The sequence below is a fragment of the Lemur catta genome, chromosome 2 (genome assembly GCF_020740605.2).
Source record: "Lemur catta isolate mLemCat1 chromosome 2, mLemCat1.pri, whole genome shotgun sequence".
NCBI lineage: Eukaryota > Metazoa > Chordata > Mammalia > Primates > Lemuridae > Lemur > Lemur catta.
In genome coordinates this window covers 54,097,533-54,169,621 of record NC_059129.1, presented here as the reverse complement: position 1 = coordinate 54,169,621, position 72,089 = coordinate 54,097,533, and the positions used below count along the sequence as shown (strand labels likewise).

At 44.2% G+C, this 72,089-nt stretch overlaps 1 long non-coding RNA gene across 2 annotated transcripts; it reads right to left on the bottom strand.

Annotated features, from left to right (window-relative positions):
* Positions 1–30,460: 30,460 nt before the first annotated feature.
* On the bottom strand, positions 30,461–61,365 carry LOC123631977. 2 transcript variants are annotated; one of them, XR_006733275.1, is made up of 3 exons: positions 61,261–61,365; positions 36,266–36,378; positions 30,461–30,562 (listed from the first exon to the last, which is right to left on the bottom strand). It is a non-coding gene; the product is annotated as an uncharacterized LOC123631977 (long non-coding RNA). The 2 variants fall into 2 exon arrangements; XR_006733274.1 differs by lacking the exon at positions 30,461–30,562 and adding an exon at positions 32,534–32,547.
* Between the last annotated feature and the right edge of the window lie 10,724 nt (positions 61,366–72,089).

Sequence of the window (72,089 nt, the reverse complement as noted above, 5' to 3'; positions counted from 1 at the left end):
TCCTAACTAAATGAAATAATGTGTGTGGAAGTACAATGCTATTGGTAATTCTTATTATTATTTCACTAAAGATCCTTCCCAGTATACTCTATCAGTCAGGATGTGTGTCGCTGCATGCAAGAGAACCCTCAGCGATCAGTGGCCCAGATGATGAAGGCATTAAATTATATCACATAAAAACAAGAATGGAGGGGGGTGGTTCTAGAATTGGGTCAGTAGTTCCTTGAAGTCAGAACACTAGGGATTTGGGTCAGCATTTCCACAACTCTCTGGTCTCTCCCTCATGGCTGCAAGATGGCTGCCAAAGGTCTAAACATCATGTCTTCACACCACAGCACCCCAAGAAGGAAGGCAGGGATTGGAAGTGTTTCTTCTCATGCATCTCTGTCTTAGTCCGTTTTTGCTGCTATCACAGAATACCTGAGACTGCATGATTTATAATGAATAAAAATTTATTTCTTACATTTCTGGAGGCTGGGAAGTCCAAGATCAAGGGAGTGACATCTGGCAAGGGCCTTCTTGCTGTGTCATCCCACGCAGAAGGCAAGAAAGCAAGAGAGAGAAAAATAAAAGGGGGCTAAACTCACCCTTTTATAACAAACTCAATCTCACTTATGAAAGTGAAGCTTCATCACCTCAGGGCCTAATCACCTTTTAAAGGTCCCACCTCCTAATACTGTTACAGTGGCAATTAAGTTTCAAAATAAGTTTTCGAGGGGACAAACATTCAAGCCATAGCTATCTCCCCTTTTTATTATGGAGAAAAATCTTTTCTGGATGCCTCTAGCAGGGTTCCACTTATGTCTTATTGGCTGAATTGAGTCACACACTCATCTCCAGGCCAACCACTGGCAAAGGGGAAAAGAGTGCCTGCAATTGAACCAGAGCTATCATATCCATGCCCTGGGACAAGAAGAATATTGGAATTCTCCTTATCACAGGGAAAGGGGAAAAGGCCACTGGGTAGTTCCTCTACGTGACATTCAGCCCCCCCGACTCCCATCTCCAGCCCCACCTTGAACTTCTCCCCTGCTGGACCCTGCTCTGGCCGGCCAACCTCCTCATTACTGGACCCATGTGCTACACTGAGACCCCCTTCCACTCTCTCCCCTGAGTGTTCCCTCTGTTTACAGTATCTTTCTCTTTATACCTTTGCCAATGACAATTCTACTCCACAATAAACCTCAATTGCAACTCATATTCTTCCCCAGTAAGTGCAGTCCACATCAATATCACTTTTTATAAAGAGGTGGTCTAGCATGGTGGTTAAAAGCGTGGACTCTAGAGCCATTCTGCTGATATTTAAGTCCTGCCTATACTATCTACTAGGCGTGTGACTTTGGGAAATTCCTGTGATCCTTCTGGGCCTCAGTTTCCTCATCTGGAAAATAGGATTAATAATGGCACCTTCCTCATAGGATTGTTGTAAAAGCTAAAGGGGTTAATGTAAAATAACTTTAGAGTAGTGTCTGACCTACAGTAATACCATTTGTGTACTTCTAAAATTATTAAACTCTCCTTTTTGCTACTTAAATTCTAGGACTAAAGGAGAATCTATAGATTCATCAATTCATATGGCACTTATGAAAATTGAGGTCTAGAGAGTATAACTTTTCTGACTTTTCCAAGGTCATTAGTATGTATTAATAATTACATTAGTGTGTACTAATAATTACATACTCTTTGAAGATCATTGATTTATGGACACTTTGTGAAAGTTTCAAGGATGCTCTTGGGGAAACTCTGAACAGTTTCAGAGCCTCTGGACCAGGGTGTTTCCAATCCTGGGGCTTCACCACCACCATCAGAATTGCCCAAGAACTTGTTAAAAATGATGATTTTAGGACCCCATTTCAGCTCTCTTGAATCAGGCTTTCTAGGAGTGAGGGTCAAGTCTGCTATTTGAACAAACTGCCTAGATGATTTATGAAACAAAAATTGGTAGCCTCTGCTGGAGGGGGTGCCATTGCCTTCAGATATAGGCTCACATGGACAGTCCCTAGGACATGGAGAAGGATGTCTCTAAGGACCAAAGCAGACTCTGTGGGAACATGAATGTAGACTTAGAGAGGAGGGCACATGGTAAAAGGACTTCTTGGCTGTAGGGCAGAACCCTGCAGGTCTTTAGATGCTGAGGAGTTTGGCCAATGCTATGAATTTTCTTGAAGGACTCACATTGAGGAATGAGGCAAGACAGACAGGGGCCACTCTCTTGAGACGGAGCCCATCACTCAGCTCTCAATCTTGGGCATTTTACCCAGAGATAATTCCATCTAAAACGTCACTGGGGAAGTCTGGGCAACTCGGAAAACAAATGGCATGAGAGACCACGTTATTAGTTCTCTATTGTTGTGTAATAAATTACCATAAACTTAGCAACTTAAAACAACACACACACTTATGACCTGACAGTTTCTGTGGCCAGGGGTCTGGGCATGGTTCAGCTGGGTCCCCTGCTTCGGGACGTCTCCCAAGGCTGCACTCACGTTAGGGCTGAGGACTCATCTGAAGGCTTGACCGGGGAAGGGTCTGGTTCCCAGCTCACATGCTTGTTGGCGACATTCTGTTATTTATGAGTAGTCAGATTGAGGACCTCTGCTCCTTCTTGGCTATTAGCCAAAGGCCACCATCAGATCCTTGCCACGTAGACCTCTCCAACATGGCAGTTTTCAAGACCAGCAAAGGAAGTCCCTCCTAGAAGGAAGTGACAATATTTTGTCACCTAATCCACACTGCTGTGTTTTGTTGATTAGAAGTAAGTTACTCAAGGGAAGAGGGACACACAAAGCCATGAATATTGGGACATGGGTACCATGGGAACCATCTGAGGGACTGCCTACCCCTATATCAAAAATTTTCTCTCTCAACCAAAGGGGTTGAGGCCATTGAAGAGAACTGTGGAAGATGCAAATATATTACATAGGCAAGGTTATATTAATCCACGTATGTCATCTCTCAAATGACTTTATTTTATTAGCTAGTCACTTCAATATTCATTCATGTAATAGTATTGATAACAGACTAGAGTGAGGTGTTTCCAGGGAGATGAGAGGAATAAAACAGGGGATTGCCCTCAAGATGTTTTTGGTCCAAAAGGAGAGATAAATTACTGTAATACCTGCTATTAAATTCCTACTGCCAAAATCCTCACTCTGAAGCCACTTCTGGGAGCTAAAGCACGGGGTCTCCTAAAAGCTACTATTAAATGCAAAACTAGAACCCAAGTGATATTTTAGCAAGATTTGGCTGATAGTCATGGAAAGGTATAAATGGAAACACAAACTCAGACATAGTGGCAGCTGGTGGGGGCAATGCTGTCCAGCTCTGGGAGGGCAAGAGAAGGGGCCCTCCATGACGGGGGCCCCAGGGGCTGTGGCAGAGAGAGCTGGAAGGGAATAGGAAGGCAGCACCAAAGGGACATTCCTCACCAACACTTCTGTCTGGGATGGACTCAAGTTTCAGCCAATAAAAAGTTGGCAAAGTGAGGTGCTTGATAAAATATGGAATCCTTTAGCCAACATCCACCACCTTCACACATTGCTAATGCAAAAGGAAATAACAACAGTAAGGTTGCTATTGCTTTTATGCATCTAACAAATGTTTATTGAATGCCTACTCTGTGCAGCGCATGTGGGCTCTGTCCTTGCTCCCGTGCAAATTGTTACGGGACAACAAGTGGGATAACTCCACACCCCCCTTGTAATACATGGGGAGAATCGTTCTACAGCTCACACGGGAGCCCTGCCAAGCAGGATAAAATATGGGCCCCCTCCTCCTTTCATGGAGCACTCCAGGAGGGAACAATGAGAGAAGCCAGCCTCACATTTATAAAGTAGGAGCCTCAAGTGAAAAGTGCTTCTTGGAAAGAGAGCAAGATGAGAGGGGCCCAGGGGTTTGGAAGCAGCTTTGATAACAAAATGCTGAAGGGACTCCTCCTTGTAGGGATTTTAACACATTCACTGAGCTCTACTGGGTCTGGAGAAACAGACGCAGAGATGAACAAACCACCTATTTGAGAGGGGGTGTGATGCGTGCCTCCCAGCCCCAGCCCCAGCCCAGGGACAGGGCGCCAGCTCACTCTGGGCCAGGAGCGTGGGAGGCAGAGGTCTGTAGCTGAGGCTTCTGAGCAGAGTCAACCGCTTTATCTTCTCCAAAAATACACAGTTGGAGGAAGAGAGGAGAGAATGCTTGCCCTGAGCTACCCGATTCTCGTTACATTTTAAGCACCAAAATTTCTTTCCTAACACTACGGTTTTTTAGTTGCTCAAACATTCTAGTCAAAGCCACACCCCCATAAACAAATCTACCCCATCACCCCCTTAGAAAAAAAATACCCAGAGCTCTACTTGATAAACAGCCTTCACATGTGAGTCTATTCTGCTTAGACGTGCCCATAGCCAACAAGGGGTAAGTAGCTTTTATTCTTGAGTCTAGGGAGTTTTATGCCAGCCATTTCAATTCGTCATAAGAAATGTGGTTTTTACCATTAGATATTAATGAAACAACCTACAAAGGCAGCCAGATCAATTATTCTGGCAGCTAAGGGGGCAAAATTTCAGAAAGAGAAGCCTCGCCCAAGATGAGGGACTGAGCCAGTGAAATCTCTAGGAACGTATGGGCGAGAGGTGGCCGCTTCTGTCCTCGCCAGTCCCTCGAGGAATTACAGCTCCCCTAGAGACCACCTGCAGGCAAGCACCCCATCACCCGTCCCCCACCGCTTCCTTTATGGCTGTTCCAGGAGTTTGATTCAGTCAGATCAAAAGTGCTGATTTAGTTAAACAATCAGCGAGAATTATCAGCGCAAGCCACGCGCCCAGCACTGCGCTAGAAAAGAAGACCTAGTCTGTGCTTGCCTGGGGCAGTGTCTCACTCAGTGGGGGGTGTGGGGCTGTGCTCCTGACTTTCCTCCAGTTTTCAGTTTCTATCCTGATTTTAACATGTGTGATCTTTACACCACCGGAGAACGAAGACATGCACAACGCACATCACAATTTGCTATGTTGAGTTTGTGCACCATTATGATTTGTGTTCTTTCCCATTTCTAACATTTACCTCACCACCACCACCACCACTGCCAAAAATGGTTTTTCCTCTGGAACACAAGGACGTTACATCAATAACTGTCAGGGTGTCATGTTACGATGCCTGAGTACTGGGAGGGAGGGAGAGAGGATGGATGAGGGTGGGGAGAGGACACACATCTACCTTAAGTCCTCCTGCCACCTCAATGCTGTGCTTGTGACCTGGACAACATCTATCAGATTTGCAAAAATGTTAGAAAAATAGGAAACTGAGTTTTGGAATAAGAAGCTACATGGATTAGTCTGGCGTGGTGGTGCATACCTATAGTCACAGCTATTTAGGAGGCTGAAGCAGGAGGGTCACTTGAGGCCAAGAGCTTGAGGTTGCAGTGAGCTATGACGACACCACTGCACTCTAGCCCAGATGACAGTGAGACCCTGCCTCAAAAAAAAAGTTCTTAAATTTAAAATTAAAATTTTTTTTTTAAAAAGAAGCTACCTAGAAATCATCTGCTACAATTCATTCATCTCAGAAACCAAGAAAGGGTACACAATTTGCCCAGGTCACAATGAACAAGGAGTACAGGTAGGACAAATGCCAGGTGTGTCTGGCTCCCAAGCCCGGGTTCTTTCTCGGTGCTGGGCTGCCCCTGGGGAGCTCAGACATCAACACCACAGAGGGACTTAAGCACCAAATACATTTGCTCTCAGGCCTTTTGCAATGACCATTTTGTACTTGAGTATATACAATCTCTGTCCTGTCCTGCGGTGGACTCTATGACTCGGAGGTGTAGCTCTCTCTGGTGCCCCTTCATATGCCCAGCCGTCCCCTGGGCACCAGTAGACAGATGCTTGTACTATTGAATTGAGCTTTAATGGTCGAGTGTTCACCCGTTGCTTTGTTGTAACTTTCCCTGGAGTAGTCTATAACAATTTCTCACGAGAGAGAGAGTAAGAGAGAGAGAAACTAACAATAGTTAACAACAAGAATCTGAATCTAAGTAAATATGAATATTTAAAAAGCAGAGAATATATTTTAGCGTATAGAGCAGAGCTGATCTGGAAATAATCTGGTTTCGATATGCCTCTAGTGTAACCCTTCGAACATAAGAACTCACTATCTCTAATTTCTTTTGTTGCAATTTTCCAATAAAATCTGGCGGTGGCCCAAGTTCTCAGAGGACTAATAGGGATAAGAATGTCCCTGATTTTCCTTCAAAATGAGAAATCATTTCAACGTGAGGAGCCCAGCCGCAACTGGCACAATCCCCAAGGGTCTCTGGATTTCAGGAAAGGGACCTGGGCCTCTCTTTGGCCATCCCAGCAGGCTCCCAGACTTATAATTATTCAGTCAGCAGCCCAGAATTGTGGCCTACTTAGTTTTCTCTAAAAGCACTTAAGGACAGTTTAATGAAAGGAAAGAGCAGCAGAGAAAGGGAAAAAAATGCTTTTTTTAGGAACTGAACAAAATATCATGTTTTCTTCTCTCTCTCCTTTTTTTTTCCCCCTTTTTGCAATATTTCTCCTCAGAGAAAATTATAGTGTTCAGGGCCAGCAATGTGCTCTGTATGTTTTGCTTATTACAGTGGTTAAACGAGAACCACGGGTGCTGGAGTATCATTATAGCATTCTTGATACCCCTGATACATTTGCGCAAACATAGTTGCGGGCGATGCATGCACAGCGATGAGCCGATGTTGTCTGGAGAAGTTTCTCCTCATCTTTGTTTAGCTGCACAGCCTCTTGCTTTGCTCTGGAATCCTTAGTTTGTATTCCTTTGTACAGTTTCTGCCTCTTCAAACTGTATTTTTCTTTAACTTATCTCCTTTTCCACCTCCCTCAAGCAGTGTTGAAACGTTTCCGTGCCAAACAATTTGCAGAGGCAACGGTTCAAGCCAGACATGAAGCAAAATGGAGGCTGTGATCACAACGTCGGCTTGCCGGTCGCCACGGCTTCACTCCCTTTGGTTTGTATCGTGGCTTTCTCCATTCTCTGGGCCTGTCAGTAGGAGCCCAGGAAGAGGCCCCCTTCTCCTATACCGGGGGCCAAGAGAGCCAAAAAATAAAAAATAAAATCACAGTAACATTGAATAGCAACATTGGACAGCACTGAGCCCAGTGCTGTTGGGACGCAAAGGAACAGCACTCTCCACTCCACTCCTTGCTCTAAAAATGCCTGAAATGCACTGAAAAGAATGATATGAAATAAGGGCAGGCAGGTTAGGGGCCCTCTGAGGGCTGGGGCATGCTAGGACGTCTCCAGGGAGGCTCTGGGCCCTGAAGGAAGAATGGGGCCTTGGGAGGGCAGAGAGGTGAGGGGACATCCCAGACAGGAGGACGGCCGGACGCCAAGGCAGCCCAGCACAGTCGAGTTCTCATCTACGCGCTCACCACGGGAGGCTTGCTGGACTCCCCATAAGAAAGGATCCTAAATAGGCATCACTGTATTCTACGTGGACTCATTTGCCCACTTGGTTGGCCTCTGGCGCTGAGAATGCATATTGTGGCGTTTGAACCCTCCTCTTAAAATTTGGTTTCTACTTGGATTGAACTGTCATTGATTTCTAACTGGGGACACAGAAACATTGGGATTTGGAAAAAAGTTATGGGCTCTGTCCCCAGAAAAATTAACCTAAACACAAAATTTTGCTTATAATTTCAGGGACCGTCTTGACGTCACCTCATGAAGCTCAGGTTAAAATGTCTTGACTAAACTGTCCTTGAAGACAGAGGTTATTTTTATTCATCTGAGTAGCCCAATGCCCCAAACACAGTAATACTAGCTCCGCGTCCTCTCCTCTCTCCTGCCTGACTCTTCCCTCCTGCCTCCTGCCACCCAGGATGGAGGGCTGCCCTCCCACTCACCACACCTGCCCGGATCTGTAAGTAAAAATCTTCAAACTTGTTTCCTATTGTGGGACACCAAGGAAAATACAAGGTTGGGCTCCTAGCACCTGGGCGATGGTCAGGCAGGCATAAACTGGTCAGGAGTCAGACAAGAGCCAAGCAGGCACCTGCCAGTACAAACAAATTTCCCACGTGAGGGACCCCTGATCTCAGGTCAGATAGCTAGGCATTGGGTCGTCCACCAGGTAAAAGAAGTATCCCCCAAAAGGCACACTGTAACACCCATGTCCTACTCCCTTTCATTTCCTGTTAGAGCAGGGTCACTAGCCACCCTGCCACTCTGGTGCTGGAACCCCAACTTAGCTAAGGGCTCTTAAAACACCTAGAACTTGTCATTTTTGTAAATATACCCTCTTGTTTGTTTTTGCCCATCTTACATCTTACTTCCTGAGAACTGAGTTCTGTCTGGCATCTACGATGATAGTCAACCGGTTAAAGAAACCTGTGTCAGCATGCTAAGAGAAGAGAATAGACAAGTCTCTCATTGCTCTTGTTTCTTTTCCAGGTAAACCACATGCCTCTTCCTGGATGCTTCTGGAAGCAGTGCCTCAATCTTATTTTCTAATCCTAAAGTATCTCCCATGGGGGAATTGAAGTCTAGTGGAATGGTATGTGTGTCCTTGGAAAGTGGGAGGAGAAGATTCTCTGTGGCCAGGCCAGCTTAAAGCAGCCGTCTGGTCATATTGTAAGTTAAAAGTAATATTATCCTAAATTTGGAAATCACAAAAGGATAATTGAGTTCCCTGTCAGAGTCATACTAGAGCATTATCTGACAAGCCTTCCAAAGAGTCATCTGAGTCTGTCCTGGGGATATTTTTTTTTACTTATTTGGTATTGATAAAGAGCCCAGATTCTGTAAAGTTAGATGTTAATCTTCAGATTGCATGCCATTTTTATCTTGGAAGATGCAAGCAATTTCTGTCTGATAGCAAAGATAATCTCAGAGGTTACAATTTTATTGTCCTATAGGCCATTAACTAGTTTTGTATTTAGTTTCTACCTTATTTCAGCAACTTTTCTTTTGTTGGCTATATATACTGTAGTCTCACGTACTCTCTTTTGAACTAGTTTTAGCACCTTGCAGGATTCCTGATCAGTGAGTTCAATGAATCTTTGACTTGTGCTCACTCTATAGATGTATGGGAATTTTTATTTTTATTTTATTTTTTGAAAGTATCAGCTACCTTTCAACTATCGGCAGAAGCCAGTGTCAGAGGTATTTTAACACCCAGAGTGAGTAGAACAGCCCTTTATAGACTCTAGTGTGCACAGGAATCTTGTTAAAATACAGATTCTGATTTGATAGTTCTGGCATGGGGCACTTCTCACCAGCCTCTGCGGAATACCAACTCAGTGGACAGCACCTCAGTGATTCTACAGAATGCAAACTGTCTTCACAAAACCTCCATGAATCTATGTCCCCTCCCTGGTCCCCACTCCCCTATGGTCACAGCAGAACCCAGCAATCCTGACTACCAAAGAACTGAGTGGGGAGTTTCTGGGAACTTTAGGGGGAGGTTAATGTGTGCAGAGGGGTGTGGGTAGGAAGGTGGGGCACCATAAAGGAAATGGAGTGATTCATGCTCAACTGCAATTGCATGAGCATTAAATACAATCAGAGGGAAACCCAATCTCCCCTCTGCAAAGGGAAACATCCAACTTGTAGTGCTGCTCTCCAAGCAACACAGCCTCCACCCTCTCCTGACAGGCACCCACCCAGACTCTTCACCAGGGATCCCTCCGGAGCTTTCAAGTGCATGGGCAGTCCTCGACTTCGTGTTTTCTATGGCAAAGAGCTGTTTGCACCTCCTTTGGGAAGAGGAGGGGTAGGTCCCCTTTGTTTTCAGTGGGCAGGTTTCAACACTTTGGTGGCCCGACTCTGCTATGCTGCATGCTTTCTTACATCATGGTGCACGAGCAGTTTTAATCCTTCATATTTCTTGGAAACACAGAGATCTCAGAGACTCCAAGAAACACACAACAATTGGTTTAGTTCCTTCCTACCCAGGGTTCTCTACCAAAATGAAGAGGTGCACAGTCCCAGGGAGGACAGAGAGCTCCAGTCTGGCTATCAAAGGCCTGCTTGTGGACTAGGCTGCCCTGAGATGACAAGGAGAAAGAAAGAGACAGAGACAGAGACAGAGAGAGAAGGAGGGAGGGAGGGACAGGGAGAGGGATAGAATTGCCAATAGAGCTAGATTTATTCTTTTATTATGAGAGTATGTTCTAACTTTTGGGAGGTGGTATTAAATGTCTTCATTGAAGTGATGTTAGTAGTACATAAGAGGTGTTTGCTTTTTTTTAAATTTATTTTATGTCCTTGATCAGTAAAATAAAAACTTGACAATCCCATGTCAGTCCTCCAATTTGGGGGAAAATTGTTCTACTCTGGAAAGCCACACACTCAAAAACCACTTGCCCTGGGTTCTCAGGCTACAGACAAGACATCCCTGAGTACGTTAGTCCCCTCTTCCAGCTGCTTGGAAAACCAGCACTTTACTCCCAGGGCTGGCAGTGTAGGAGCAGGTGACTTTCTGCTAAACACTGCGAGGCCCCTCTCCTCCCATCACCAGTCTGCTTATAAGGAAGTAACTTTGCATAAAGGAGTTACAAAGCATCTTCTGCAGTCGTTTGATACAAAGTCTGAAGACCAGGAAAGAGTGGGAGTTTGAAGACCTGGGAATGAGCATTGGTTCTGTCACTTCAGAACTGCATGAACTTTTGCAAGTGGTGTAATCTTCTTGAAGCTGAAAAAAAATGTTCAGAGTTGCCAAGATAATAAAATGGGTAACATATATAAAGAGCTCTATAAAACATAATATAAAAGAGCTGTGAAAATATAATCTATTGTTACAAATCCCCTTCCTCCCTCCCTCCACAGTTCTACATACCGATGAAACGCTGTTGGGTAGATAGCTAAGATTTCTGGTTCACTGGTATCCATTTTTTATGTGAGGACAGTTAAATGACCTTAGAAACGAGCAGTCTGATTTTCAATTATTCATTAGATTTTATCTATCTGAGATTGGTCAGGGCATCAAGACCCATCCAGACAATTCAAATGCGATCAGTAACCACTGCTTTACAGAAACCGAGGTAGAGAAAAGATGCATAACCTGACTTGGTTAGTTACACCTTATCGACTGCTCTGACATCATTTCATTAAACTCTAAAAATATTGAGTATGAATGTTCCCAATCACATCTGAAACACAGAGGTCCTAGAAATTAAATGACCACCGAAAGTCACACCATCAGTAAGTGGCCGGGGGGGGATGCTACCCTAGTTCAGGCTGATTCAGAAGCCCTGCTCTTAACCTGTACAACCTGCATGCTATCTGAGAACCAACAATGAGGCCTCATTCGCTTGTCATGGGGGAAATTCTTTGCATAGGGTCCTCAGGTCTCAGATTGTTCCAGCTCTAACATTTACCAAAAGTGTAACTTTGGGCACATCACTTCTGACAGGTCCTGTACAATTCATAGTATAAACATAAAATATCAAATAATTTCCATGCAAGCAATTACGGAAAGCAAACAAAAGTACTTTGCAACTATAAAAACTGTAATCATTTGATTTTTATAATGAGCTTACTCATCATTAGCCAGAAGTGATCAATGGAATTCATCTTACTTTTTCCTGTAAATTAAATGTGAATGAAATGGCATTTATTTTTCTTAGTAGGGCTGGTAAATAGAACTGCTTGTACCTAAAGAGTTAAATAAAATATATTTATGCTATTTACATTGAACATTGGCTAACTTCTTGGACTAATATTGGACATTATCCCATCAGTGTACATTAGACATAACATATGCATCTGTTACTGAAGCTAAACATCTAATTGGGGGAGTGGAAATATAATATAATAAAGAGAATGTATACAGGAGAAAAACTGAACTCCAAAATGCTTTAAATTACAACATGATGCCTTCTACTTTATTTAATCAAGTCCCCTCTTATAACTCAGTTAAAATGAGAGGGAAGAGAAGAGAGGGAAAGTAATACTAAAATTTATTCCTAATTTTAACTCTGAAGTATACAATAATCATAGTGATTTGGTAAAATAGATTGAAGTTTCCAAAGCAAAAAACATAAAAAGAATAGATCTGTGTTTCTCCTGTAAGGCCTTTCTTCAAGAAGATAAATACAGAAACTTTACCTTAATCACTTTAATATTCTGACCTAGGAATATTGAAATGTTGGTAATGTGAACATGTATGCTGTAGAAATGGGCATGGACACAGGTGGTGGGTATGAATGACAGGGGTCAGTACTAGAAGGTTCACTGGAGTTCTCAAAAACTTACAGACAAAAACAAATTAGACCAACTTAGCGCTTCAGTCATATCCAGTGAAGTGACCCATGTGTACACACAAAAAGCCATATCTGCTCTATATGTTAGTCTACAATTGACTTAAAAATGGGGAAAAGCAGAAAATGAAATTTGTGCACCTAAAAAATACTTTACCTTGTCTATCTCACAAGCCATCTTTCTTTCCTCCTTCAAAATCCTCCTGCCCCAAAGCCAGCAAAAGATGGTAGGAGCCAGCAATGATTCTGCCTCATATGGCAGCAATGGAAGCTACAGGAACTCTCCATGAGGATGTTCCTGTCCTCAATATGGGAAACTTCCAACTCAAGACAGATTTACTAGAACAGGAGTCAGCAAACTATTTTTCTAAATAAAGTTATATTGGAACATAGCCGCACTATCTGCTTATGGATTGTCTAGGGCTGCTTTTGCACTACAAAGGTAGAGTTGAGTGGTTGCAGTTGAGACCACGTGGCCACACCATAAAAGATTTACTATCTGGTCTTTTACAGAAAGAGTTTGCTGACCCCTGTGCTAGAAAGAGCCCCAGCCTTGGAGCACCAGAATTGGCATTTTACAAACTCCAAAGCTCTGGTTCTCAACTCTTCTGTAACCCCTGAATACCCAAGGGGGAAAAAAAGCATATTCCCTCAGTAATACTGCCTTACCCCTGTAATGAAGAGGCTCCAAGTACACACATACATGAGAAAAGGATTTTCTATGAAGCTAGAGAAACTTAAGCTTCAGGGTTGCTCGCATGCACAAGGCCTTGGGAGGGGCCCTAGTGATGTATTCACATGGTTATATGTTTTTGTAACATTTGAAAAAATAAGGTCTAGAGGCCATTGTCCCTTTCCATTCCTACTTTGCCCCCCTCAGTCTTTTCCGTGTGTTGGGTAGGGCTAGAATGCCTGTGGGAATTTTGAGGGGCCTACTAAACAGAAATCAGGATGGGGAGTTGAGGATACATCTAGTTTGGGTTTAGTGCAAGATAGGGAGACAGAGAGATAAATATTGCACAGTCACTTCTTTGTAGCCTTTCTTCCAAGCCTTTCAGTTCATACATGAAATAACATATTTTCCCAAATCTGCCGACAGTCTTAAAATGTTGGGTGACACTATTAATGATAACTTGTGATGCTGAAACTGTATTATCAATAATAAAAAGTCTCAATCGGTAATGCTAAAGATCAAATTATCTATTTCTTTCTAAAGAAAACATTACAACATTGTTATTGTATAAAGATATGATCAGAGTATGCAGCCAACAAACATAGGAAAACTCATATTACAGAGTATGTCAAACTGTTAATTAATAAAAAAAAATCATGCTGTTTTCTGGATTTTGTGATATTTGCTGTCAGCTTTTTAAAATTAGCAAGTTCTTGTGATTTTATTTTCATTCTAAAAAGTTGTATCATAACTGTATATACGTTTTCATAAATAGGCCACCCGCCCATTCATGTAAGCTTTAGTTCCACAAAACCTGTCCTACTTACATTCTTGCACACACTAATATATAATTAAAATAAGCATTTTTTCTTTCTTTCTTTGCTTTTTTTAAAGCCGGTCATTATGACCCACTATACGGAGGCTGTGGCTTTAGCAATGGAGGGATTTACAGTTGAAAGACAGCCTTCAAAATCTACACAAATGTGAATTATTAACATAAGTGTATCCATTGCTAAGTGGAGCCGGCCAAGCCACCCAGGTTGTGCCCTGCGTGTTCCTGAGCACAGTATCTAAGGTTCCTGAGCCTCAGTTTCTCCAGCCGTCAAACAGGGAAAGCAGAGCCCACTTGGCGGGGTTGCTGAGAGGGTGCAGCGAGGGGGCCCGCGTTCAGGGCAGAGCGGACCCGCCTGTCCCCTCGCTTCCCCGGCCGCGCCTCCCGGGGGCCCCCAGCGGCCCGCGCCCCGAGAACGCGGCTGGCGGAGACACGTTCGGAGGAAAGCCTCTGTAATTAATGTCATAGTCACTCAGTTTCAAGTCTAGACGATATTTTTCTAAACCAATTGCTTCTGAGGGCCGGTAATAAAAGCAGAACAATGTCAGTCGTCAGAACTCAGAAAGCGGAGGATAAATGCTGCCTGACGGGTCCGGGCTGACTTTGATCCGAAACTCCGCGTCCCTCTGGGGGACTCGCAGTGAGTGATTTCCACGCTTCTCCACGGCTGTCGGTGCTTGCTGTTCACGGCCCTGTGCTTCGGAAACGAAAGGCAGGAACGCAGCGAGAAGAGGCTTGAGGACTGTCCTATCAAGGTCCGGAAGGCTCGGGAAGCGGGGTGGTAGACGTGAACTGCCCTCCGGAGGTCTCCGTCCTAGACGCAGAGTGAGCTGCCTCCTCCGAAGGCTACGGGCAGCCCAAAATCTCAGACCCGGAGTATTTCCCCAATCGGCATTCCAGGGCTCTGAAATTCCCATCCCTCTGCTGCTTGGAGTTGACCCTAAGGGCAGCCACCTATTGTCCCGGGGCAGCAGAGGACAAGGCAAAAGGGAGTTGCAATTTTCCCTAGTATCGGGCCTATTGAAGGGGGTCTCTACTCTCCCTCATCCCACCTCTCCTCTCACCCCTTCCCCCACTTTTCCTGGTTAAGAGCAGAGATTATGGAAGGCGCTGGCCACAGCCACCAGAGCATTATGACAGGGTGACATTTGGGTGGAAGTGTATGCAAGTGGCATCCCGGGAAATGAGCTGAGTTGTAGCCCAGGCACTGGCAACTTACATGTCCTCTCCAGAGAGGTTTCTTCCTATTTCCCTCCACAGAGAGAGAGAGAGAGAGAGAGAGGAGAGAGAGACTGCAGCTAGAAACAGAGCAAAACACAGAGAGGCTGTCAAGAGGAAAAAGAAAGAAAGAAATCCACAGGGAAACAGCAAGGAAGCGGGAGACAGAGCAGAGTGGCCTTTGTTACAGTCCTGGGAATAAACCAAAGGCTCTTTAGTAAACAAAGTTCAGCAAAGAAGCTGGCAGATGTTCCCATGAACGCAGGACACGGCAGGGAGACAGACCACCCAGCACCCAGACTCCACCAGATCCTGGGGTTTTGTCACCTGAAGGAGCTTTCTCAGGCAGGAGGGGCCCTAGGAGTCACTTGTATCTGTCCCGCTACCTTTGATTTCCATAGCTGAATGAGGACAAGCCTTCTGGAATCCAGAAGGAAAATCTGCATTCTCCCCTCCTCTCTTGTTCAGCAGCTAGTGATATTTGGGATACAGCAAGAAAAAGCAGCTTAACCTAAAGCAGCAAACATCTCCTGGCCATGCTCACTCACCAGGCACCCAGCAACCAATTTTAAGGTTCCCTTCCACTCTCCAAAATAGGTCTTCTTCCTGCGATTTCTCTAACCCAATCAAAAATTCCTTTCTCCTTTTGAGAGTATTCTCATTGAAGTACAAAGAAAAAATCTGTTTTAACTAAATCTTACTTAAGTGTGACTGACTGATGATTTTCCTCAACCCTCCCAGGTAGCCCTGACAACAGACAGTACCCTCCTGGTAGTGTGATGGTTAAGAACACAGTTTCTAGAACTGATTGCATGAAATTGGCCCCAGCTCCTCACACTAGGTATGTGATTTGGGGTCTTGGGAGATTACTTGTGTAAAGTGTTTAGCACAGTGTCTGGCATAGTGAGTGTTCCCCGCATGTTGGCTACCACACTCATCATCGGAAGAAGGCAGATCTTAGCTGAGCTCAGGCACTGGGAAAGACAGCATGCACTAGAGTGATGGGTCACGCACTATGCCAAGACCCTGGAGACAAGTAATGCAAAGAACACTGGACATGAGACTGAAGATTTTGGTTGGAGGCTTCACTTTGCTGCTTAATTCCATGTGGCCTTGAGCCAACAACTAGCATGTTTGGTCTTCTGCTTCTTGGGAATTGTAATGACTAACTTGCCCTCTGAACAAGGCTCTTTGAAGGTTACATAGGCCAGGCATGAGTATTTGTAGCAGACACTGCTGACTGCCTACATAAAAGCCCCTCACTCCAGCTTCTTGATAACCAAACCTCAGTTTTGTTCAGGTATCTACCTCTTTCACGCGGTCCTGCACTCCAGGAGTTGTGTTCTGACTGGTCTAAGCTCATCACGGTGCCCCATTCCCTCTGCCAGTGACTGGTGGGAGGAAGGGCGTGTAATGCAATTCTGACCACTGACATGTGAGAGGAGGTCCCCCGAAATGTGGGGGAAAGGTTTCCTTGCCATTAAGAAGAGGCTTATGGAAGAAATGGTATCTTCTTCCCATGATCATGGCCATACTTAGATAGGATACTGGTCCTGCTGCTGCAGACATCTTGCTATCATAAGGGGACATGCTTGAGCATAAAGACAACACTCTGAGGATGGCAGAGCAGACAGAGAGAGGGAACCTGGGTCTTTGATAATGTCATTGAGCCACTTAATTAACCAACCCTGAATACGCTCTGCTCTGAAATTGCCGTATGAAATAATGAGTGTATTTTTTGCTAAAGGCAGTAGAGTCAAGGTATTGTGTTGCTTGCCACAGAAAGCATCCTAATATATCCCAGGTGGTATGCTGCTATAAAGTACTGACACATACCTACATATCTATGTATAGTTATATATATAGCCATTATTTGTATTGAATGCTCCATACTCTCTGCTTGAGTGGGAGAATATTAGCAAATTACCAGGAAAAGCCAGAGTGAGTCATAGCACTTAGGTGACAAAGCAGAGATCCGTGATGGGAAGAGAATCTAAGTACAACACAAAGCCCAACAGTTTATTTTCCTTTAATGATATTCAGAACTATGCCTTCCCCAGTATTTATGTTCAACAAATGGTAACTATCCCAAAGAAATAAGCAACATATATATGCATGTGTGTGTGTGCACGTATATATGTGTATGGAATATTTCAGGAGCAAATTCTACCACTTTACCAGATCCACGTGCATTCTGCACTGCCATCAGGATTTCCAAAGCTCACTCCCATTTATTATGCATCAAAACATGGGCAAACCAACTGCGTCAAATAATTTGGAAGTCACAAGTCCACTGCTTCTTTTTTGTTTTTTTTTTTAAGTGAAATGGAGAGACGCTGGCTGAACGAAGTGTTCCATTTTCTAAATAGCATGCTTTATTTGGACAGGCCAGATGTTACTTAATGATGGAGATTCAATTGCATCCAAAATGAAGGTAAATTAAAATATAAGTAGTAAAAGTGCATATTCTTACTAAACTGAACATGGGACAGGATTTTTTTCCTTCTAATAGCTGTTCACTATCACTCTTCTCTCTGGTTTGACAGCAAATGGTAAGTGTCCTTGAAATTATTTAAAATGTGGGATTGTGTTTGTTTTAAATTTTGAATTGGGAAGGCAGACAATTGTTCCTGGTGAGGAATCAGGATTATGTCACAGGAACATCTTGATTGGACTTGGGACTCCCAGTAATGACAGAGCCCATGGTTGCTCCTGGTATATTAGTAAGTGCCCAGTAAGTTTCACAGAACTGAAGCCCAATATCCTGTTTATCCTAAGCAGGATAAACATCCTGTTTATCCTAAGTGGGACCCTGAACGTCATGGAAAGGTGGGAGTTTAATATTACATGGAGACATTTGAGTTGCCAATGATAATAAATCGCTAGAATAAGTGGTGTATTCATTGGAAAAAAAACCTATGCTTTTTCAAAAATGTGTGACAATGATAACTGATGTCCATGATGAGCCACTGGGATTCATGACCTCTAAGTACCTTAAATAGAAGCATTATCGTAAAGAGCATGGGACTGGGCATCCACTGAACTGGGATTCTGTCCCTGGCTTCTCCACTTCCTAGCTACATGGCCACAGGCAAGAAATTCAACCTCTACACCATAGCACCCTTATTGGCCAAATGGATGGTGACAATTGTGCCTACCTTATAATGTGATTGTGAGAACTGATGGAGATAATGCATGGAAAATACTTGCCAAGGTGTCTGGCTTATCAGTCCTTATTAAAATCACCTAAAATACAATAAATAAATAACACAGGCCGTAGCTTTTGAATCCCATCTATGGTACTGTAACTTAGTTCTCCATGACTAATTCATGCATGATACTCATGGGAACTCAACTAACCAGATTCTTTGGTTAACTAGGTTATGCTTCTATTACTGTGCTTACCTTATTGTCTCATCATTATCTGTCTGCGAATTTCTCTATAGCCAGAAAGCGAGGATCACAGGGGCATGAACAATATTCCTCTTTTTGTCTTTAATATATAGCACAGCATTTGGCACACAGTCAGCACTTAATAAACATTTGTAAAATGAGTCAGTGAGTGAGTGAGCGAATTTTGCCTTGGGCCAGACCCGTTTGCTGTAAAATATTCGGTGATTGACAGGGAATCCATTGGCAGTGACTAAGACAAATCCAGATGAAGCCACTACAGAGAGCTCTTTCTGAGAGCTAAAAGCCATAGGCTCCCATTGCTGGCTCTGCTGCCAGACGCAAACCACATTGTGTGGCAATTTACATTGTGTTCTTCTAACATCAAGAGAGTCAAGACAGCCTGGCTCCTGCCATCTTATGAACAATTCTGTCCCAACACACTGGCTACTGTTCCCTCTATTGAATTGCATTTTTTTTTTCTGAATATCGATAAACAGCTGCAGAGTCAAATTAGTACTGTTTACTGTCAAATTACGATGGAAACTGATCCTTTCTGTTCTTTGTTTATAGCGCCTGTACTGCTTGTCCCAAACCTCCAGAGTAACTAAATGTGAGTAGACGGCTTCTGACGGTGGATGCTGTCCCAGATCAAACAGAAGGCAGATTTTGTTTGTCTTCTAAAATAAACTATCTTTTCAGGTTCATGGGCTCGGAATAACAACTATCATATTTCGCCAGCTGTTTTTTATTCCTTTGCTAATTTTACAGCTTGGTCGTTTAGAAAGGAGGGCTCTGTCTTTGTTCCATTCCTATGGTGCTGGTTCAGTGCCAGGGGAACAGAATATTCATAGAAATTTAGGAAGCCAAGTGGGAGAGGAGAGTGTGTTTGTAATTTGGACACACGGATGATAGTGTTCTGAAAACTCGTCATGAAATAAAAAGTGTTTATTGTCAAAACCTAAATACTATAGCAATCGATACATAATAAAGTTTTTAAAATTCTGGTCCTATTGCCTAACATTCATTTTCCTTCCTAGCTCTTCACCATTTTCACATTCAATAAGCAAACCTTCAATATATTCCTCTAAGTTCTTTTCTTAAAATATTGAACAAGACAGAGACAGGTAGCATGTCACTGAGGAGCCACCTGCAGATTGATATGATTCCACCTATCACCACTTTGGGGACATGGATATGCAACTTGTTTTGAAACCAGCCAAATGCATCATCCTTCTGCTTACATCTATCTTGTTCATCAGCCTGTTAGGAAGAAGAATCTTGCAATTACTTCATTGAAATCCAAACACTCTACTTCTGCTGCATTTTCTGGATGAGGCAAGCATTCCTGACAACAAAGAGAGTGATAGTGTGTTGCCATCAAGGGGTATCAGGGAACTCATGCCACTCTTGAAGATCACCAGTACTTTATTTCTTGCTTGCAAACCAATGTTTCAATAGTTTGATCTAGAATCTTACCCAAGAGCACCACCATATTGATTGTTCTGCAATTAGAACTTATCCTTTTATCTTTTTCAGAAATAAGGCCAATAATTTGCCAAATTTATCTATCATTCATTCCACAAAAGGTGACTATACATACACTATCTAATTTAATGTCTGTGATAATTTTATAAGACAAGTACCACATCCCCACTTTATAACTAAGGAAATTAGCACTTAGAGAGGCTAAGTCCTATAGCAAGAGTTGAAATCTGTTTGCCATCCCTAGTCTGAACTCTCCCACCATGGCCCTGCCTTCCCTTCTCTGGAATTCAAACCCTCAGCCTGGCTTCTAAATCATCTCTGATGTGACCCCACCCTTGCATTTCAAATCTCCACTTTTCCATTTGAAACTCCAGCTAAACTAGACTACTCCCTGAGCCTAAACATGTCTGGTACCATCCTGCCTCTGTGTTCATGCCATTCTCCAGTCCTTACCACATAGCCAGGTTCCAATTAAAGTATCGCAGCTTCCACGCATCCTTCTCACATGAGCATACACAGATATACCCACACAGACTATCACCCTGGCTGGTCACTTGTTCAACAGTGACTAGAAAGGGCCCCTTTCTGGGAAGACATTGGACCATTTGGTCTTTAAAGCCAATGAGCTCAAGACTCCAGGTGAAGAAAGCACTTAGTAAGCCTCAGGGGCAAGAGCAGACCATCTAGCAGTACCAGGCTGAGCAGACACAGAGATTCAAATACCTTGAATTGCCTTCCTTCTCTTAGTGGTGCTACACCTGGGGATGCAGACCCTTCTACATTCCTCAGTGCAGTCAGATATAGGGGGAAATGTCAAATTTGCCTAGCCCCTTGCAGAGTGACCACCTTCAGCCAGATGCAAGTGAGGGTACTATAGCTGGAACCCTTGCTCTTAACACAGTGTGCTTATAGCTTCCTCAGTATGTGAGAAGCTGGCACTTCCTGTCCAATCCACCATTCATTCCATCATTCCTTCAATAAAAAAGTATTAAAAACACTAGTTGAAAAACACAATGGATAAGAAATAGTCCCTAAGCTCAAGAGTTTATAATTTGGTATGAAAGATAACCTCAAAGATCACAGATCAAGGCAGTAGTACGTAAGGGTCTCATCAAGCATACAAAAAAAAAGTTCAGATGAAGGGAAGATCCTCCCACTGGTTTTAGAGGCAAGCTGAAAATTGCAGAAGGGGAAGGGATTTTAGAAGCAAAGATGGTTGAGGGGACAAATGCATGAAGGTGGAAGTTGCAGGAGGAATTCAGGCAATGGGAGGTGGATCTTGGCTATAGCACACATTCCATGCAAATCATGGGAACCAGTCAAGGTAGCGCAGAAGGCAACTCTGAGCCCCAGGCTAATGAATTTATATTTTTCTGGGTAGATGATGGAGAGTCATTGAAGACGTTTGAGCAGGAGAGTGACATGATTGACAATACGTATAGAAAAGTTAATCTGGTCACCTGTGACTTATTTGTGCAAAATGGAATAAGGTGGGAAGAGCTACATATACCACATGCTTTGACTTCGTTCTAGTTGCAAATCCTTCTGAACATCCTATGAATCCTCCTACCTCTCCTGTTCACTGACATTCACCATAAAACATAAGAAAGCCTGGAATGGGATCCCAATGTCTTTTTTTTTTTCTTGTTTATTTCTTTCTTTTTTAAATACAATATATCTGTGCTAGTTATAGTTATTTAAAAAAATGACTATGGTTGAGTCAGACAAGCTCCTAAAACTTGGAAGGAACTTCAAGCTGAGGATTTGTATCTGGTATGACATGAAGTTCATCACCATCATCACCACTAGCAACTACTGAGCACCCACTCTCTACGAGGTGCTTGCTGTGGCCTCGTTCAATGCTTATAATCCTATCAGCTAGAGAGAGGTGGCAGGCTTTTCCCCTTGATCAACACCACATTTTGTTTCTAGATTCTCTTTGACGTGTGCGTGGTCCAGGCCCACATTAAAATTTCCAACCTACATCCTGGGAACCAGCTCGGGGCTCAAGCTGGGTACAATCTAGAGTTCTGGTTTGGATCCATTCAGCATTGAGGTCTGGATTTCTTTCTTTCATTCTTCAAATATTTCTTGAGCATCTGCTGTGTGCCCAGCATTTTGGTGAACAAGAAAGATATGTTTCCTGCTCTCATGGATGACTTTTGCTTGGAATCCCAGAAGGTAGAAACATTAACCCCCAACTCATGAATAAAGAGGGAACCTGGGTATAAGATTTGACTCAGATGATACTTATTCTGGAACCTTGGCCAAGCCTTTAAACCTCCCAGAGCCTCAGTTTCCTTGTGGTTGGAAAGATAGAAGTTACCTGGAGAATCACAGCTCTTCATCAGAGACTATGATTTTTAAAGTTTCAAAAAGTGAAGTTGCACTATGATCAGATGCCTTATCATCTCCCTGTCTCAGCCTTCCTGCTCTCCAGGGCTGAAGGGTTTGGGCCTGAACGGGAGCACTCTTGCCACACTGCAAGCCCTTCCCCATTTGTGCTAATCAGAGCCACACCCATGTGGGCGTGCCCACGGCCCCAGAGGGCCTGATACGTCCAGCCTGGCTGTTTGCTCAGTGTCACTCTGCATTGAAGTCTGGCCCATCTTAACTTGACATTGTTTCTCTTTTACCTAATAAGCGAATCATTTACTGCATAAAAAGCTCATTTTAGAGAGGGGATGGGATGCAGGAAAGGGAGATGCTGGTCCATCTCTGTCACCTAGTCCGTTAGCTAAATTACTCAGTGAGAACTGATGCCATTTCCTGAGACAGAGGCCAGAGACATAGGAATAAACAAAGTTGCTGTTCTCCTCTCATTGGAAGAGACCATGGCAGTGGAGTCGTGCTGAGTTCTTCAGAGACGGGAACCCAGGAATGCAATATCAATCTTGTTATATAGAGACACCATAAAGTCTCTGAATATAGGCCTCTGTTGACCCACAACGTGCAGTTAGATTGGAAACAGCATTGAGTAAGGCAGTTGCAAATCCCGAAGCATTTAAGCGGCCCTTCACTTTGACCCTCCACTTCCAACTTGAGCATGCCAGCTTCCTCTGTGAGATGACGTTTGGCATCCACCAGTCTCAAAGCCATTTAGATTTTTCCTTTTCATCTGTGGTTTCAGCCATGCACCAGAGGCCTATCTTTTTACTTTTTCCCACAATTAAAACATTTCATAAAAGAACCAAGAAGTTGATGGGAGGACTGGAGCTCTTATACTAGAAAGCGGGGAGGGGGACAGGGGGAGGCGGGAAGCACAAAGTATGCAAAGACACTACTTAAAACTGTGGACCAGCCATCGTGTTCTCCAAGCCTCAGTCTCCCTCTTTAGAAAATGGGGATGAGAGCTATTTCCAGCGAGCTGGGGAAGAACTCAACCAGATGCTATATATGAAAGCACGTAACACTCTCTCCTCCATAGATTTATTCATGCATTCAACAGTTCGTAAGTACCTGCTCTGTTCTACGCAGAAACAACTTTAACTCCCTCAAAAACATGAGAATGCAAACCCACCTACCAAACCTATTGAAACATGCTTGCAAATGTATTCCAGTAGCTCAGTGTTTAATCTTCATTTCATTTGAGCAACACTTTTCTCTTTATCTGTCTCTCCCCCAGCTCCCAGCCCCCAGCCCAAATTTCAGTGTGGGGAGAAAACCCTCTTCTCTCCATGGCCCCACCTCAATTCTCTTCTCCACAAATCTTTTCTTGAACCTAGAAAATCAGGCCAAAAAAAGGTGTCTTGAGAAAAGACACGCATGGAAAAGAATGGATGGGTTTTTATTGACTTGTTGCCCAGTAAAATCTCAAAGGCATAAGTTAATTCAATCCCACAAACACCTAGTCAGTGCCTATTAGCCATTCTGCTCTGCAACATCGCAGCTCAGAAAGAGCTGAGTTCTTGTCTCATTGATACCACTAATTGGCTCCCTGACATGGGCCAACTCCATGGCCTCTCTAGGCCTCCTCCTCTATAAGGGGAACTGGAATAGGTTGGTCACCAATGGCCCTTCCAGCACTAACATTTTAGGATGCTAATGAGTGCAGAAAGAGAACCCGAAAACCAGCTTCTGCAAAAATGGGATAGCTTTGCCATTTCTGTTCTTTATTTGACCATAATTACTGAAATTATTTAGAACATATTTCCATGTTGAGGTCTAATTACAGAATTTTCTAATTTTATTCTTTGTCGTCGTTGTTGCTATTTGAATCCAACTTGTTTTGTTCATTTCCTTGGGTGGAAACTTTTACCACGGAGTGCATTTTTATGAGTGCCTTTAAAAAGAGAGATTTAGATACAGTCCTTTTGCCGTGGTATGGAGTTCCCTGAAATTTATAGGAAAAAAAAATATCTAGTCACTTTGAATTTAGGTCAAACCCAATTTTAATATCCAAAGAATTTAATCAGAAGGCTGGAGTCTACATTACTGTTTAAGATACCAGATTTGGCATGCGTTCTATTTTGTTATGAAGGGCCCTACCCATCTCAAGGCTAATGCAGTACATATTAGTATTCAAGACCTCAGGAAATCTCATTTCAGTTTAAATTTAACTCTATAAATTCTAGCATTGGTTAGATAAAGAAATCTCTGCTTCATATGTAGTCTCATGGATCATAGCAGATTTATTTCCTAGTTTAGAATGATTCAAGAGTTATCAATCGGTTCAACACATTCCAAAAGCAAATATGATAACATGTCATTAATTCAGACCTCATTAATTTAGCATTCATGCACCTTGTGGGTACATAGGCACATCTAAGCAAAGAATAGTAGAAATGACTTTTAAGAAATGTTTAATGTTCTTAAGACGACATTTTTAAGTGCATTAAAAATATCTTTTACATTAAAAAAGGTGCTAAATACAAATGATCCTAAATTAATCTCCAGAGTTGACACAGTAGCCCCTTTTTGCATAATATCTATTTAGCCATTATTTGTGGCACCATTTATAATTGAAATTATCTTTTAAGCATTTTCTAATTCTAGCTTTTCTCCTCTTGGGTGTATTGGTGCATCGACTTAACAGAAATGTTTAATATTGCTGCTATATAATATACCACATTGGAAAATGTGATGTGTTTGATCATGGTGCAAAGTTTGCTTCATATGAGTCATCCGAGGGTAATGATGAAAGCATTTGTGGTGACAAGAATATTTGAGGTGAGTGTGGGTAAACAGAGAAGGAAAGCATGTCATCAAAGAACTGATCCAATTATCTTATTACCAGGCAAGCAAGGCCCAAAAAAGACAAACTGATTTAGCATCCAGTTTAGCACAAAGTAAAATAGGAATTAGAAAGTGCGGCTCTCGACTGTAGGTTCGGGCTTCTCCACCACCCTGGTCTCTGCTTTATGGAAGGAGCAGATCTCAGTCCAAGCCATCTTGCTCTCCCATAGATGATCTTCCCCTCAACCAGCGCCTTAACTTCACACACCCACTGAATCTCTTATTTAAGGTACATTGAACGCCTGCCTACAAAATTGTTCAATTTTCCCCCAAACCAGTCCTCAGCCTCCAGGGCTTATTTTTGTTCCAAAGCATCTGACTCCGTGGTAGCCCCAGATAGACCCAATTACTGCAGAGGGTGGGGGATATATATATAAATATATATCCTGCCACATGATTTAGCCTGACCTTTCTGCCCTTTTCCACCTCCCGCTCACTGGTAAACCAAGAGTGAGCGAGTATTTTAGGGAAAATGTACTGGGACATCACCAAAGCAACCTGGATTTTCTTCAAGTTGAGCTCAAGAGCCACAGGCCGCAGTAACCTGATTCTTAAAATGTTCACCACTGATCCTGGAAGCTGTTTTCTTTCTGGTTTGTGATTTTCAATAAGATCCCAAACAACCAAAGGGGGGGGGGTGTGGAGTGGAGAACAAGCAAAGAGAGAAAAATCCCTAACCTTCCAAAACCAGACATTTATCACAGTCATTCACACAACGACCTCAAGGGAGGTCACCACTACTTAAGAATTGGCACGGGTGCTGCGGTGAGCACCAAAAGGCATTTTTGGCCCAACAAACCAATTAGCCAGTGATCATATCCACTTCCGTGCTCCTTCCTAAATTTCTTAAACATGTGTTTCTTGGAATCCACCTCTTTTGCCACATAGACCCAAGCGACAAATCATCAACCCTGAAGAGCCAATGCTCCACAACAAACCACTAGCATATGTCGCAACTGCCAGAGGGCAGGAGTGAGCGATAAACCAGACTACCAAATTTGGTAAAAAAAGAAAAAAAAGAAAAGGAAAGGAAAAACAAAACCTGTTTGTACTGGCTAAGTAGCATATTCCAAAATGCCGTGATGGCACTTACTTATTTGCAAAATGTTCTGAGATCTGTTACAGTCAAGAGGAAGCTTGCTGAGAGCGGGGCTGTCATCAGGGCAGGCTGGCTGGCTCCCAGGGAAGCAGTAGCTTGATGAAGTTACCGCAGTCCACACGCTGGTCCTCAGCCTGACAGGCTCAGCAGTTAGATTTAGTCTGACTGTTGGACCTGCCAGGGATGAAAGATCTGTTTCTTATGGACTGGTGGTTGTAAACCAAACACATAGGAGGCTGATGTATAAACCAAAGACTAGTCTATTAAGTAACAGTAGGCCTGACCCTCTTCGGGAGCTGGCATGTCCTCTCCCCTCCCATCCCTGTCTGGAACGCTCTTTCCCAGACACCTGAGAAACCATCCTAAGAGTCTGAAGGCAGCTAACCAGACAGCATTGACTCAACAAAGGCAAGAAGAGGAGAAGACAGCCTTGAAGGACATTTCAACTTGGATCAATATGTCTTTCTTCACTGAACAGGCCTGGATGACCCCTGCACATTTCCGTCCTACGATAGCTCCAAGCTGCCTCCTTCCCTTGCATTCTCATCTTTCCTAAGGCTCCAGATCCCATAAGTGGGTAGCGCCCATGTTTGCAGTAGTGGAAGCCGTCTAGGTCTCTCTCCAAAGACTGTGCACTCGGCCACTTCAAAGTTGCTGTTGGTGTTTTCACAGTCTGGATTTGCTTCCTTGCTTTGGTTATTTGCTTTTTAACTGAGAAAGTGAAGGGTGGGGCTACTGCTAACCCCAGCAGAGAGAGGAAGGTGGAGACGGGAGGGAGGAAGGTCTGTGCACATTTAGAGATAACAAGACGCTGATGAATTAACTGCAGTGTTGGAGAGGACAGAGGGGATGGAGAAACTTGAGCACTAACTTTCTTTTCAGCTAAAACAACAAAAATAGTAACAACAAAAGTCTACCTTTTAGGTGCTAATCTTTCCAAAATACATTGATTTCCCACCTAATTCAAGTCTAATAAAAGTGGCTGAGCCTTTCTCAGATTCTTGAATGTATGATGGTCACAGAATGTTATAGATACAGCTATAGTTGGCATAAAAGACTGTTTTGAACCCTCTTTGTTTTTTTCCCTGTCCCCTTCCACTAATGCAAACCTGTTTCTTTGTGACTTTTCTTTAAAGTGTAGGTAAGGCAGATTCTAGTTATATGACGATTATGAGTAGTTAAGTTCTGTTTAACACACTGACTGCCACACTAGAAAAAAAATTTTTTTCATTGGAGCCACGGTGTTTTATTACGAAAATAGAATAAAAACTTCAAAAACAAAACCATCCTTCCTAATTTAATGAAAAATTTGTGATTTTCTATTGTTTTCTGTGCCTGAGTTATATGCAACTTGAAAAAGAGTTCACGTGGCTCCCACGGTGAAGAGACACGAGTGACATATGCTTCAAGAGGCCCCAGGCCCAAAACTAGCATGAGTTAAATGCAACTCACATGGCAGTTAATGTGTTAATTTGAATTCTACAAGCACAGGGATTCATAGAATATAATAATCTGTAGTTTGGGAGACTGTACGGATCATATAATCCAACTGCCTCATTTTATAAACAAAGAAATGAACACCAAGAGGGAAGTGACTTGCTCAAGAACAATCAATTAGTAGCAGTCAATATGCAAATCACATTTAACTACAGGTGGAATGTCCTTTCTACCTAGTGGGTGCGAAATGAACAAATGACTGGGAAAGCTGTCACACTGATGGGAGGGAAGGATCTGGAGATGCCCTCGAGCCTCCCTATGTCTGTATTAAGACCTCCAATGCTGAGAGGTTTCAAACACCACCAACTCAAAAGGGATTAGAGACACTTTTCCCTTCCCCATGTATACTGTGGCCTATAGACTTAGGCAATGGGTGTCATTTTGGGGCCTCTCTTTCCAGAATTGAGGGAGACAAAGACATCAAGCAAGAACCTTATTTAGTGACAGAGCCCCGTCTATCCTGAGCACAGCTCGAGACCCTCTGTGGAGAGAATGGGAAAAATCCGACCTCACCTGGTGGCCAGGGCTCCAGCAGTGAGTCTGGGCACTGAGCAAAGACCACAGAGCACAAATCTCCCGGCCCCACCAAGCACCCCGGACATTGCAGAAAGAGACAGGGTTCCAAACACCCTTTAACTCCACGCCCAGTCCAGATCCAGGAGCCTCAGGCTAATATAATCAGATCTTTTAGAAAAAAAATAATGCACAGTTATGTTCCAAATAATAAATTTTGTGGCAAATTATAATGTGTTACGAATGTGAATTTTTATTTAGAATGAGAAGAAATCACAACATATTACAAAAGTAAAAAAAGCCATCAAAACCCACAAACATCACAAAATCAAAAACATTATCGCTTAACTCGGACACACTCTTCACTATTTTTCTATGTTTTTGTATATTTTGTGCATCATCTCTTTAGATGATAATGATTTTCAAATGTTATTTTCTACATAAAGAAAAAAAGGCAATTCAGTCTTCTGTCACAGTGGATCAAAACTTGTTTTTTGTTTTTGAGTATTTAGGGGGATTAGTTTCAATTAGGCATCGATGAGAATGAAATCTTCCACTGAAACAATTTTAGACCCCTGGTGATGGGAAGAATTTCCGCCGCATATCTGCTGGCTCCTTGCATTTACATATTTCTCCCTCTTCACTGCTCTCACTCTGCCAGTGTCATGTGCCTTCAGACACGGTGAAGTGGGTCCTGCACTCTCACACCATGATGGGGACAAGGCCACCCAGTGGGTGGTAGGAATACCCCCGCCTCCCACACCAGGATGGCTATAGGATACACTATGAAACCTGAACTAATGTGCCCCCAACTCAATTTCTCTTTAGCCAATCCCAAAACTGCCCATAGCCACTCCAAGGCCACCTGACCACAAGGGTGGTGGATGTCATGGAGAGCAGGTGGGTGAGAAAAGGCAGTGGTCGTAACTGGTTGTGTTAAATGGCTCATCTCTGCAAATTTTACAAAGACACGTGAGTACTAGGGCTCCCGCCTCCCATGTAAATGGTGGGGGAGGGGGAGGTCCTGAAGCTTCAGCCTCATCAGCTTCGCAGTAAATGCAGGCCTTGAATCTGGAACCGCGAGACCCGCTGATAAAGGTGAGTACCTGCCCCCACGCCCCAGTAAGCTGGGTCACCTGATGTCTGGACCAAGTTGCTGATCTTCTTAGGTTTGCAGCCAGGGCATGGCGGTGGGGGTGGTCCCAGATAATCCTTAAAATGGATCCACATGTGGCTGGATTTGTCTGATGAAGTGGGGAGGAGGGTGAGGAACCAAGATCAGCAAACGTCTGTATCCAGGGGTTGATTAGCATCGTGGGGGAAGGAAAGGAAAGAGCCGTCTGTGTCGGTGTGGGAAGCGGGGAGGGGGAGGGAAGACAGCATGATGTCTCTCTCATACTCACGCATACGCACATGCACACACATGCACACACGTGTACACCAGCCAATTCCAAACATGGGTGTGGGCACAATGGGGACAGGGCTTCAATGTGAAGCTGGAGGAGAGGATTTCTAAAGGTCTCAGCAATCGCTGGCACTCATGTCATCACCTGGTCAAGCCCCAGCAGACTTTGCAACAGAGTGGGGTGGTGGCCCTTCCCTGTGTCAACCGAACACAGCATGGCTCTGGCAGGGTGAGGGCTGGCAGCTCTCAGAGAAGGTGGCCCTGAACACAGGCCACGGCACCCCCACAGCAGATGCTAGAGCAGGGAGGAGGCCATGCAGGCATAGGACATCGTCGGGAGGGGCCAGAGGGGAAGAGAGTGCCACACGGTGACCACGGCTGGCACATGTGACACCTCTATGCATGACTCCCAAAATGACCTCGAGGCTCTGCGGAGGCCTGAGGCTGTGTGAGCAGGTGGGGCAAACCCGGGAAGGACCACACGGTGAGGCCAGGGAGAGTCAAGTCTGTCTCATGGACATCAGCGTCCCGGCCTGCTGTATTAGAACCCGTCACAGCAATGTCATTGGTCGGAGTCTGAAGGGCGAGGAGGGCTACAGTGACCCTCTCCAGGCCCAACACTTAGGGGTGGGAGGGTCATGTTAGAAGGAGATTCTACTTATTCACTTATTCCTTCATGCATCAAATATTTTTTGAGCTTGCACTATGTGCCAGGCGCGGTTGTGGGTGAAGTGGAGAGTTCCAGCTGGGAGACTGCCAAGGGAACTGGCTGTCACCGAGGAAGGGGTGGCTCCATTCCGTCAGCAGCTGCTGTGCACCCTGCAGCCGGAGGTGACACCACTTACTGGTCAAGCTTCCGCACTCTGGAGCCAAACTGACCTGGGCTGAAACCCATATCCGCCCCTGGCCAGCTGTGAGAACTTAGGGGAGCCACTTCATTGTCCTGAGCTTCTGGTGTCGTGGTCCTTACCTGTACAGCAGGAGTAATAACCAGACTTACTTGCAGGGTAAGCACGAGGGCTAAAATGTACAGTCCACGTAAGGGTTCAGCGCCCTGCCTGGTGCACAGAAGGGCTTGGTAAGTGTGAGCTGTTCATACCCTATTCGTATTGTTATCGTCTCGTTCTCCCCGTCTGGAAGTCATGCCGCAGTGCGGAGCCGTGGGCCACAGGAGGGCACATGCCAGCGACAGAGAGCCCGGCCTTCAGCAGGCGTGTGCAGGGGACAGCACTGTGGCCTCGGTAGCACCAGAGCGTGCTGACAGTGGCTGCAGGGACCTGGCAGCCTAAGCAAGGAAGGAACTTGACAATGCCACAAAGGAGGTGGGAGATGCACACACGGGCTCACAGATGACACCTGCTGGAGCCTCTCGGGAAGACTGGGGGAGGGGCCATTAGGAGGGCGGTTAGGGTCCCTCTAGCCACAGCTGGGGCCAGGGCTGGGGAACTGAGCTTTGCTGAACTGTGCTTCTCCCTCCAGGCTGGAGGCTGGGGAGCTGTGGGTACAACAGACATACGCGCCACTTATTAGGCCTGGGCAGGGGGGAGGCAGTGACTGGGCCCCGAAGGATCAATAGGAGTTCACCTGGTAGGTCACCAAACAGTTTAGGCAGCTGCCACCACCATCCTGCATGGGAAGGAGGAAGGAAGGGGGTGGGAGTGAAGCTGGGAAGTTAAGTTGAAGCCAAATTGTGAAAAGCCTCCTATGACAAACTCTGCTCAACCTTGCAGGTTTGGGGGACCCACTGGAGTTTTATAAGCCAGAAACAGAAGCAGACAGAACAGTCAGTTGTGCATTTTATTAAGGGTCCCCTAGGGCAGTGCGGGAAGTAGACTGTGTACGTTCGGGGTGGGAGACAGGGTGCGAGCAGTAATCAGAAACAGCGCAAAGTATTAGGTTATTACGTATGAAATGTCCGATTTCCTTAAGTATTAAGTTTGACAGTTGGCACCTCAGACGTTTCACTTTGACACTTTGTTTGTTTTTATTTTTATTTTTTGTCTTTTTTTGTATTGTGAAGGTACATCCTTCATTCTTTCAAATGCAAGTTTTGGCTTGTGATTATCTTTCAATTTTTTTAGAGCAATTTTTGTAAAACCATGGATAAGTCAAAAATATGTGCTATTTTTGAATTTGAGTTCCATTGTGGAACCAACGCAGTGCTCGAAACATCAATGAAGTGTTTGGGAACGATGTGGCTAATGAACACGCAGTACGTAGATCATTTAAGAAGTTCCATTCTGGTCATTTTAATCTTGAAAGTGGCCACGTGGATGACCTGAGGCCAAGGTGGATAACGATGAGCTGAAAGCTGTAGTGGAAGCGAATCCATCTCAACCTATGTGTGAATTATCAGCAAAGTTTGATGTTACTATTCCAACAATATTGGACCATTTGAAACAAATGGGCACGGTAAAGAAGCTGGACAGATGGGTTCCACATGAACTAAACGAGCGTCAAAGAGAAGTCATCTGGAAGCTCGTCTTTCTTTGCTGTCAGGGTACAAAGGCGAACCATTTCTGTACCTTATTGTTACGGGTGATGAAAAATACATTCTTTTTGATAATTGCAAGCATTCGGCACAATGGTTGGATAAAGATAAAGTGCTAAAACATAGCCCAAAACCAAATATTCATCAAAAAAAGCTAATGGTGTCTGTTTGGTGGTCCAGCGCTGGTATTATCTACTACAGCTTCATGAAACCTGGTCGGTCGATTATAGCAGATGTCTACTGCAATGAATTGGATGAAATGATGAGGATGCTTTTGATTAAGCAGCTGAGATTGGTCAATAGAGACAGGCCAATCCTGTTGCAAGACAATGCTTGACCACATATCACACAAACAATGCTACTCAAACTACAAAAGCTGGACTTGGAAACTCTCTGTCATCCATCCGTATTCCCAAGACTTTACACCAACTGACTGCCACTTCTTCCAGGCTTTGGACCACTTCCTGCAAGGAAAAATATTCAATTCTCAACAAGCTGTGGAAAACGCCTTTTGCTTTCATTGCCACTCACTCTCCAGGCTTCTTCACTGCTGGCATAAACAAGCTACCATTAGGATGGCAAAACTGTGTTGACAGTTAAGGCACATATTTTGATTAATTGTACTGCTTGTTTGAGATATAATAAACTAAAATTTTGATTGGAAATTGGACATTTCATATTTAATGACCTAATAACAACACTTATGTGTCGAGTGATGTCAGTTGGCACATGAGGATGTAGCTTTTTCTGTCTTTGCAAGTTAACTAGCCTCCTTTCTTTCCCCACAGCAGCGACATGCTCACAGGCCCTTGCAGGTGAACCTCCTGCAAGGAGCTCCTGGTTCCTCTGGTTCCTTGTCCTAAGGACACAGAGACTGGATTGGTGTCTAGGCTTTCTAGAAGTCCAGAGCAAGGCCACCCCTGAAATATCTGTGCTCCAGAGAATACAAAAGCATCCAAACTAAATGAGATAAAAGAACAATTTCTTTTCAGGCTATCTTTCTAATAACCTGGATATCAGAGTAAGCTAGATGTGAACACCTGGGTCCCAAGCTATGTTCGTATGTGCAGAATGATTAAGACACAAAGAACTGATCTGGAACATGAAGAAATGTTCCTTTATGCCCCAGCTGATTCTCTTTCACCAGATGATTTGTCTGTTAGAAGAGAAACAAGAAAAAACGATGAGCTGGGCTCTTTGACTCTTGCTTTGTATGTAACCAAAAGCGTCAGAATGACATGGGGGTGGGAGGGAGAGTAACGCTTTCTGGTGGATGCGCAGACCCTGAATTTCCCCCACCCCGAGCTCTGCAGAGCCTGCCCCACCAGTGGGTCCCACTGCTCAGCCCTCCTGTCTCCCTGCTGCCCCAGAGCACATCGCTCCTTCTTGTTCCTACCTTGCCTAACACCCTCAGACACTCCCGAAATACTCTCTTTCCTCTGTCCTCATCCCAACCATCCATCCATCCAGGTCCAGCTCATTCTTCACATCCGCCCTTGATTTACCCTAATCAGGCCAGTCCCCACCAAAAATAGCAATAGCAGTGACCCATGCTGAGCCCAGCAGGCAGACCCAAGGAGCACTCATTCACCACTGCCACGTGCCAGCAGGACCATCTGGGCAGCAGTGTGGCCATGCACAGGCCAGACGGGACTCGTGGGACTCTACAGTGCTTCATATCCTCACAGGGCCCCTGGAAGCAGGCTGCCCTGTTCATTATAGACAGACACCTGACACTCAGTAGGCTCGAGGATCATCACCATGGCCACACTGGCAACGGTGGGGTGAGCTTTAAATGCTGGTCAGCGTGGTGCACGCTCTCAAGCACCATGACCCACGGACCACCTCCTACGGTGCTTGTAGCTGGCACCCTGTCATACCTCAGGTACCCACCATGTTTTCTTACCATTTGGTGTGTGATAGATTTGGCTCCATAGCTGAGATTGTTTAAGGCAGGGGCCCAATCTTTCATGTCATTATTTCCCATAACAGCTGGTGCCATGCTTAGTCTAAAATACTTGGAGTGAGCAAGGCCCACCTTATCTGGCTCCCAAGCTCCTATCTTTGTTTTTCACCCAGAAATTCAGCAGCAGAGGGAGGGCCAGTGGGAATCCTGGGTGCTGAACACCCTCCAGGCCATCGTGCTCATCTCCAGCCCCTGTTATCTTCTAACCCTTCACAGCCCTTCTAACGCTGCACAGGGCTGGCTAGTTCATGCAGGACCCAGAACCTTCTATTCTATTACTATTTAATCATGCCATAGACTCTAAACCCATTATGGCGTCTTTTTTTATCTCCCAAGTAAATAGTCAATAACGAATAAATCCTATGGCAATGCTCTCATGCCAGCTATTGTTCCAACACAGGGTTCTCAGTCCGGCAGTGTCAGTGTCACCTGGGAACATGCTAGAAATGCAAAATGAAGGGGACTCCCTGGAGTGGGCCCAGCAATCTCTATTTAACAAGCCCTCCAGGTGATTCTGTGTGCACCAAAGTTGAGAACCACCTTCTTAAGGGCTTTTCGTGTATTAACTCACTTTGTTCTCTTTCCAACCCCATGAGGTAGGTTCTCATGTGAACCCCACTTTGCCGCTGTGGGAACTGAGGTGCAGAGTTCAGCAAACTTCTCAGTCACACAACTAGGACCCAAACCCAAGCCAATATGCTTCCAATCCCTCTGTGGGGGAGAGAGGGCTTGAGCTCAGGGAATTTGGGGATATCTATCTGCCTTACCCCTGGAAAAATGTCTGCAGATGAGAGGCTGTGGGCACAAAACAGGGCTGCCCTGGGCGTTTGGGTGGGTGAGGACACACCGGTTTTCCTGAGAGTCATGCGGATCTGTGAACCATGGCTGACCTCAAGGCAGGGAAGAGCAACTTGACTAAGTGTCTGAAGGGGATGCTGTAGAAAGAATAAAATCATTTTAAAACCAACCTTTGCCAAGTCCAGACTGTTTGATGATGTGCTTTGCCCAGGGTCTGACACAGTCGTTTTCCAGCCTACGCTGACCTCAGTCCAGTGAATGCTGCCACAGAAGGGTGGCACTGCATTCGTCCCATAACTGTAGAGCTATTTTATCTAAAGGCAAATGGCTGAGAGGGCAGAAAGGGCATCTGGGAAATCCCACCACAAGGCTGTCAGGCCCAGCCAGGCTCCTCCATCTGGGGTCCCAGGGGAGAGCCGAGGATGGCCACTGTGACATGGTAGCACATTCCTGTGGCTGACACCATGCAATTTTCTTTAAATGTACACTTAAAGATTTTACTAGCTTTGGAGATCGGGGCATCCAGATGGGAATATTCATTTATAAGAAAGTGACATGGCATTTTTTCTGGGGTGGGGACAGAGAAGGATGCAAGTGTAAGTTCTCTGGCCCTATCAAAAACCCACCATCACAGTCCTCCTTACCTGAGATATAAGGTCTCACATTCATTAATTGAAGGAATATTTATTATTTTCAAAATAAACTCTGAAGTTCAAAGGGCTAGATTAGACCTGCTTTACTTCTCTCTCCCCAATCCCATTGAAATAATGATACATAAACACAAAAGAATAAATCCAGAACAAACATGGAAGGGCCTCAGCAGCAATCCAGAAAATTACAAATGTCTGGAACACAAGCAGATGGGATCATATTGACAGATAAAGCTGAGTGGAAAAATCTACACCCCAAATACACACACAGGAAGAGATGTGGCCCAGAGGTGGCACCGCCCTTCCCAGCGAAGCCCTGAAGAGGCTCAGAGTGAGCCTCCCACGAAGAGCAGGGACGGGCTGTGGGGGAATGAATTCAAGTTGTACAGCCCCACCCTCCTCTTCGGGCAGCAACTGGCTGCAATGGCATTTGCCTGTGTAGAAAAAGAGAATGTGGCCTTGGCTTCTGGAACATTCTCCCCCCCAAAGGTCTCCTGTTCAGTGACAGGGATTTGGTCATATTACTTGGTTCTGCAGCATATAGTATTTTCATAATCCCAATACCTTATATCCTGTGTAATGCTTTTCAGTTTTTCAAATCAACTTACAGACAAAACTTGGGAGACCTAGAGTATAAACTTTATAAACCTTGAAAAGATAAAAGTAAATACTACAGCTCAGAGTAGGGAGGTGGGGAAGGTGGAGAGGGCAGGGAAGCACAGGGGTGTGGCGGCCTCATGTAATGGTCACCCACAGGTAAGTACCTACCTGTGTCAGAATGTTCTGGGCCCTGGGAGGCAGCAAAGAACCAGACAGACGTTCTCAGCCCTGGGGGCACGTTCTCAGCCCTGGGGGCACCTTCACAAGTCAATAGATGCTGCCTAAAATTTGATGAATCATGAAATGAGGGTTTAAATATTTTATTTAATACCTATAAACGTAACCACAAGAATGACTGAAGATTATATCAGCATGTACAAAAATCCACAGAAGACAAGAGGGTGTAAATGTGCTAAGAATCTCTGTCACAGCAGTGGGGGGCGGATGCAGTATAAATTGAACAACTTCAGGAAACAGATGTAAAAGGGAATTGTCTAGGTGTGCCGTGGGAGTCACCAGAAGTGAAAACTGACATGATTAAGGAGTTATATCCTGGACGTGAGTTCACAGTGGTTGGGGAGAGGCTTACTCTCCAATAGCCCTTGATATTTTTGTTCATGTGCATGCATTCCTCTTATAAATAAATAAGCAAAATGATTTAAGAAAAACAACTTCACATACTCTGGAGAAACATAAGGTAGATGTTCTCATTCTCATTTTATATGTGAAGGAACAAAAGCCAGCCCTTGATCGTGTACTTGTGATTAGAAACCTGGTCTCCCAACCACTGGCTTCAAATTCCCCCTCAAACCTTCTGCTTTTGCATGCAAACCGAATAGTGTTGGAATCCTTGATTCATTGATGTGAACCTCTTGCAGCTCACTGTTCATCTTTGAAAATCGACAGAATATGGCTACCACCCCAGAGTAGTAAGGGCAGATGCTAATCACCTAGCACAGGGACTCGTACAAAACAGGCCCTCAAAAATGTCAGTTTCTTTTCTTTATGTTTATTTTTTAACCCATGCCAAATTTGGAACATTAATACCATTTGTCCACCATGTTATCTTTCTTGTCATTTCATGTGAATTATCACTAATGCTGACTAAATTTGACAGTATTTCATTTTTGGCCATATTACAGGGGTTGTCATGACTTAGCAAGGTAGAAATTGTCACACTGAAAGCATTTGGCAGGCAGATGTGATTCCGTTGACACACAACCAACAGGCCGAGGAGGTGAGTGTTTGAGGGTGTGTAGTGTGAGGGGAACGGGGAAGAATTTTACCTCCACCCCCCAAATACTCCTTTCCCACTCACCACACTGAGATGTCACCCTTAGAGATACTCCTCTGGACTTTGAAGAATTTTGGATTTCTCTGGTTCCCTATGAAAGTGCAAGTGTCCCCAGCCACAATCACCTGGAAGGGAGGCTGTGCAGCTGACAGAACAGTCTGCTGGGAGACTGGCCTGGCACGGGTGTTGGAGAAGAAAGAGGGAGGAGCACAGAAGCATTGAAGGGGGACGGCACCAGAGACATCCCACCAGCTGCCCAGGTGTCTTCTGCATCTTATACCCCGTGAGACGCAGAACTTCCCGCAGAGACACCGGGTGTTAATATGTAAGCGCTCACACAGATCACGCACCAACTGTGTGCTAGCTGGGCATGTGCCGATGCTTCACACACTTAATCCTCACAGCAATCCCATCAGGTTGTCATTATCATTATTTCCATTTCACAGATGAAGAAAGTGAGGCACAGAGAGGCTAAGTGTCATAGCCAAGTCACACAGCTGTGTGACGGACCCTGGACATGAGCCCAGGTAGCTGAACTCCAATGCTGATTTCTACAATGAATAGAAACATACTCCCCACACTAGTAACACACACACACACACACGCACACACACACATCCTGGGAGGACTTTGAGGGAACTGCTGCTTCCAAGGACTGCCAGGTGCCACATTCTGCCTTTTAGAGAACATGAGACATGAGTACCCTTTCTGTTTGATGTAAGAGAGCTTATCTGATACTAGCATAGTAGACTTACCCTCTGTTGATCCAGAGGAAAGAACTAGAGCAAACAAATGGGACTTAGGGGACAGACAGTAGCTCAACATAAGCAGTATTAAAAATGGGGGGGGTGATGTGATATGTAATGAGCTCCCTGTCAGTGGAAGCGTTTTAGCTTTGGCAGCTGCAGCCCAGAAATGGGCAGATGGTCTATGTCCTGGGGACAAGACTGGAAGCGACGGGAATCAGAGCTCCTCCCAGCCCAGAAAGTCAAGTCAAACATACTTATCCAGATCTGCCGGTGCAAAGCAGTGTATGCTGAACCAAAAGGAGATGCATGATAAATAAGACCTGACCCAGCCTCTCAAGAGTTTACAATGTGATTCTCAGACTTTCTAATATCATCTTCATAGAGTTTCTGGGAGGAATTTAATAAAGAACAGTGAGGATTCATTCCTTTCATCTCCTATGGGTAAGTCCGTCCTGACCTGCCCAGTAACCCTTTCTCTTCTCTGTCTGCTTCCGGAGAGTGCTATGAGGATTCTGGCTTATTTAAAAAAAAAAAAAAATAGGAAAGAAAGAAAAAAGAAAAACATACGTTTGGTATGTTCTACATCTTTGCTTCTGCAGAGGAAATGCTCTGTGTTACTGTAAATAATAATTTGCAGGTCACTCAAGGTTGTTAAATGTCCCCAATGCTTTTTCTTACTTCCCTCCAGACTCTCGTAATTACTATTGCTCTGAACCCAGCGGGTAAGAAGCATATTTCTCTGTCCAGGAAATGACAGCAGCATGGTACCCTCTTCCCACTTCGGGGAAAGCCTCCGTGTCTGTGTGTTGAGCCTGTCCAAAGCCCATGTCAGAGCTGTTCATGTGCCTGCATGGACACAGCTGCATGAGAACGCAGCAAGTGGTCACCCAAAAGACCTAAGGCTGCGAGTCGTGGCACCTGGAGTCTAAAGCTGGCTCTACCACTAGCTGTGTGACCTCAGACAGGCCACAAAACCTCCTGGGCCTCTGTTTCTTCATCCGTAAAGCGGAGAACATAGCACTTCCCATGACTAATAACTACTGTTGCTATGAGAATTCATTCTTTTAGCCGATATCTCATTCAGCTATTTGTGGATCATTACTAAGGACCAGGCACTGTTGTAGTCTTTGGGGGTGCAGTAGCAAGCACAGCAGTCTCCCTCTCCCTGGAGTATCACTGGGGGAAGCAGGTAAACAAATGTATAAGCAAAACATACAGGGTTTCTAAGGGCTTTGGCAAAAAGCAAAATAGGGAAGGGGAATGTAGAGCGCTGGGTCGAGGAAAGGGAGGCATTTCTAAGAGGTGCCACTGGGACATAGGCCCCAAGCAGGGAAGGAAGGGGGCTGAGAGAGCATTTGGGGAAAGAGCATTCAGATGGTGGGAGCAGCAAATGGAAAGACCCCGAGGCCAGGGTGAGCCTGGCATGTCCAAAGAATAGGCCAGAGTGGCTGTAGCAGAGCAACTGGGAGAGATGCTGTAACTTGGGACTCAGAAGCGTGTGGGACCAGACAGGATAGGCCTTGTGAGGCTTTTGACTTTTACTCTGAGTGAGATGGGAGCCACTGGACAGTTTTGAGCAAAGGAGTGATATAATCTGACTTGAATTTTAAAAGAATCTCTCCAGCAGCTGTGTTTAGAAAAGAAGAATCAAATGAAATAATATTTCCCAAGGTCCTTTGAAAAACACAAAGTACAACAAGAAAATGAGATACAGCGAAAACTCAGTACTCCAGGCCCCTCAGGGAAAACGTTGTCCTGGAGACCAGACGTGGTGGATTAAATGTGGCCACACATTCATTGTCACTTTCCCCATTGAGAGGTCAACCTGATCTCCCCTCCCCTTGAATCTGGTTGGTCCTGCATCCACTTACTAAATAAGATATGGCAGGAGTAATGCTGTGTCGTATCTTTCCTCTCTTTCCCCCATGAAATCCTCACCCTTGGAACTGCTTGTCTCAGAACCCAGCTGCTGGGCTGGGAGAAGCCCCAGTCACATGGACAGGCCAGGTGTAGGCACTCCAGGTGGCAGCTCCAAAAGGGCTCCAGACAGCTGCCACCATCAGCCACCAGCCATGTGAGTGCAGCATCTCAAGACCTTCCAGTCCAATCCAGCCCCCGGATGATGGTAGCCCCAGCCAACATTCTTTGGGACAGAAGAACCTCCCAGCTGAGCCCATTTAACCCATAACATCATGAGACTTAGTAAAATAGGCATCATTAAAGCCACTATATTTTGGGGTGCTTTGTTATACAGCAATAGAAAACCAAAACTTTAGGATTTTCTAGAAAGTTTAGAGTCTACCCAATTAAGGATCAAACTTGAAAAGGAAAAATATTAACCATAATGCATGGAAAACTTTCTAAAATAGAATACACATTTCCCTTCCTTCTTAAACAGAGTTTACCCACACTGATTAATCACTTCTTAGTGATTTCGTCGGTGTATGTTTGCCTTGTTTTTATGATGCAATGATGCCCTGAGGACCTACTGAAGTAACTGGGGCTTTTTTCCTTTTTCTTACTTCCCTCCAGACTCTAACTGGCCCTATGCCTGTTTTCTTCCTTAGGTATTTTAAGTTTTTTAGAAAGTTATTCCTTGTCATTATTTATTTTTCTGTTTGTGCCTGTTTATGTCAGCTCCTCCTCACGCCTCTGCTAATTTGTTCTTTGCACTTTGAGTGGAAGAAAATTTTTATGGTGATTTGGAAAGTATGAATAAATAGGCTCAGAGTATAGGCCTGATTTTATAAAAGGGCATGACTGTATTTGCAACTTTTGTGACAGCTGTTTTGCTTACCACCTGGCTCTTCACCATATTCTTTATGAATAGGCCTGCTGGATAACTGAGTTTAGGATGGGGAGGAATTTTTATATTATTCCTATAAATGTGTTTAGATACTGGTTGGTTCATAGAATCACAGAGCTGTGAAGAAACCTTCCAAAGATATTTAAGTTCCACTTCCTCAATTTATGGATGAGACATAGAATATATGTTTGACTTTTATAAAGTCAAAGACTTAGTAACAGAACAGGACTAGACCCCAGGCTTCCACCTTGCAGGCCAGCGTTCTTCTACCAGGTCCTTCTGGGCACAATTCTGCCTTATGATCTGCAAATCCCTAGTGAGGGCAGGAAGCCTGAGAAACACATTCCTACGCGAGCTCGTGAAGCACAGGAGAAACGCTCTGCTCCGCCATGCCACTTACCAGCCATATGGCAGTGGGTGAGTTGCTTGGGCTCTCTGGGCTGAATTTACTCAGGATAACAAGTTCCATTTTCCAGGACTGTTATGAAAAGTAAATAATAGGCCGGGCGCGGTGGCTCACGCCTGTAATCCTAGCTCTGGGAGGCCGAGGTGGGTGGATCGCTCGAGGTCAGGAGTTCGAGACCAGCCTGAGCAAGAGTGAGACCCCGTCTCTACTAAAAATAGAAAGAAATTATCTGGCCAACTAAAAATATATATACAAAAAAATTAGCCGGGCATGGTGGCTCATGCCTGTAGTCCCAGCTACTCGGGAGGCTGAGGCAGTAGGATCGCTTAAGCCCAGGAGTCTGAGGTTGCTGTGAGCTAGGCTGATGCCACGGCACTCACTCTAGCCCGGGCAACAAAGTGACACTCTGTCTCAAAAAAAAAAAAAAAAAAAAAAGTAAATAATACATGCTGAGTACCTAGTGTGATGTCTGGCACTCAATTACTATTCATTTAATGATTAGCATTCCTTTCTTGTGCCCTGTATTAGTCTTTGCCCTAATACAGAGTATGAGGTTCCCTATATGGTTGGATTAAAGACTATACCAGCCTTTCCTTCTCCCTGTAACCTTAACTACTTGATAGGAATATTCCACCTCTAGAGTCTCGTCTCTGGGGATGGCATTGCAAAGGTTGTCCAGTGAAGGCTTCTACTAAGATACGCATCACTTGTATAGGTGGAGGAGGAGCTGTTGAGAGAGCCCATACCAAACAGAATCCAGGCTTGCAGATTCCTGCTTATGGGACCTGCTGTTGAATAAGACTTCCCTGGGGATGAGGAAGAATGGTGGCTTGCCAGAAAGTGAACGTTTGAAGGGATGCAACCCCAGAAGCCAGCAATGAGATGCAAATGTCTCCCTTCCTGCACCACCCCCACCATCAGCTCCCTGAAGACTGTGCAGCCCCCCAATACTTGTTTTGGAGAGATTTTAGTCAGTGCTCAGAGGAAAGGGGTTGGGGGGCGGGGAGAAGAAGGCCAGTAAATCAAGAACAGGTTTTTCTTCCCATCAGTTGGTTTAAAGTATAGAGCCAATGTCAACCAATCTAGAATTTCTAAGTTGTAAATTAAAGAATTGAATGGTAAGATTTTTATCTGAGCTGCTTCATGAAAGCCACTATTCAGAGTCCTGGTTTATCACACTCCTCGTGTAGTCTGAGCTGAGCTATGGGGGCAACGCCTCACACCAGCCTAGGGAATTCAGTGGGAAAGCGTTCATTTCTACCTGGCTCAGGCTGTGGGGCTTGGATGGGGCACTTCTACTGGATCTTCTTGTTTCTCTTCCAATTTATTTCCCTCAACAGAGTTTTTGTGCTGTGGACTAATCATGCAGAAACATTCAGACCAATGAAGAACCTTGCAAGACTCTGAACAACTCATTGTCCAGAATTAAAGTCAAACATGCTCAGCACTGTACTAGGTACTGTGGAAAATAACCATGACAACAACGACAGCAACAATAGTAACGACAATTACTGTTTATTGAGCACCTACTATATTCCATGCACTAAGCCAGCCACTTGCCCTATATTATTTCTGATCCTTCCCCAAAATGGATAAAGTTGCTATCATTACCTCTGTTTTATACCCAAATAATCCAAGACTTAAAGAAGTTATGTAAGTTGCTCAAATTTCTACAACTAGCAAGAATAAGGAACTATATAGAATAATTTCCTTGTTCTCAAAGAGTTTTAAGAAACACCATCTCTCATCAGTTATCCAGGAATGTTGTCTAGCTTCTAGCCTCACATTGACACTCATTTAGTCTATAAATGTTTATAAAGTGCTTACTGTGTGTATCTGCAAATACGACATTGCCAACATAGAAAAAATACATAGAGCAATTATTCATTCAACTCTGGGAACATAATGGACGGTCAGAGACAGAGGTCAGCATGGGCTAGAGAAGCTGCAGGTTTTGTGGAGGGAGTTAGACTTGGGTTGGGTCTTGAAGGATGAAGAAGAAACCATCCAAAGGGCTTTTCTCACCAGGGGAACAGGATAGGCCAAGGCATTGGGCAGGAACGAGCATAACTGAAGGGAGCATGTTGGGAAGAAATGGAAATACATCTTAAGCAGAAGAACGAAACTATTCCAACCTCCTACAGGGATTGGACAAGAGTATGGCATTCATCTAGGAATTCAACTGGACTAATACAAATGATAATTTCAACACTTCAAATTTCTTATTCTTGGAAGGTCTAAAAGTACATTTAAAAGTTAAACAAGAATGAAAACAGACAAACAATATTACTTGACTCACTAACTCTGCCATGAGAGAAGCAGTCTTCCAAATTATGGGTGGTTAGGGAAGTGTTTCTGCCCCTCTTTGTGAGATTTCTCTAAGAATTAATCTTTGTCCTCAGAAGATTCAAGTGTGTGCACTTTTGTGTGTGTATTTGTTCTAATAGTACTCCAGAAAACTGTAACTACTCCCCTTGATGCGGAAAGCCCAGTGGAAACCACGCTTATTGTTCCCATACCCTGTAGACTAGTCTGACTGTCTCGGAATGTCAAGGACTCCCATGGCTACTGTCCTACTCCCCACCTCTTCCCCAAAACCTCCCAAGAGGGCAGATTATTCCACATTGAATAAGTCAGATTTAGGGGAAAACTCCTATAGGGTTGGATGGCTCCTATGTTGAGAGAAACTCCCATAGGTGGGGTAACATTTCCCAAAATGTAAAAATTTACACAGTAGACGTGAAAAGAAAGAGATGCTGTTAAAAAGACACATAAATGTTTATAAAGTGCTTACTATGCCTATCTGCAATTACAACATTGACAACAGAGAAAAATACGAAGAACAATTATTCTATAGGAACAGAGTCCTAAGAGCAAGACAGAAAAAAATCGCTGAGATCAGAGACAGGGGAGCAAGGTTAAGAGTTGGAAACACTTCCAAGGAGACCCTCCTAGGATGGTTTAACTTCTTTGGTATCTTTGCACTAGGAAAAATTAAGTACAGTTTTAAATTGTTTTCTTTTGTGGCAGAGACTGTCAGCTGTCCACCTTGTACTCCCTATTCCACGGTATAAAATTATTTCTAGGAAATGTTCAATCTGGAATCTCATTTCCAGGCTCCCCTGGCATCTAAGTAGGGCCAAGAAGAATGTTATGGGGAGTCTTCCAGGACCTTCCGATTGCCCTGGGCATGAAAATATCATATTCTTTTAATTCTCCCTTGCTTCTTCATAGGAAATCTATTGCTAATAATATTTCAATCTTCAGGATAATAACTTATGCTAAAATGAATAACTTAAAGTTTGTAGTGTTTGCCCACATATATGATGTTACTTAATACCAACAAGAACCCTGTAATGTGGCCATGGTGCCTGCTATCATCCCCATTTTAGAAATGGGGAAACTGAGATGCATGTCTTAGCAAACTCTGGTGCACGGTGGAGCCACGGTGAGCTAACACACAGCTGGATGGATGCTGCACAGGAGAGAGCAGAGGGGTCATCCCCAGTTAAACTGCTGTGCTCTGCTCCCTGACACTGCTACTGTCATGGTACCAGCTTCGTCACCTTCAGGCTGCTCCCACTGGGACAGTTGTCCCATTTCCACACCCAAATAGGCCAAAGACCACACAGAAGTCCCTGATTCTTGTGGTTTTATTTTGAATCTCAAATCAAAATGATCATTGGAAAGGTAGAGAGCAGTTCAAACTGAAGTGAAAACGCTACAGCACTGGCTCAGTCTCTGAATACGGGAATCTGTGCTGGTGTCAGTCGTCCAGCTCTTAAGGGCAGAAGCACCATCTCTCAGTGCTTATCCAGGAGTGTTTCGGTGCCTCTAACCACATATTACATTTATTCAATCAGCCAATAAATGTGTTTAGAGCAGTGTCTCCCAACCTTTTTTTTCAATATCTAAAAAAGGAGCCTTTTTAGATGTTTTCCCCTAATCGCCCCATGAAAATTTAATGCCACAGATATACTATGTATCTATGCCACTGTGTATCTAATGCCACTATACACTATGTATCTATGCCGCTATGTATCTAATGCCACTGTACACTATGTATGTATGGTGGCCCTTTGAAGGACCACAAACCATTGTCCCATCTATGTTTCTTTCACACCCCTTGCCCCAAGAATTAATTTTCATCCATTGGGGGTGTTGTCACCCCAGGTGGGAACGCGTGGTTTAGACGTGTGAAGGATATCAAGTCAGGAAACTGACCTGCCCCTTGCCCTCGAGAGCTTACAGTCCAGAATGAAATGGGCTTTGTCTTGCATCACCAACAATCCTAGGGAAGGAGAGAAGCCAGAGGCACTGAGTTAATTCCTGCCCAAACCACCAAAGGTGATTTTAAGACCCTTCTCAATCCAGGCGTTTAGTAGCATTAGGTCGGGTTTCAGTTCTGAGCCATCATCGGTGGGCTCTACATACAGAAAAATTGGCAAAGACCTGCAGTCTGTGTGGAAATAGAGTTGGAGGCATTCACCACACATTTATGGCATGGAGAGTAATTTTTGCTATTTAAAAAAAACTGTTTATAATGAAACACAAGACAGAATGGAACAAATTCCTCCAAAAAAATGAAAAATGGTGTTTTTCAATCACTTCTATTGAAAACTCATTCAGCGGGATTTAAATAGCCAATCCTACTCAAGATAATGTTTCAGTTTCTCTAACAAGGGAAAGAATTTGAAGCCGAAAAGCCAACTGCTACTTCATTACTTTAATGGAAATCCCCTCGAACGCTATGATCTACTCAATCGTAGGCTCATAGGTTGAGTCACAAAAAGGTAACGAATGCTAAGAAAGGGACTGAATGGGAAAGTCATTCCATTTCATGTTAGCACCTTAGGACATGTTACTTTGATGTTTCTGGTGGGGTTGGGGGGTAAAATTAAACACGTGCCACACTCCTTCATTCAGTAGATATTTATTAAGTGCTACTACATGGCAGGCACCACGTGAAGTGTTTAACAAAAATGAAACAAAACAAAATAAGTCCATCAAGGAAAGATTCAGAGGACTTCTCTAGCATCTATAGCAAGTCTGGTCTTGTTACACGTGGGAGGTTCTAAATGTGTTATTGAAACATTGTTATGTGGGTGCTGGATCTACCTCTGGGTTTAGCTGTGTGGACCTGTCAGTTACCTCATGTCACTGGGACTTTATTTCTACATCTGTAAACACTAGGAGGCTATTCTAGGGGTTCTCAACTATGGCTGTCACCTGGGGAGCTTCCAGGAATTGGGAGTATTTCCCTCCCATCTAAGACCTGCTGACTCAGAATCTCTGGAGGTGGCCTGGAGAGCAGGTATTTTTTAAAAGGGTCCTGGTGATTCTTCCAGCTCTATCTCCTTTGATAAAAACTAAACACAACACCCTAGAGAGGGGCACACCTAAAACCAAGATGGCAGCTCTGACTTCCTGTCAGTTCTTAGCGTAAAGCAGAACAGGGCAAGGTCTGTCTCCAGTACTTCTGGTTCCTGTTTTAGCGTATTTATGCTTTCCTTCCTCCTTTCCCCATTACCATCTGTTTCCTGACTCCCTTTCTCTCCCAACCCACTTGCTATGCCTTAGCGCCCCCTATATTTTTCTTCCCCTTTTGGTAAAACAAATAGTAGCATTCATTTGCAGCTAAAGAACAATTCATCTCAAGAGTCCCTTCTCTCAGGAAGGATGACCTATACAGGTAAAATGAAAGGCTCTGTGACCCTAAGAACACAATCACAACCGTGAGGCAAAATAGGTTGAGACATTTACTTCTAAGCATCAGGAGCAATGCTGAAATCAAACTATGTAGAATAGTACCTTCTCTGGCAATGTGTAGGAATCATACGCACTTGACCCCTGGTGGAACATTAGACAAAACCAGGATTTGACCTAAAATACTAAGAAATGTGGAAGGGGTTGAGAAGTCTTCTGGTCAAAAACTGCCACCCAATGTTCAGGCTCCCAGGCCCATCACAGACACTTTTTACTGGCTATTTTTCAATTTGTGGATGGTCCTCTTTAAAAAAATGGAAATTCCATTAATTTAAAATGCGGTTTTAAAGATTTCCATACACTGAAAACCTCACGTCTCTATAAAATTCAGTTGTTTTTTTATCTACCTTAAGACACAGAGACTTCTTTTTTTCTTTTCTTTGTTTTTTGTTTTGTTTTGTTTTTTTAGAGTTGGGGTCTCACTCTGTTGCCCAAGTGGAATGCAATGTTGCAATCATAGCTCACTGCAGCCTTGAATTCCTAGGCTCAAGTAATCCTCCTGCCTCAGCCTCCAAGTAGCTGAGACTACTACCACCATGCCTGACTAATTATTCTATTTTTTGTAGAGACAGGGTCTTACTATGTTGCCCAGGCTGAGCTTGAACTCCTGGCCTCAAGTGATCCTCTGCCTCAGCCTCCCAAACTACTGGCATTACAGGCATGAGCCCCTGTGCCTGGCTGACACTGAGATTTCTAATTTTCATCCACATAACTTGAACATAGCAGGTATTCAACTAATGTTCCCTTCCCTTTCTTATGAAAGAAGTGTATTTAACATTGTTACAGTAAACACGGGACATTTTTCTTCAGTGACTTTCTTTTGAACCCCCAGACCAAAAACCCTTCAAGAGAAGAAAATAACTCCCATTCAACTTTTGTTTTCTATAAGTAAGCAGAGCGTTTGGCATTGTAATGAATAAATGAATGAATGAATGAATGAACAGCTCCCTCAGCAAAGGCTTCTTCTGTAATTTTTTTCTTGCATAAACGATTCTCCCTTCCTTATTCCCAAAAATGTACTGTTTCCCACCACAACAAGACTTGAACTACTTCAAGATAAGTAACCCTTATGGCCATGCCTAGATGCCAACCATGCCATTTGCACTGCAGCCAAATGTCATCCTCCCCGCCCTTCTCATGTGTCCTGTGAAGTTGCTGCCCACAGTGGCAGCACAATACCCTGCTACACCATTGTAAAGAGCTCTCTACTTTGGGTGCCCCTCTGGCCACATGAAAGCTCCCTGTGGTCTCAGTTGAGAAAAGGTTATTCACTCAGATCACATTCACTAAACTCTTAATACATTTTAACTTTTATTTTGAAATAATTACGTATTCCTAGGAAGTTGCAGAAACGTACTGAGAGGTCCCACATACCCTTCATCAAATTTCCTCCAATTCACCAAACTGGTTTGCAGTTTGGCAGGATGACTTTGGCACAAGTATGTGCATGCGAAGGAAAGGGGAAATAGGGTAGCCAACTGGCCTGGTTTGCCTGGGACTGAGGGGGCTCCCAGAACATGGGACTTTCAGCTTTAAAACTGAGACAGTTGCAGGCAAACCAGGAGGAGTTGGTTACCCTAAAAATATCCAATATGAACTTGCTAGACAGGCAGTATTTGTTGGGGACACATCCCCACTGCTCTTTTTGTGCCTTTTCCCAATGCCCTCGCTGTGCTCCTAGCTATTTAATTTCTCCTTCTGCTTGCAGGCTCTCTTTCCTCATCTCCATCAAAGCTCTATCTTGCCCCCAGCCCCCTGTGTTAGAATTATACCCTCACATCTCCCCCCTTGGCTGTCAAAGCTTGTATTCATCCCAGGGCAGTGGAAAGAGCTCTGCACAGGGTAGAGGAGACTGGGGTTCTCATCTCTGTCCTGCCACATCAGCTGTGCAACTTCGTGCAAATCACCTTCCACCTCTGGACTCTTTACTCAGAAAATACAGGAGTGAGTCTAAATTAGGCTTCCTCACCCTTGGCGCTGCGAACATTTGGGGCCCAGTAGTTCTTTGCTGAGGGGGCTGTCCTGTGTGTTGTCCGATGTTCAGCAGCATCCACGACTTCACGACTTCTACCCACTAGGTGCCAGGAGCGGCCCTAAGTTGTGACAACCAAACGTGTCAACAGATATTACCAAATGTCCCCAAGGGAAAAATCACCCCTGGATGAGGACTGGTCTAAAATATTTTTTAAGTAACTTCCAGTTCTGAAGGCATCTGATTAACTAAATCCCCAGTAAATCATGAGTGATTAATAGTTTCCCCTCAGCCTCCCAAGAATATTTGCATTTTCAAAGTATTACCTATTTGGAAAAAAGCCTAGAAGAATCTTCACCAAAATATTAAAAGCAGCTCTCTCTATGGTGGAGTCACAGAGGCTGAAATGCTCTTTCTTTCCTACTCCCTGCCCACGTCCTCTTCTGCCTCTTTGTTTTTTGGTTTCATATATACATGATCAATCCAATACTTGAGTTATTTTTTAAAGTGGATGTTTTAAATTCAAATGAAACCAGTTGGTGGAATTTCAAGCCAGCACTAGGGAGCACGCATTTAAACAGGAGAGATTACAGTAAAAACAGGGTCTCACAAAGTCCCGTCGTTTTGAGCTACTTAGACATTTTCATATAGTTCTATTTACTTTGAAAATTTTATAATGTATCCAATCAGATTGTTTTGGCAAACAAACAAGAGTTTTGAAAATACTTCTCATATTAAAAGCAGCCCTCCAGCTCAGGGTACCTCAGCTGGAATTAACCAAACCTCATCAGCTGTCACCTCCTAGAGACATCGTCAACCCTGAAAAGATCAGCCTCTGACACCAGCCTGTCTGGCTGAGGGAAGAGTCCTAGCAGACAAAGTTCTTGGAAAAATCTAAACACACTTCTAAATGCTTATGAATTAATTATCCACTTCATACAAACATTCTAAATACTTGACTGAACCATACGAAATGGTTGATAGTGGACTATTTCTGGTCTACAACAATTTTGATGTCATATGGTTTTCCCCTGGTTATTTGTAGTCGGTAACTGACAAATAGGTTAAGAAACCCACCCACCAACCGCAGTGGTCTTGCCACGCACGTACTTTGACATAGGAAGTGGGTAGAAAGGTGGAGAGAAGGGGTCGGCATCAAGTCTTGCAGAAAGAAGAGGCAGAATCCCCGGCCAGCCTTATCTGCCTCCAACTGAGAGGTGGGGAACCATGGGGGGATGGAGACCCCACAGGCTGACTTGATCTGGCATGTCACCTAGAGGAAAAGGCTGCCAATCTTGGCTCTGCCCTGTGCAGCATGCAAGCTCCTTAAGGGCAGGGACCACGTGCTAGTCTACAAGTTGGTATGTCTCACTCTCTGCCTCTCACACTGCTTTATACACAGCAAGGGCGCTAATCACTGCTGAATGGCTATGTGCATAGGCACATCTAAATCACATTGTGCAATAAAATGATTCATTCTGACCTTCATCCATTCGTGGATTCCTTCTTCCAAAGTATTCCTCCTTACCTAGTATTTGCAAATAAAAATGCTAGACTACGTGGTTGGTTCAGCAATTTTTGTCCCAGCTCTCAAGATATTTCTAGCCTATGCAAATTGGGCCTAAAGAAGTGGTTTCAACACTAGAATCCAAGTGCAGCATGATTCCATATGAATGGCTTTGTCATTGAAATAAGTGAACTGGGGGAATTCCCTTGAAGGTATGTTCCTGACCCCAGTTTCTCTGACAAATGACAGTGCACAGTTAAAGTGAAGAAAAAAGTCTACTTGGGAGGAAAAAATAGGTTTACTTCATTAATGATTAAATCTTGTCATACCCAGCAACTCATTTTGGACTCTCAAAAACCATGAATTTGGCCCTATTGAAAAAAATACTTATCAGTAGTAAATATCCCGAAATACCCTAATCTGCCAAGGTCAAATTGAAGCAATGAGGGAGGCTAATTCTAAATTGATTGGATTATTTGGGGGTGCATTTTTGCCTTTATAGCACTTATGGTTTATGAGCAAAATTGACGTGGATTAGGCCCTTCCATTGTTAGAAAGCCAATTAGATACATTCCAAATGATCAAAGTTATTAGCTTTGACTTGAGCTCAATAGAATAAATAAATCATTATTCAAGGGTGTCTTGGGCCATTCAGGTTGCTGTAACAAAATATCATAAACTGGGTAGCTTGTAAACAATAAAAATTTATTTCTGACAGTCCTGGAGGCTGGGAAGTCCAAGATCAAGGCACCAGCGCTTCAGTGTCTGCTGAGGGCCTGCTCTCTGGTGCCTTCTCCACGTGTCCTCGCATGGTGGCAGAGGCAAGCGAGCTCTCTGCGGCCTCTTTCACAAGGGCACTAATCCCATTCACAAGGGCTCTACCATCATGACCTAGTTACCTCCCAAAGGCCCCATGTCCTATTACCATCACCTTGGAAGTTAGGATTTCAACATAGGAATTTGGGGGAGATACAAACATTCAGACCACAGCAGAGGGGTAGGCTGTTCTTCCACTTTCTGGAAGAATTTCAACAAAATTCTCAAAGTCTGAAAACCTCACATGTTTTGGTCATTTTCCTATTTTACCCTGAGATTTGCATTACTAATAGCTTCTTCCAACATGGCTTTGACTGGCTAAGTGACTGTCAAAATTAGGGCAGGACCGTCTACCAGAGGCACAATCTTATTGGCACGTGGTCCTACTCCCTGCAACTTGCTGACTGTCATGGTTACCATGATGGAAAAACCTAACACTGGAGCTCCATGTCCTTCTGCTTCCTAAGAGAACCTAGCCTACCACATCTTGCTTTCCCAGGTTCCTCTTTAGGCAGCCAAGATGCCTGGAGCAAAAGAAGATACTAGGGGTCAGAGGAGCATCAGGACAGAGCAAAAGTCAACAAGAGTTTCAAGCTTACAGCCCACCTTCCTGCCTCTTGTGTAACTTGGGGCCAGTCATGTTCTACCAACCTCATCCACTGATTGCAAAGGCTAAATTAGATACTCCTGAAGTTGTTTCAGATTCTAATTCTCTGTAATTCTATGGCCAGTTATGAAAAAAGTATGCTTTTGTTTTTTCTTCTGCTGTCTCTCCTCCTCCTCCTCTCTCTCTCTCTCTCTCCTGGCAAATGCTTCCCAGCAGCCAAGTAGAAGTCATTACCAGAAGCACCGCAGCTAAACAGAGGGAAATGTTTAGGTAAGCATTATAATGGGCATGGAAATAAAGAGACCACAATTCAAAGCATAAGTCATCGCCGATGAGAATGCACATGTTTGGGGCTAGGTTTATGAGAAATGAACAGGATGATGCTGCGCTGGCGAATCCCTGGGCTTGTGCTTTCTTAATGCCAGGAGTGATTTATTTTCTGGTAAACAGTTTTGCTCAAGTAGGGCATCCAATTACTACAAACCTTGTTTGGTATAAAAACTAACTGCATAGAAAAATATTGCTTTAGCAAGGTTTAACTGGTTGTTAATCCAAACATGTGGCAGAGCCCGAATTCCAGGGCTCAAAATATCCTCCCGATTCTCAGCAGCATCCGAACGTCCAGAGATCATAATCATCACTCTCAATGAGGCATGACTCAGAGGTAGCGTATGGAAAGAGGACATTTCCAGAAAAACCATGGTATGGAAACCAAGCCTGCTGGGGGAGGCGAGGCCTCCCTTAGGTAAAAGTTCTGCTCCACTCCTTTGAAGTATGAGGTTGGGCTGGTTGGGGGGAATGTTAAGAAAGATGAAAAAAAACTTTTTAAATCCTCCTTTCCACACAAATCTCTTCACATACGCTCTGTTCCCTGGGACGTTTCATCACCTTAAGAAATATATTTAAAACAGACACTAGTAAGAGTGCACTTTTACAAGTAAAGCAAAGCACTAGCCTTTTATTTTTTTAACAACAACAAAAAAATGTAATTGCCTCCTTCAAATTCTCTGGGTTTGCCTCTCAGCATCCATAGACCTAATTGTCATACTTTAAATATTTTGTTTTCAAGTAAAAAAAGATTGAAAGAACTCAAGAGAGAAAGAAAAATGAAGGAAAGAGGGAGGGGGAGAGAGAGAGGAAGAAATGTGGCCATCAGGAAAATCTAGCTTCTCTGTCAAAAGTATGTTTTAAAAAGAGAAATAGAGGAGATAAGTTTAATATCCAAATCTTCTCGTTTCCCACCTCTCTGTCCATGGGGTTTCCTGCTGTGCTAATAGCTTTCAGTTGTCTCCAAGAGGTGTCCGGTGACCATGTATTCTGAGCACTGCAAATGCATACTTCGCCTGCATGTCCTGGAGGATTTGTTTAAAATACTTTTCCTATTTCAAGGTGGCAATTGGCAGTCAGAAAGATCCTAAACGACTTTGGAGCTATTTGAGTCGAAAGGAACGTGAAGTGTCAGCTTACCCCAGCACACACACGCAGCAGCCTTGCCACAGGGCAGCAGGCGCCTGGCTCGGAGCTCTGGATTCCCTGCCACAGGCAATACACTCAACCCAGAGAATCATGGCGCATCAGGGGGACTTGGCCTTCAGAACCATCGGCCTGGCCGTCCCTCCGCTGGCTAGCAGGCAGATAACAAAACCATTCCGCCATGTTGGTTCACACAGATCACATTAAATTTAGGCATTCCAAAGACGGGGATTTCATAATCCTCCTTGGTGGTTCATTCCAGTCTCACAACCCTATCAACCAAGACCTTCTTCATCTCTCACCCTAATCTCCCCTGATGCAATTCTAGCCTCTCGCTTTTTTTTCTGTCTTCACTAGAAATGAAAAACAGCTGAACACCATCTTCTGCATAATAACCCTCCATAAACTGGGAGACCATTATTAAATCAACCCGGTCCTTGTCTTCTCCAGGTTAAATGACGCCAATGCCTTCAGCTTTCCCCCACAGTTGCTGGTTTCCAACTCTTATTATTTTCATGACTCTGTGTCACTCAAACTGTTGAGGCTTGAGCTAGAAATTGTATGAGGATTTGACTAATACCAGTGTGTGTGTGTGGGTGTGTGTGTGTGTGTGTGTGTGTGTGTAGGAGGGAAGTTTAGCTCACAATTCCAAGTTAATTTTTTGAACTTTTTTTTGATGAAAGATATCAAAAAGAATTTGTATAACATACATGCACAGTTTAAAAAACAAAATGAGAGCTCATGCACCCACCACAAGTTATTTTTTCTATTAACGTTGACCTCGTGTTTGGTTTTGCTTTATTTGAGAGGAGGCAGGAGAGTGATTACATGTTATATCACAGTTACATTTGACTTACGCTGATTACATTTTCAACCAATGATACTATTTTAACTCTTAACATGCATGTTAGTTATAGCCTCTTCCAAATCTGACAATATTTAACCAACGCATCAAAAGCTTTATAAGACGGTCTATTCTAAAAAATCTGAACCCAAATCAAAAAAAAAAAGCTTTTAAATGGGGAATGTTTTCAATGAGCCAAGATTTACTAAGAGTCTAGTTCTCTAGTATTGAAATATTCATGTCTGAGCTAAAACAACGTTTTCATCAGGAAATGTCAGGAAACAGACCATTTAATCATGTTTCTATAAGATGATATTTGATGGTATCATTCCCATCATTCAAGCAAACTGCCAAGAATCAGATGTGTTTAGGATTCAGGCGAGTTAGAGATTCAACCCTCCACAGATTTATTGGCACGAATTTTCTACTTCTTCTCAGTCAAAAAGATACCACTTCATGAAAACGTCTGAAATTCAGCAGCATGAAGTCGCTATCATTTTGTACATTTTAGGGAAAAATGTGTTAATGAGGTGCCATTTTATCATTGATCCACAGCTTGTCATTTATAGTCAACCTGAATCTCTGCTTGAGTCAAAAGCCAAAGAGCTTCCTGGAGATTAAGCCGCAACTTTCAGTTCTCTTGACATGAAAGGATTCGCAAGTGCCAGTTCTCAGGAGCCTGCCCGCACCACCTCTGTCATCCACGAGGGCCTGTCCCAGCACCCAACTGCAAGGAAGGCCACAGTTTACCTTCCGGGCTGTACGTCTTCCAGAGCATGTGGTTGCTAATTTTTCACGTTGCAGATAAGAGCCAGAAGTAAAAGCTGTGCTGTAACCACCCTCGCATCTATTTTTTTCTCAAGCAGCCTGAGGTTATTTCTTGCTTTTTTTGTTTGTTTGTTTTGGTTTGGTTTTTCCATTTACCTCTCCTGCCTGCTGATTCACTCCTGTGTCTGGGACGACACCTCACTCGCTTTGTGTTTACAGGTGCTCCCTCTCCTGACTTGATCAAGGCTTGTAACTTGGTAACGAACTTATTTTTGTTTCGCTCTGGATTTCAGATCCAAAAGTTGAAACCATTTTTGAACACAGACCTCAGCTGGCTTCATCACACATTCCCAGGAAGCTGTGCAGAGTTTGCTTCCTCCATCCTGTCCCTTTATCCAATACCCACCCTTTCCCTTGGCTTCTGGTAAAATATTTTTAAACCATCTCCATGCTTCCTGAGAATTTATAGAGACTATTTGTTTCCATTTTTTCCCCCCTAGCTAATGACCACGTCTTATTCTAGTGCCCATTGCTAAAATTGAGAAACACACGAGACTTTCTTTTTCCCGCTCTTTGGTAGCAGTTTCCCTGGGGACACTTTCTGCAAGAAGCTCCCTCCACCTGTCGGAACCAACGCCAGATTAGTCCCATCTTTGTAGCGCTCCAGGGTCCAGAGCATGGCTGGGCCCAACGGCAGACTCTGCACCATCCAAGGTAGGGATGAGCTCGGCTACCTGTCCTGGAACAGAGAACCCTGGCCGTTAGGGCCACCCACCTGACAGCATCCTGGAGCTTCAGGCTGGCTTTTTAAGGGGGAAAGAGGGGAAAAAGAGAAAAAGAATAATATAGCAAAACTGATCTCAGCACTACCCGTGGAGTCATTAATGTGGTTTCTATCAAACTGCTCATAAAATTCATGGCAGCAGCTAATTGCTACCATGTTCTTCCTCATATACTCCCATATTAAATTTGAAAGAAAGAAAGAAAAGCCCTTTCAAAGGCATATTAATCCGTGCACAGCAGTGGAATGCATGATCTAGAGTGAGCCTTTCGCATCACCACAGCTATGTGGGCTAGCTGTCAAAGGCTGGATTTCATGTCACTCACAATACAATGAACAATGCCTCTGCCAGCCGTCGGCTCCGCCTGGGCCCGGCTCCCCTTCTCCCCGGCAGCACTAACCAGCACGGAGTGCCGTGTGAGTGCACACATGTGAATGTCAGCATGTCAGCCTGCAAGCCATCTCCAGGGACCTTGAGCAAATTCTTGGCATCTATCTTTCTGCCTCCGCCCCATACACATTTGCTCAAAAGTCCACAGCTGAAGGTGGCCAGTGGCCAAACTCTAGCTGCCGCCTTACCCCCCATGAAGATGTTTCACTACATAAGCTGTGCAATGTGCTAAGGAGACCAGCATTGCCTCAAGAAAGCTCTTGTAAGGGCTTACAGAACCGCAAACTCAACAAGCCTGTCATACTTTCTGAAGTTCTTACTAGCAGAAGGCTTCTATTGGAATTAATTATTCCAAGCATTCATCTGAGTTGGGCTGCTCCTCAGCTGGTCCGCACTGCTGCGGCTGCATCCGCCGCCCATGCTCAGCTTCCATTTCGGTTGGGCACGTGTCCACTCTGGTTGGGCGTGGCGTCCACACCAATTGATCCTGGCATCCCTTCTGATTGTTCAAGGCAGTGTCAAACTGATTGCTGTATATTGTAAATGTATTAAATGAAAGTTGTCTAGTCAAGAAACCAGTATGTTCAAACAATGCATCAGAATAACTGGGTAGCAACTAGCCAAAGGCATGCTTGGGTCTACGATGAGCAGCGCATCTCAGAATTTCCCGCTGTGGTATGAAAATTTGACCCTCTCCCAGGTTTATCAGGAATGTCATTGGAGGATCACTACTGATTACTGTTCCTTTTCTCCATCCTGCCTGAGGGCTGAGCAGGTAAGCTGCAGGGGGTTGAGATAGGTCCCCCTGGCGGGGAAAGACTGAGCCTGCAGCATTAGTCTCTAACTCTCCTGCCTCAGCCTCATGTCCCTCCCTGTAGGACCTGAACACTTGCCATTGACACCTCAGACCCATTGTGGCCCTGAGCCAGCCCTGTTCAAGCCAGGCAATAAAGTAGAAATCCTATTCCAATCAATGGGCATGTTTGGAATTAGTTGTATAAGCTGCTGGCTCACAGGCGTGAGGTGAGCAGTATGTCTCCACCAAGCGGCTAGCCCGAGCCTCACCCTCTCCGGCGTTGTTTCTGCATGTGCCACTATTTCCCTAGGGGTGGAGCCCCTGCTTTGAGCCACAGCCCACTGGTGCAGGCCCACACCGTAACAGTGTGAGTGACACCCTCTCACCTTCGAAAGTAGCTCAAGGCTTTTCTTCTCGAGCTGGCCTCCTCAATCCCTTCAACTCTGTCTGCTCCCAAGGGGAAGCGTTCTGAAACCACAGAGTCTCACGAAAGAGTTCCCTCTCAGTCCTAGGCATGAAGCTTTGGATGGAAAGGGATTAATGGGCATGAACATGGCCAATTTTTCTTTCTTTTGGGTTCTTCTTTCTCAGAGTGGTAAGCCAAAGAGGCCTGAGTTTAAGCTAGGTCTTGATTAGAAGAGAAAAATGGGGTCTGTACAATTCACACATGACCCAGTTCAGGGCCTCAGGGATGAGACCAGTTAACTATGGCCAAAATTCAAGTTAGAAATTAAACATTTCCCCCTTGCCCCTCTCCCTCGGGAATCTGTAGCAAGGACAAGCAGCTGGTTGAGTATTAGAGGTTTGTAATCTTGGACAAATTCATTTCAACAGACACATCATTCTCGCCAGGCTGTTATACAGCCTAGTTTCAGGAGCCCGTTCACCATATTCCTCCCAACTGGCTGCAAATCTGCTTCTAACAAACAAAGTTCCCAGACACGCAGGCACCCACCCTTCAATGAAAAATATTGCCCCTGCCCAAATCTCTTCCTGCTGAGCCCCACCCACCATATTGGCATTCTGGGCTGTTTCCACCAACACAAATTCAACCTGGGCCCAGACAGTGACACTGTGATGCATACTCAGCCGTCCTCCCTGAGGGCCAGCCCCACAGTCGGCTTCATGCACCCTGACATAGTCCCCTCCTCTGCCACCCCATCTGGGAGGTTTCAGATCACCTTTCAGCCGTGACAAGAGAGGAGCTTGGTGTACGTCCAAAAGTTGAATTGTTGTCCCTGAACACAGACATGCTGCATGCTGATGATTGTGTCAGAGGACACCAACAAAATGACACGAGAAAATTTTCATGCAAATTAAATTCTCAGTGGAGACTGGGGTCTAATCAATAGTGTTTATGAAAGTCTGTTGAGAGGACTCAATATCTTCCCTGAAGATTTTAGACTGTCTGTGTCTTAGTCCATTTGTGCTACTATAACAAAATACCACAACTGGGTAATTTATAAACAACAGAAATTCATGTCTTACTGTTCTGGAGGCTGGGAAGTCCAAAAACAAGGTGGCAGCATAAGGTGAGGGTCTTCTCGCTGCATCCTCACATGGTAAAAGGGACGGAAGAGCAAGAAAAAGCTCCCTTCAAACTCGAGCCCTTTGATAAGGGTGCTAATCCCATTCGTGAGGGCAGAGGCCTCATAACTTAATCAGGTCCCAAAGACAAAAGGTCTTAATACTGTTGGAGATTAAGTTTCAACATGAATTTTGGAGGGGACGTGATTATTCAAACTACAGTAGTCTGCTATCCAGAAACAACAGTTCTCATAAATACCATAACCCCTACAACCTTTAGGTGTTATCTTTCTGTCTAATATTCAAATAAAATGACTCAAAGCTTCATCCTCCATAATGATGGAGAATTCAGTACCTCTCCAGCATTTCTCAGGATCTCTACAAGGTATTTACACTCTCCTGGAGTGTAATACCAGTGTAATCTCCTCCAGCTCTCCTGGAGCTGGCCTGTATCCTTCAAGGGTTTAGGGAACCCTTATTTCTGCCCCTACACATCATCTCTGATTTAGGGCTGTGCTTTTCTTCCCCATACCACCACTCCCAGGTGTAGCCCAGTCTCCTTTTACTCCCCAAAGAAAACCCAGAACTTGCCCTGTGGGGGACAGACTTCAAAGGTTTGATGAGAACGCAGTGGGATTACAACAGAGGCCAGGAAACAACTTAAAATTAGATATCAGATACCAGTGTTAATAAAGCTGGTTGTCTGAGGCCTTCGTGACGAGCCCCTTACTGTACGTCTCTCTTCTTGGGCCTTGGCTGGCTGCCAGGTGGCTCCAGACAGACTGTTCACAAATCAGAGTCCCTCTCTCATCACCTTTCTGCCCCAAGCCTCTGCTACCTCCCTTTCCCCAAAGATGATCCCTAAGACTTATCCAAAGGACATTGACATTTTCATAAAAGGTATTTGAAACCATTTTAGGCCTCTCTTTAACTCAAATCCATCCATGTAAATAAAACATGATGTACAATCAAAGGCCCATTAAAGTGTGTGTGTGTGTGTGTGTTGTGTGTGTGTGTGTGTGTGTGTGTGTGTTTTAAGAAAGAGCAGCTCCCTACCCAACAGAAAATCTGCTTCCCTTCCGGGAGGTGGCATGACTATAACTTTGAAAAACAGCACGTTTCTTTCTTTGGTACCACCATGATAGGTTAATCCTGGGATTTATTCCAACCACTGTGGAGGACTGTCAGTGTTCCTAGCTTTCTTAAACGTTTCCAGGTGGAGTTTAAAGGTGTCCTTGTGTCTGGAGGAGAAAGGGGAGACCTTGCTTACCCACTAAGACAAGAGTCTTTTGTCTGATGCACAAGCAAAGAGAAGTCAGGATGATGGCATGGACTATGTTCTCTTAGATGTCCCCGATCTTAGTGGGATGGGTCTTAAAACTGGAATTTGACAGAAAAGGACTTTTTTTTAAGAAAGAGAGACTGAGTAACAAAAGTAAAAGATATAAACAGCTACAAGAAAATTCACAAAGCTGAGATTGAAAGGCTGCTGCAGAACATGTGAGTGAGGGGACAGGACAGGAGGAAGGACATGCTGTGGCCGGAGAAGGCTGTGGTCAGCTCCAGGGCCTGCGTGTCCCTGCCCAGATACCATATGGTGGGGACACCCCAGGAGCAGGGCGCCTGGAAAGTGCTAGAATCTGAAGGCACAAATACTGTGGCTTTGAGGCACAGGCAGGAAACAGGTCTCAAGGGGGCTGGGGCGATCTTAAAAAGAAGTGAGGAAGCAGTTATTTCTGTGATTGAAAATTACCTGTTCATCTCAAGTGAAGGAAAAGAGGGAAGTAGCTAAAGGAGGCTGAATGGTTTATTTGGGTTTTTTAAAATCTATTTATGGCCCATAGTACTGATTCCTGTACCCCTTTTTAATAGGAGGGGAGCTGGTATAACTTTAAAGAAAATTAAAAGTTGGCTTGGCTTGGAATAATTTTTGAGAACTTTGTTATCCATTTGAAGCCAAAGAATCACAGAGGAGACAGACAATATTTCACCCCAAGTCTGCTGCGAATGTGTGCATTCTGATCGAGACTAATACAGATCTGGAGAAATCCCCTCTCTTACCTCAATGAAACAGTCTTCTTCTGCTTTCGGTCGCTTCCCTAAATAACATTAGAACCACCCACGTCAGAAGGTGGGGGCGGGAGGCCCAGGGAGCGGGTATTAGCAGAAGGCGCTGGAGCCCCTGGAGATATCCGGGTATTCTTGGGAATGCTTGACATTGTGTTAAGCATCGCTGTAAGCACTGGTCGGCTTGATGTTCGGGTTCCATTCCTATCTGCAGATAGATCCCAGCCACATAGATCCTATAATACTTTTGACTAAGAGAATGACACAAAATATCCTAAGACATTAAAGGGGAACCTGCTTAATAAATAAGGAAAGCAAGACAGCCGATACGTTGCTCAACACAGGAAGGCAGGAGACAAAAGCATAGCCGAATCCTAGATCAGCTCAGATTCCACTCCCAGTATGTTTAAGGGAAGTCCTGAGTGTTCCTCTATTCAACGGAAGTCAAGCAATACCTCCACCTCATTTTTAAAAAAAGTGATGCAATTGAAATTAACCAAGTATGCTTGCACAGGAAGCTCTCAGAGGAATATTTAAAAGACAGGTACAAAAGATGAACATTAAATCAAACATAAAATACAAGTTTGGCTTACCTGGAAGAAGAGTGTCAAGGAGGTCAATGTCCTTCCTGACAGGGTGACCCGCCATTCCTGTTGCCTAGGACTGAGGAGACTCCCAGGACATGGAACTTCCAGTGCTAAAACTGGGAGAGTCCTAAAAAACCAGGACAGTTGCTCACCCTGGTCGACCGTGAGTGAGGCTAGTGACAATGCAAGAGTCAAAAGAGGATGTTTTGTGGTAGGATTGGACCAAGTACACAATCAGAGAGAGGTCTAGGGGCTGTGTCGATGCTGTACATTTGAAGGATGATATCCAACTCCTGCTTTATCTCTGTCCTGTCTGGAAAGAAGAATGACCTGCAGGCCAAGAAGAGTAAAATAAAAATTGGTGAAGGGTCTACCAAAACTCAAGATGAAAGTAGAGCTAGTTAATTGATCCAGCTACCCAAAATGAAATCAAGAGTACTGGTCTGGAAACTTTTAACCTGAGATTTTAACCTTTAACCTTTAATGGACCACGCTTTAAGAAATGTTCTTAAAGAATATTGATGAACAACCATTTGTTTGTCCAGCCATTGGTGAAAAACAAACAAAAAAGAAAATATTAGCCTGGGCGAGGTGGCTCATGCCTGTAATCCTAGCACTCAGGGAGGCTGAGGAGGGAGGATCACTTGAGCTCCGGAGTTTGAGACCAGCCTGAGCAAGAGCGAGACCCCGTCTCTACTAAAAATAGAAAAAATTAGCTGGGAACTAAAAATAGAAACAAAAAATTAGCCAGGCGTGGTGGTGAGCACCTGCAGTCCCAGCTACTGGGGAGGCTGAGGCAGGAGGATCCCTTGAGCCCAGGAGTTTGAGGTTGCTATGAGCTAGGCTGACACCACGGCACTCTAGCCTGGGCAACAGAGTGAGACTTTGTCTCAAAATAAAAAAAAAAATAAAAAGAAAAGAAAAGAAAAAATTAGAGACTTTAAAAAGAAATAAATGTATATATGTATGTATGTGTATGTGTATCTGTGTGTATATACCATTTTAATTTTCAAATAAGAAATTTCTAAGGTGAATTTGCAAAACGTAGCCTGGTGAGCCACTTGCTAGTTCCTATCAAATGCACAGCAGTGCCTCTAGAACTAGGACAATACAATCAGAGGTGACAGAGCCTGGCCCTCTGATGCCCAGTCTCAGTCTCTCTAAGGGATCTTTGCTCTGAACATACATAAGCGCTTCTCTGAACCATCTGTTTATCTCTTTGGAGTCGATCCTTTCCCCAAAAGAATGAGCCTTAAGGTAAAAATCAAAGATTCTTTGGCAAACTGAAGCATTTTATATATTTTTATATAGATCGCTTAGGTGTATTTTTGCTTGTCTGTGGGCAAGACAGCTACAGGTATGCAAATCAGAGTCCTGGAGACCACATTGCTAAAAATGCCTTGGCTGATGCCTCCCCACCACCCAGCTGGTCCACGTTCTAATAATGGCATTTCCTTCCTATGTGATTGCTAATTCTGAGATGCAAACAAAGAAGAAATGAGAAAAACAAGTGACCTGCCAACTGGCTCCATAGAAAAATTCCTCCCAGATTTAAGATTTTTATCTCTTAGTAACTTTGGTTTCTGAAATAATAACTAACATATGCATAGTGCTTTATTTTTTTAACAAGGTCCTTTCGTGTATATTATTATCTCATTTTATCCTGCCATCAACCCCATGAAGGAGACAGGACAAATGGTTTAATGACAGTGGGGCCCCACAGGCTGGGATGGAGGCAGAGCTCAGATGATCAGAGCTGGGACTCGAACTCAGAATCCTGATCGCAAATCTGTAACCACAGTCCTCTGCACCAGACAACTGTGTCCTTCAATCCTTCGTGGGAAAAGGGACAGTGCAAATTACTTAACAAGCTAATTCGCCCATTAAAGAAAGGGCTCAGCCCATTGTGGCTGTTCTCCTAATGACCATTATATTCGTGTTTGCTTTCCCTCAAAATTAACTTCATTATGTTCCTGAGTCAGGCGAATGCCAACGCTTATCTGCAGGGAATTAACGTTTCTGGGCTGGAAAGAGGCTCCCTTTTGGATGTCTTGCAAGATCCATCAAGGAACCTGATGGAAATTGAGCCTGTCATTAATGAGACAGGGCAATTTGGCACAGAGAAAACAATCTCCTAAAATGACTGTGTCAGCAACCTCATAGCACTCCCCACTGAAACAGAGCAGGGACCGGTGTCCAGAGGGCAGGGCCCCTGTGGTTAGACACTCACACACACTGTGGTGGCTCACGCAGCATCACGGGCAGAGTGGGGTCCAGAAATGTTTGTGACATGCACAATTCGGGAAGACTACATGCTCTGCAAGATAGAAAGAGGTGTAAGGAACAAAGCTGAAGAATAATAAATCTAGGGGTTGTCATCCCAGCTCCAGCCAGGCATAAGGGCAATTTTCTCTTCTTTCTCGTGGGTAAAGCACTCCAGTGAGGTCAAGGACAAACTAAGCACCTTATTTCTCAGTGGTCTATACCAACCCACCAGACGTTGGGCAAGCAAAGCAGTTGAACCAAAGAAGGTTAACAACAGGGAGGGGGCAGCCCAAATTCAACACGGAGAACAGGAGCGAGAAGCAACCTCAGTCTAGATCGCCTGCCTTTGTAAAACGATCCTTCTGCTCACATGAGCTTGACTGCGTGCTTACGGGTTAAATGCATTACCAGCTGGCAAATGACCTTCTTGAGAGAGAAAGGGGAAGCAAGAGAGGCCAACACTTCAGAAGCAACTTGTTTAATAAAAGTAATCTCCCCCTCACATTTCTGACATCACCCGGCAGTCACACCATCCTACCTTGGGTCACCAGACGCAGCTCCACGAAGTCAGAGGAAATTATAGAAATCCATCATGCCTGAGTTTTCTGACCTGGTTATTACTCGCTGCTTTTTATCTTCCAAATGGTCCCTAAATTTAATTGCCTCGTTGTAATGGATTAACCTCTGAGGTCCACAGTAGCATTTATATTGTGTTCAAAGCGGAGATTGCAGGTTCTGGGCCAGTTTTTGGAGTGTGCTTTTATCAGCCCACCGCCGACCCTGCTCAGGTCGTGGTAACGCCGGCAAACACTTGTCTGCAGAGGTCACACACACGTCCAGGCAAAGAGAAACACAAAGAGACTCTCAATTGACCCGAAGGAAGCAACTCGCCCTCTCCGAGCTGATTTCGGGTGGAAGAGGAGTAGGCAATTGCTTTTACTTTTTCCCCTCCAGCCATTCCTTCCCACATCCCTCCTCCAGTTCCACGTTCCCACTTGCCTGTCAGGGTCTGTGTTCTCTCCTGGGTACGCTCCTCATTTCTCTCTATCCTGCTTCCCAGGGCATTCTCATCTGTTCCTATGGCTTCCAATGCCATCTATACACTGATGACTTTAAAATATATGTCTCTAGTTTCTGACTTCTTTTCTGAACTTGAGACTAGCATATTCAATTGCCTATCTGGCATCACAGATGTATCCCGGAGAGATTACAGACCTACGCTCAAATCCACCTCCTTGAGTATTTACCGTCTCAGTAAGTGGCATCACCATCTACCCAACTGCTCGAGCCAGACCCAGCTGGGAGCCATCCTTGAGCCCGACACCTGTCTCACCACCAATCCACTGGCCAGTCCTGTTGATTCAGCCTCCAGGATACATTTTAAATAAATCCATTTCTTTTCATCTCCATTGACATCACCAAGTTCCAGCTGCCAACTTCCCCTCTCAAGCTCGCACAATAGGGCTCCTAACATTTGCTGCAGCTTCTACCTGGGCTGTTCCACAGCAGCCAGTGACCCCCAAGGCAGGATCCTACTCTCTCTCTCTCTGTCTACTCCACCTTACATTCCTATTTTCTGTTCCTCAGAATCACTAAGCTAATTCCCACCCAGACCTTTGCACCTGCTATTCTCTCTGCCTGGAATGCTCTTTCTTCTGATCTTCTCATGCCCGGCTCCTTCTTGTCACTCTGTTAGTAGCTTAAATGTCACCTCTGCATGAGCCCTTCCTTGCCTACCCAATCTAAAAAGCCAGAGAGGCTTAAGTTCAAATTCTGGCTCTCCTACTTTCTAGCAGTAAGGAAAAAAATAAAGCGTGAGGGTGGGAGGCAGGAGAGTGAACGATGTGGAACACTCACATGGCCTTGGGTTCGAGTTCTGGCTCTGACACAACCTACTTTTTCAGTCTTTCCACTACATCATGGCAGGTAGAAGGACACTAGGTGAGATGGAAGGGCAGTGGGCAAGAGGGAAATTATGGTAGGTAGAATGGCTGTTAGCTTTCTATTAATAGCAGTATGCGAGGAAAACCTCCTCCAAAAAAGCTAACCATAGCCAGCAAGTGGGAGGGAGGGAGTTATAATAAAATTGATCCAACTTGTATATACCAGGAGCAAGCATTAGGCTTAGCTCAGCAGGAATATAAAGGATGTTAACTTACAGTCCCTTCCTTTAAGTCCTAAAGGCAGATAGATATAGATAGATACAGATATAGATGATATAATAGATATAGATATCTCAACCAAGAACAAATAGATAAGATAATAATCATGGCCTGCAGTCACTAAGCTCTTGTGCCAGCTGGGCACCCTACTCTTGATGTTGTATTCAATCCTCCCACAACCCTGTGAGCTAGATTTTCTATTATTGTTCCCACTTCACAGAAGGGGAAATTAAGGCTCAATACCATACTAAAGCTCATGGAGGTAGAAAGCTGAGATTTGAACCCAGGTGTGTCTGCTCCTTGAGACCATAATATTTCCTCTAAAAGAGAGGTCCTGGGCACGATCTGATTGGGTTATAACTGAGGCAGTTGACCAAAGTTCATTACTTTGGAGGAAATCCTCTTAGAGGAGCTGGAAATCATGTTCAGTCAGACTGTATTTGTTGGAATTGGAAAGACCACATAGAGAGAAGAGGGCGTGGGGCAGATGTGTCTGATCTGAGTGCAGGGCCTATGGACACGAATAGTCGGGGACACGTCTGGAGAGAATGGGAGGCTGCAGTGGTCACTAAAGCAGTGTCCATATCCATCTTCCCTCTTTCCTTCATTCAACCATTGATTCCGCGAAAGTCCATACAATTCTTCCTGTGTACCAGACACAGTCCTGGCTGCTTGGGACTCACGGTGGAGAACTGAGGAGATACAGTCCCTGCCCATGTGGGGCTACAACCAAGTGGAGGACACAGATATTAACGAATTAGCACAGGTGAATGCCTTATTTCTTTGATTCTAAAACATTGTAAGGCACACAATCTCATCATATGCACACATAACTTGTAAGATAGGGCCCAGTTTGAAAGCTTTAAAATATTGGGGAAAGAATATTTCTTAGAATGGAGAAGATGTTGCATACAATTGCATAATTGTGAGAAGTGCTAGGAAGAAAGAGTACAAAGCACTATAACAGGTGCTAAAGGGGTGTGAGGAGGATTAATTTATGCTGCAGGAGTCATGGAACCCCTCTTAAAGGAAGTGATATTCAAGGTGGGAGCTGAAGGATGCTGGAAGAGTCAGGCGGTGAAGAAGAGCAGACAGAGGAGCCCTCAGATGTGAGCCCCCCGAGGCAGGACTCACAAGAGACACCTAAGGACTGGATGGCCAGTGTAGCTCCAGTGAGGCTCACGTGTGCATGGGGTGGGGGCAATGTGGCATGAGTGGAGGGGTGGCCAACAGCTTCATCATGCAGGCCCTTGCAGGCCACATTAAGGACTCTGGGTTTTACTCTAAGCTCATGGAGTGCCATCGAGGGGTTTTAAGCAGGGGAGTAACATGGTGCCATCCTTGTTTGTAAAGATCACTCTGGCTACGATATAAGGAGCAGAGTGGGGGAGCAAGAGCAGGGAGACCAACCAAGAGACACCAGCAGTAGGTCAGGAACAAAGGATGGACCCTTGACAAGGGCTGTGGAGAGAAGCTGATGGATTTGAGATACACGTTTGGAGGTGTAATTGAGGATACTCAGTGATCTTCAGTGAATGTGGAGGAGTGGGTAGAAATTAAAGATAACTCCCAGGTTTCTAACAAGGGAACTTAGTGGATGGTGATGTTCTTTACCGCGATGGAAAAGAACAGATTTTGGAGGAGAAGCCTACGAGTTCCTCTTTGGACATGATAAGTTTGGGATGCTTGAGAGATGCCTACATGAAGAATCAGTTAGGCACTTAGATGTGAGTTTGGAGTATAGAAGAGAGGTCTGGGTATTTGAAGGTCTTCAGTAGCTGCCTTGAGATGTGAAGTTGTCAGCATAAATAGTATTTAAAATTATAAGAATAGAAGAGGCTGTCTAGGGAAAGAATATATTGTGAGAAAAGGACCAGGATGAAAGCCTGAGGTATGCAGCATATGGAGGTAGTATGAAGGACATAAGTCCAACAAAAGACACTAAAAGCAGCAATGGCCAGCTAGAGTAGGGGGGACATGCATTTTACATGAAGGCCAAGAAAAGAGAGTTCTGAGCAGGGAGTGATCATGGCAGACACTGCAGAGACGGTCAGGAAAGATGTGCCCCTTTGATTTTGCATCAGAGAGGCCATTCATCACTTCAGCAATGGCAGGTTTGGACTAGTGGTGAGGAGACTGCAGACTGAGATTGGCTAATGAGGAAGTAGGGTGGACTGTGTAGGCAGAGTTTGCAAGAAGCTTGGCTGATGATGGCAAACGCTAGTGAGGGTGAGGGGGTCGAGGGATGGTTATAGTTTGCCTTTGTTTGGGGAGCCATTAGCAGAAGCGGGAAGCTAACAGACTGACCCAGACAAGAGTGATGGGTTGAAGATCCAGGACAGAAATGAGATTAATAGAAAAGCAATGTCCCCAAGCCTCTGAGGAATGTTGGGTCTAGAGCATAATGCAAGCCACATGTGTAATTTTAAATATCTTGGTAACCATATTAGAAAAAGTAAAAAGAAAGAAGTGAAATTAATTTTAATAACATATTTCATGTCACACAACCTATCCAAAACATGATCCTTTTGACATGTAATCAATATAATAAATTATTAATGAGATATTTTACATTCATTTCTCATATTCAGTATTTGACACTCACGGCACATTTCAATTCAGTTGAGATAAATTTCAAGTGCTCAATAGCCACACGTGGCTGCCGGCTGCCCTACTGGACAGCCCAGGTCTGGAACGCAGGTAGAGGAATTGGTCTTTAATAAAGAACACTTTCTCCCTTGGAAGATAGAGAGGAAAAAGAGCACAGCTGCTGGAAGGTTGGAAGATTTGGTGCTGGATGAATGAGGGGTATTGGGAGGAATATTAAAGTCTATTTCATAAAACTCCCAGCACGTTACTTAATCTTCCTATCAATATACTTCTTCTCCCTTGAAACTCCCTTTTACCTCCATATGACTTTGGGGAGTCACTGGGCTTCCTGAGTCGTAGAAGGTAGGTAGTTTTGATGTCAAAAAGCTTCCCATACTATATGAAACGAATCCCTTTGTGAGCAAAGTAAGTGAAAGGGTGAAAATTTACTAGGTGCTCATGGTGCGGGGGAGAAAGATTTCTCACGCAGAGATTAGGATATACAGAAGCAAAAGTTTATTCATTTCTCTGAGAAAGAGAGAGTTCAAGAGCAAAAGCTGTGGGCTGGGGGGGGTGGTGAAGGTAGTTAGTGGCCACAGCACACAGATGAAGGTGTGAAAATGCAGAGACAGTTGAGGAAAAGTTGTTCAGAGTTTTAAAGGTAAAAATGGCTTTTTTCACCCTGCTTTAGCAGACTGATAACAGAAGCAGTAGTGAAGTGGTTGCAGGTGTTCTTTATTTTTTTCTTTTCTCTGTGAGGCTGAGTTATCTGAGTCCTTAAAATCCATTTTTTTTTTTTTTTGTCAGGAACTGAGGCAGAGAGCTGGAACAGGGAGTTCGTACCCCTACTGTCCGACTGGGGCTCTTTAAGGCTGAGAAAATGAAACTCTTAGAGAGAATGAGTTAGGCCACAGGTGTTTTATTAATAATTAAACAAGACAAAGGGGGTAGTTGTGACTTTTGTCTTTAAAGGGGAAACTACGTGTTGTGAGTATATTACTGTTACTTTCTGTTTGAGAGTTTATTTTCCTCTGTTAGATCAGTTATGAGCAAGGCCACCTTTCAGTAAGGACTTTTTTTACACATTCTGTTCTCATACCTTTGCAGAGACAAAGCATCAGTCGGTGCAAAGCAAGAGTGAGTTCTGTGTCCTGAGCACAGTCTTGCCACTAACATTTTGTTGTGCTGGATGGTGCACTTCATGGGGATGGTCTAAGCATGATAAAGAAAAAGCAACACTGCTAGATGTCTCAGCAGCCACAGACACAATCAATACTAATAAGAACAACAATGACAGTAACACACACAGGACCAACCACATCCTCCCGCTGTTGGCAGCTGATGACCCCCCAAATCTATTTTTCACTCATATATGGATCAGCAAAACCCCAAGTGTGATTCTGCCTAAGCCTTTTCCTCCTCTCCCTTCAAACCCACATGTACTTTAAGGTAAATCCAATCCACATGTTTCTGATTCATTTACACTTAACTCATCAAAATGTTGTTTTCTAGCAGCTATCTGATGGCCTAAAAGTCTTTCTTGAAGCTCCCTTTCTTACAAATAGGATGTTGTGGTTTGCCAAGAGAAAAAAATAAAAGCTGAGCCCCAAAAGGTTTGAATCTGACTTGAAACTAAGAAATCACAAAGTTTGGACCAAATTTGGTCCAATGCTTTCTCATTATTCCTAATAACCTTTCTCCCACAGGTGATTTTTCAACTCTCAGTTCAGTGCCAGATAGATTGGCAATGCTTAGGCGAGGCAGGGTTGCTGGTGCAGGACAGCACGTGAGACCAGGTGAACTAGAAAGTAGGATGCATTTGGAAAGGACCATTTTCAGTCAGTTTGTTTTCCCTCCCTTGAAATTCCCTTTACCTCCTTGGTTTACAGTGAGCCCCTTGTCAGCTAAATGGCAGCTCCTCTACTCACCCCGGGGGCACTTTCTGAGCTCACAAACTGCTCCCCTAGGGTGGGGCTATTCATGGTACTTGGCACCATGCTTCTTTCTTCGTTTCCTCTTCTCAATGAAAGCTCTGTGTGTCAAAGGTTTCAGTAAAACAAAAATCCCAGAGCATGAAGAATTTCATGGCCCTGCAAAGAAACAGAAGATACATTAGGTCAGATGTTAGGCTGATAAACTCACCAACTCCCTTCAACTTAAGACTTTAATTAAAATGACCCTTGTAAGGGGGACTAAAAATAAACACTCATTTATGGTTTCTCTCTGGAATCCTGTAAAATATACATGAATACATTACTTCTGGTTTATGGTAGCTTCCTAAGACACGCTTCCCAGATGGATTTTATTCCTGCCACTTGGAATTAGGACAAATCTTTAGCAGCCCTCACAGGCATCCATACTCTGATCTTCCTCCATGGTTGTTTCTCTTTGGGCAGCCTCCAGACATGGGCCACTGGACACATGTTACACTAGTGGGATGAGTTTATGAGGCCTCTCTGGCAAAGGAGCAAACTGTGTAGTCTGGCAGCAGTCACTAGGACACAATAAATGTCCAAAAAGTGTGTGTTGAATTAATCTATATCAACAAAACTTAGTGGGTCTATGGACCTAGTAGAAGAGAGAAGAGAAACCATATTTATAGTTTGCAAAGCAAGGGAAAAAAATGAAGGAGTAGGAGAGGGGACAATAATGAGGAGAAATGCAGAGAAGGTGCCTAGTGAAGTCATGTTGCAGACAGCTCCAGCCATTGGCTCTCTTCCCAGTGAGAAGTGAAAGGCCATTTCTAGAAAGTTTTACCAAGGTGACAATGGATAAGACAGGATAAGACAGGATAAGCCAGACTTTATGAAACATACCAGTCTAGGGCTATTTTGTTATTATCTTCCTGGAACAATGGGAAAAGATCACACTTTGATGTATACAAGTGGAATTTCACCTGAGTGGATCTGATATTCTCACTGTGAAAAAGATAGGGTAGTGGGAGACATAAGGCACAGCCTTTGGACTGGGAAGGAGGACTTTCCTGTTTCTATCAGAGGCCAGGAGTTCTCAGACACAGGTGTCCTGGATCCTTCCCAGTAGTGTGAACGAGCTGTCCCTGGGAAAGTGGCAGGAGCCAGTGGCAACAGCAGTGTGGAGGGGTGGCCCATCCCAGGGCAGCCAGCATGTGGGGCAGCAGCTGTGATGCCCTACAGACTCAAGCAGGTACATCTGCTGCCCCAGGACCAGCGGTGAAGGTCAAGAACAAGCGTCCCTGCTCAGTGAATGTGAGGTGAGCAGTGCCCCATCCCGAGGTGGGAGTCAGGCCATCACAATGACACCCAGATGAGGTACAGAGAGGCAATATCAGATTATCCCACACTCAGCCAGAAGCAAGGTGAGAAGATGGAACCTATGGGTTTGTTCCAGTCACAGCCTCCTAAAACACTCTCAGAAGCATCTAAGGGACATTTTGGAGGTGGCTCTGTCCAGCAAGTCTGCCAACATGGACTCATGATCTAACAATTTTGGACGTTAAGAAAGCAAACTCGGTTCTTTAGAAAGCCTGGGAACACATATAGGTGACATGAATAATGCCATCCTGAGGGGCCCCAGCCAACTGCTTAGTTACCTTGAGGGTTCTTCAACCTTTGAAACCACCTCTATGCCATCACACAGATTCTTTTCCTGAAGTAAATGGGTCAGAACTGAAGGTTGATTTTATTTTAAAAATATGAAGAAGAAAGAAGAGGAGGAGGAGGAGGAGGCGGTGGCAAATCTGTGTAACCCTGGTTGTATTCCCGGATATCCACAGTCTTTCCAGGCTGGTGAAGGATTCTTCCTTGAATTAGCTCCCATCCCTGTTCAAGAGGATTCCAG